Source organism: Amblyomma maculatum, chromosome 11 (genome assembly GCF_055883805.1).
Source record: "Amblyomma maculatum isolate TAMU_Amacu chromosome 11, ASM5588380v1, whole genome shotgun sequence".
Taxonomy (NCBI): Eukaryota; Metazoa; Arthropoda; class Arachnida; order Ixodida; family Ixodidae; genus Amblyomma; species Amblyomma maculatum.
Window position 1 is genome coordinate 149,281,500 of NC_139354.1, and position 71,896 is coordinate 149,353,395.

Here is a 71,896-nt window from a genome sequence, read left to right on the forward strand (position 1 = left end):
TCTACCTACCCGGGTATCCCTATTCTAGTCGGTGGAGACTTCAACGGCGCACACACCTCGTGGGGTTACCTATCGGATTCTCCCAAGGGTGCACACATCCAGGGCAGCTTTTCAGATAATTCTTTTCATCTTTTAAACCACCCGCACACATATACCCGTCCACGAGGTGGGCCTTATTCACCTGATTTGACTTATTGGTTAGGCCCTAGGAGCCCTCGTTGGGCTGTTGAACCAGATACCTGGGGTAGTGATACAGTCCTATCTTTAGCTCTCACACTCCTTCGCGCATACGTAAAATACGCCGTAGCGTACGAATAACATCATGGGACTCTGTACGCGCAGACAATCGCTTATCTGATTTCACCCCATCATCAGCATTGTCTACTCTCTCTGCTGTTTTTGCGTCCCACACGATTACCACCACTGTAAATGAAGACGAGCCAAACCCGGACATCCACCTCCTGAATCTTTGGGCTCTGCGTCGCCAGGCGGATCATTATGCTGCTCGTAACCCCGATGACAAATCGGCTATCAACGCTCTTCACCGGACTACCGCACGTGCGAGGCGGTATAAAAAGCGTCTAGGACGGCAACGTTGGGCTTCATGGTGTGAGCGCCTGTCCTCCAAGCCGGGTAATCGACAACCAATCGACATACCGAGTGTTTCACGCCATGGAGCGCTCTTCTCAAGTTTCTGATTACACAGAGAGCATTCGCCTTGCGATGAATGTGGATGAGGACACATTTGTAAAACAGGCGGCCAGACAGTTTTTTCCACACTATGATTCCACCTCGACTTCTCCACCTTGCTTACCGGTTACCGAACTCCCCGATTAGATTACTTCAGACCTAACCATGGCAGAGCTGCTGGCCTCCATTGAATGCCGCAAATCTAACTCTGCTCCCGGGCCCGACGGCATACCTAACTCCTTATTCCGCAACTTGGAAGGGACAGCTTTGCAGGCCCTGCTTGATGCATTCAATGACGTGTGGCGTTCTGGTGTCATGCCGGACGAGTGGAAGCATTCTATTGTTGTTCCAATACCGAAGCCAGGTCATCCTCCAGTGTCTCTCAGCCCTTCGTCCAATTTCCCTGACTCCAACTATCTGCAAGCATTACCAAAATATTCTCGCCACTCGCTTATCGTCGGGGTTGGAATCCCATGATTGTTATCCAGAATCCCAAATTGGCTTCCGCCCGCAAATAGGAACGGAGGACGGTCTTGCTACTTTGGCTTCTGACGTGCTTCACCACTCTCCGAACAGTCATCTTGTTAGAACTGTGATCGCTACAGATATAACAAAGACATTGGTCTCCCTCACAGGTTTCTCATTTCCATTCACGCCTTTCTAACAAATAGAACGTTCAGTGTGTGTGTACATGGAAAGCCCTTTGGTGACTTCCCCTCAAACAGAGGAGTGCCCCAAGGCTCCGTTCTCGCCCCTACATTATTTAATGTGGCCTTCATTCCACTTGTTCGAGCCCTAGAGGCCATCCCTTCTATACGCATGCTTGCGTATGCCAATGATATAACCTTATGGTGCTGTCACCCAGATACGTCTGTCCATCAGGCGGCCCTCCAGCATGCGCTGGATGTATTGACATTTCGCCTTCCTCCTTTGGGTCTAACTCTTTCGCATACAAAATCCTGTTACATTCGCATTGGAAATAAAGCTGGCTTACGGAAAGCTCCCACTATAAATTTCATGACAGATAATACCCCTATTTCTCAAGCACAAACCGTTCGCATTCTTGGTCTTCTTCTTCATTCCTCTGGGACTGGCACCCTGTGGCTGACAGCCATCCGTAAGTCCGCTCACGCTACTCTAGGTCTGATGTCTAGGTCTAGGTCTAGTGGTTAGAGCGCCCGTCTCGGCTGCGGGAGGTGGTTAGTTCGAAACCCACCGCCGGACACACACCGGTAAAAATGGGTACAAGCGTCCCCCGGCCTGGCGCTCGGCTTTTCTAGGGGTGTGCGTTTGGGGAAGCTCCGTAAACCCCGCTACGCGCCCCTCCTCCGTAGTGGGCCCAAACCCAGTTTCGAACATCGCAGCCTGCAAAGGTGGTTCAGTTTGTCTTGCAAAGGTACTTCCTTTGAGCCTCAGCTGCAGCGCTCTGGCGGCGCGCGTGCTCACACGGCCCGCCAGCTTGTTCGCTCTGACCTCCAGCCACGTATATATCTACCAGGCAGTTTCAACGTCTCCCCCGCAGACAATGGGACTCCCTTGGGCCATTAATCGTGAGGCTATGCGTGCAATAACATGTCTTTCCCGCCTAACACCCATACCACTACTTCAGGAGTAGGCCCAGCTAAATACGCTCAGTGAACTCATTGATCAGCGGATGGGAAACAGAGCTGCAAACAGTTTTTAGAACTCCATCGTTCAAAGACGCTACGTCCATGGTCGTACTGCCAGCTCACGGACAATCGCCCCACTGCTTCCCCGTCGGTATCATCAGCACATCTGCCAGAAGGGTGCATATTATATACCGATGCATCACATACTGCAGAGCGAGGAGTTACTTCTGTGTATAGTCCCTCTCATCCGCATCTAAGCACTCACGTGACATATACCGCGGATACGTGCACCCCTCTGTCACTGGAACTTCAAGCCATTTACAATGCCATATATTCCCTTCCGCCAGTTCCTACATTCAATGCAATTCATCTTTACACAGACTCTCTCACTGCCCTTAAACAGCTTAAGGCCGTTCGATGCACAATCCAAATAACACAGTCCATTCATTTGCTCTGTTCAAAGTACCCATGTCCTGTGCGCATACACTGGATTCGCAACCATGCTCGCGGTCAGCGTAATATTCAAGCGGATGCTATGACGCACATAAACACATCAGGCGATCCACCACCTTCCCCTCTTCCCCCAGATACGTTCCTGTCCCACGTATCCGATTCTCAAGTTCTGCGCCAGCGAACAGTGCGCCGGATTCGGGCAGGGGCGGCTCTGATCCCATCTGTACGACATTGATGGCGGGATAAAGATCTGCCAGTGACTGACAGGTGCCCTCACTGTGACACTGCACCTGACGTCTGCGATGTGCGTCACTTGTTGTGGACGTGTTCATCAACGACTCACATTAGACAACGGATACTCATGAAAGTGGGCCTGCGGTGGAATCGCGATTGTGATCATGAGAAGTGGACAATGGACAATCGCTACACTGCCAACCTCTGCGAATACATAAGCGCAACTGGACTTCACTCCTTCTTTTAACTTTCTGTCTCCTGCATCCCATTCCCCCTTTATCAACTTATGCCTTGTGTCGAAAACGAAAAACTATGAGCGGGCCTGGCGCGAGCGCTCCGCCCAGCGCCGCTGCCCGCTTCCATCTTTGTAAAAATATTTAACTGTTAAATTGGAGGATGCATACACCTATTGAATTTTTCAAACCAAATAGAACATCCAGTCGAGAAATATACCCATTTAAGCTAGAGATATATATCTCTATTTGGAATTCCGGGGATAAATTCAGACTTTGAAAGCCAATAGTATAGGATATATATGAATATTAATATAGTATTGGAGTCACAATATGGAAAATCCAGTTGAACTATGAACTTAGGAATCTTTGGGAGTTCCCACTGTTTGCAAAACCATTTGGGCAATTCCGTTAGCTTCCCAATTGGTTCTAATTCCCTGTATTGACCTCATATATGGCTATATGTCTAATTGGGTCAGTATGGGGCCGAATGGAACCAGTTATGACAACTGGTTTAATTTTTTTACGGGGAGGCTTAGTGAGCCAACTGAGCATGGATTCTAAATGAGCACTGTGAAGTCGATTGCTGGTGCTGTACGTGCATCGTGATTTTACGAGAGAGCCGTACGATGTCTTCTACAGCTTTGTGTATAAGATCTACGAGACTGTACAGGCTGTACGAGACCACGTACGACGTCTGCAGGGTTTTACGTGAACTGTACGATATCTTCTACAAGCTGCTGGAGCCCTCGTACATCTGTACGAGGCATCGTAGACGCCGTAAGAGACAACGTACAACCCTCGTACAACTCTACAAGACGTTGTAGACGCCCTTCAAGACATCGTAGAATCCTCGTACAACTCTACGAGACATCGTAGACGCTCTAAGAGACCTCCTAGAATTCTTGTAGAAATCACATAGCTCCTAGAAATCTTTTACATTTCTCGTACATATCGTAGCATTCTCGTATGTTTCGCACACACTTTTTCAGTAGGGAAAGTACTGCTTTATACACCACTGTGCATCCCTGGCCTTAGTGACAGGTTCCACCACCGCTATCTTGGTCCCTACGAGGTCATCAGCCAAACTTCCGTTAACTGCAAAGTCACACCTGTTGATCCCCCAGCCGATCGACGCCACCGTGGAACTGAAATTATTCATTTGTTCATGTTTCTCGCTTTAAACCGTTTGTGCGCCGCGGTGCATCGGTTAGTTAGGAGCGGCCAGGCTGGCCGCTTCTGACCCCCCGGGCAGGGCAGATTGTGTGAGCCTTCCGTGGATCCTCCTTCATTTTTACATGCCATGATCTTCTTCATTTGTACATACCATCATCATCGTCTCGAGGCGCCGACTCCGGCACGCACCTGGGTTCGTGATCGGATTAAAACGCTAGACAAGACATCGAGGTCCTTTCCGTCACAACCTTGCCGTCTTGACCTAGCCTTCTTTCAATATATATATATATATATATATATATATATATATATATATATATATATATATATATATATATATATATATATATATATATATATATATATATATATATATATATATATACCGGGTGTCCCAACTAACTTGAACCAAGGGATACAAAATAATACATTTGAGGTAGGTCAGTGAAACCAATGGCATTCAACTGCCAGCCTCCTTGCGCACTACAGGCGATTTTTTGTTTTGCAATTACTTAATTAGCTAATTATGTTAATTTTTCTAATTGATTAAATATCGTCTTTAGACCAAACATGTGAATTGGAAACTTGTAGAGCACCTTCAGAAACCTCCATTCCATTAATTGCGATAAAGAAAGTCTGACGTGTATCTTTTTTTCTGGGCTCGAAAGAAAGCCCGCGAAATACAAATAATACCACGTGACTAGTGCATTTGTGCGCCGCGATTGTGGTGCTCTCAGTCGTGGTTTGAGCGAACGAAATTAGCTGCGGCCGTGTCGCCTTTGCCCCGTTAAAGCGGCAGGCCGATATGCCTGCGATGGCTTCTTCGCCCGCGTCCGACAGCCGGCCCACGTGCTGGTGCAAGTAGCACCGAAAGCGGCGAGCCGACACCACCGGGATTCTAACAAACCCTCCTTCTCTCCCATCAGCGAACTTTACGGCAAACGGATGAGCGATAACACTGAATCTGCGCATACAGGCTTGGGTAAAGGGGCATCATGTGACTCGACTAAAATTAGCGCTGCACCTTCATTTGCCGGTTCTTTATCGTCATCCGCCTGTCGTGATGTAGGCTGCTGCGGTGCACAGAGGCCTGACCAAGATCGCGGTGACGACGGGCGAGCTCGAGCTCGCTCCAACCATCGCCAACATTTCTGCCTGCCGCTGCAACGGGACCATCGGGTCACGGCCGCAGCTGATTTCGTTCGCTCAAACCACGACTGAGAGCACCACGATCACTGCGCTCAAATGCGCTAGTCACGTGGTATTATTTGTATTTTGCGGGCTTTCTTTTGAGCCCGGAAAAAAAGATACACGTGAGACTTTCTTTATCGCAATTAATGGAATGGGGGTTTCTGAAGGTGCTCGACAACTTTCCAATTCACAAGTTTGGTCTAAGGTGAATATTTATTAAATTAGAAAAATTAACATAATTAGCCAATTAACTAATTACAAAACAAAAAATTGCCTGTAGTGCGCAAGCAGGCTGGTAGTTGTATGCAACTGGTTTCACTGACCTACCTCAAATATATTATTTTGTAACCCTTGGTTCAAGTTAGCTGGGACACCCGGTATAATTATATATATATATATATATATATATATATATATATATATATATATATATATATATATATATATACGACCTTTTTTCAAGAATGGTTTACAGTGCGCTCAACGCCTTTTTAAAGGAATTACAATAACAGCCACAGAAAGCAGAGAAAGAGAAAACGAAGGGGATAATTGGCAAGAGGGGTGGAAAAAAAAAACGAAAATCTAGGCGCATTTCGCCGCCACGCGAACACAAAAAGGTTGGCGAACACAAAAAAGCGAATGCCCGCGCATTAAATTTGGAAACAAGCAATCGATAACCAAGGTTGATGGCAAACAATTCAAGAGGGAGACGGGGCGTCTCAATTGGTGCTCACATTTGATTTCAGTGCAGGTATTGGCGGCGCCTTTGGCTGTTGGGGTGCAGCACCAAGACACAGGTGTACCAGAAGGCAGGTAAAGCATATAAATGGCACGCAGTAAGTAATACAGGAAAAAAAGAAAAAGAAAGCAAGCAAAGTCTATAGGGATAGACGAACATATCTCTGTAAACGCTGTCTATACAAATTTCTTGAATAAAACCCGGCATGAGGGATTGATTTAAGGTATAAGAAAACAGTACAATGAAACACCACATTTACTTAAATAGGAATTTCACTCAGTAGCGCAGCGCCCGAGAACAAAACATGTTGCCACTGTGCAAACATACATATGCAATCCACAATAATGGTAGAGTTCAGCGTCAATGAACAAATAAAAAAAGCAGCAACAATAACTGTTTATACAAATGAAGACCTTAAGCACATAAACAGCTACCAGAAGCAATGATCACATCGGTTGGAATTTACGTGGAAAGGTAGGAAAGCTTGCCAGCACTCTCATTAATGCTAGCACATTGTGAATGATGAAACTTACTACCAGGAAGCGCAGTTATATTCAAATTTCACGGAAGTACTCCAACGTAACTTACCCTTGTGAGGAGATATCGCAAGTAAATTCCTATCGTTACCTTGACGTTACTATCAATGGCAAACTGGCTTGGACATACCATATCACTAAAATCACTTTCAAAGATTCACGTACATTTTCTTTTAACAGAAGGCCACTTTAAACTTCCTCTCCTAGCATACAAAAACTGGTATATTGTTACGGGGCGACAAGCCGATGAAGAAAGTAGAAAATAGGACCGATGGCGTGTAGTGGTTTTCTCCCCTAATTTGATGGCGATGGTAGATGACGTTTAATGAATGAACGCGGACATAGCGCGAGCCCGCCTGCCCACGCCAGTGCCCCCTTCTTCCTCACCCGTAAAACTACCCGGGGCCACAGAGCGATTTCCCCGAAAAGAGAACGAAGTTAAAGTTTATCAGATTAGGAACATGATGATGATCATGTGTGGATCGGTGAAGACATACGAGAAAGAAGCTAACGGCTTGCCGCCATGGTGACCGACGAAACCTGGACCAGGAAGCCTTCGCTGTATAGGTTGCCAGGATTTCACGGCTGGATCCCAGGCACGCATCAAACGGCACAGGCGGGGGAGGTGTCTTCAAGCGTAGTGTTGTATTGGGTTGGTGGGTTCCTACGATCGGCGTCTCGGGTGGTCGGATCCTTTGGTCAGATCTTTCATGCACGGTGTGCTGTGATGTGTCCTCACGTGTTCGTGGCGTCTGGGTACGGTAGTGTCTTAACGTCGAGCTACTTGTCTTTTTCGTGTCTTGTGGTCAGAGAGGGGGTCGAGTCCGATAGGCTGGGGAACCGCCAGGCGATGCGACGTCCCAGGAAACGGCTGCCGTCGGCTCAAGAAGACACAGGGCGCCGAAGCTTCGGGCCAAGACGAGGGATGATGACGTATCCCGCACTTTATCAAAATAATACGGGCGGCAAGCAGATGAACAAAAGAGACCGAACATGACCATGGCGATCGTAGATGACGTTTAATGAATGATGGGGAGCGCGCCTGCCCACGCCAGTGCCCGCTTCTTCTTCCCCGCTCATAACAATATGAAACGTTTGTTCACAGTATAGCTTGAATACACATCCGCGATATGAAGTACCCATCAGTAATCACTAATTAACATGCTTGAATCTGTTCAAAACAGCGCAGCACGCTTAATATCGTCAACATACGACCTTCATTCCAGCATAAGCGCAATCAAGTTTTCGCTTGGCCTCACTTACGTAGCTCTCAGACGCAAAACTGCGCCGCTATTTGTTTCATAAGTTATATTTTAACTTCCAATATCTCTGTATATAACTTCTCCCTTTTGTACGCCATGCAGCCTCTTTAATTCTAATAGCGTCCGAGGATATCGTGGTTCCACTAACGCTTTTAATTAATAAGTCCTCCTTCCTGACCGCAATTGAAGAATGGAATTTGCTGCCCGATCCAATCGATAATGACCCTGACACTGCTAGGTTTAAGAAGATATTGTTAGGATATGTTCTGTCGACTCGGTTATTTAGCTTGAGTTCATGTTCGTGTAATTTTTCTTATGCTGAACATTTATCCTGTAATTACTGCGTACTAGCCCTGCAGGCTGAACCTCTCACAGCAAGTGGGATGTTCTCCGCATATTGATAAGCCTTTTTCATGGCTAGCGCATTGTTTGCTTCTTTTTGCGCTTGGTGCTATTTTGTTATAGTTATCATTGTTTTTTGTTCAGTACCTTGTTTTCGTTTCGCTCCCCCTCATGTAATACCCCGACAGGGGCCCTTTAGGGATATTAAATGATGATAGTGATGATCCACGGGGTCGTTGCGAGGATGCCACATCATCGTTGATGTCTTCACAGTTGAGTTCAGTCAGTCAACCAGGGCCTTGTGCGAGCCGAAATACTGGCTCAGAACGAAACACTGACGCATCACAGGCTCCAGGTAAGCGACTACATTAACGCAGGTGATCTTCGCCAAGAGCGTTGGCATCACTTTCAGTTGAAGGTTATTTAGCAATTACTCCTAAAGCTGCCATGAACAGGTCACAGACACTAAAGAAACGACTAGCAGATGCAGTAGTGCATTATGGTATTCTTACCGGATGAAACTAGTGCATACCAACAAAAAGTAAAAAAAAAGTCTCTCACTCGGTCGTTAACCAGGAAACATTACACAGATAACAGGGGAAGGACTCGAACAAAACCGCTGTAAATAGCTGTCTCTAGTGCTTCCTTTCAACGCGCTTGCTTTAGTAGTGGTGACTTGGCCACCGCTTCGGCCAGAGGTAAAAGAATATTATCCAAAAATAAATACGGGCATGTGCGTCCGGCAGCGTAAACAGTCGCGGATTATGTTTAACGTGCGAAGCAGTGCAGGTCAATCACATGTGTCACAGGAACTCATGTCTCCTTTTCTTCCTCAGCGCGTGGAAAATTTATGAGCTCGTTTGCCGAGTGTAGCGTCAGCCTAAGGCGCGCACAGCTCCTTAAATATTCGGGTTCACAGTGTTTTACTGCACTCTAGGCGACCACGTTAAAGGCAACGTATTCACTTTCGTCACCCAGAATCTGGTCTGTGACCACCGTTCGAGACATGAAGGCCTTAGCAGTATTATTTTGTGTTGCCTTTGTCAATATTGAAAGCGTATTATCAGCTGGTTCGAGTGGTAAGCTTCACTCATCTTCCGACAAATTCACATCGCTTTGTTTCTTTCAATTCTACCAATCGTGTGTGAATTTTATTTCTTCTGAAATGTTCATCAGCTGGCTGTGGGTATCCTCTAAGTTGTTCCTTTTTGACGTGGAGAATTTAGCTTACGACGCAATGTTAATGAAGGTAGCTCACGTGCCGTCGCCCTGAAGAAATCAATATAGTAAACGAACTCTTGCAGCTGTCAGTCGCATCAATTAATTCAACCCGAATATTTTGTGCCTCAATTCGTGTACCGAGAAGATACATTTTTAGCTTAACAAAACTGACAATCCCGAATCCCGATGGCATTATTTCACCTCTGCAAGCCATGCATAGCTGAAAGCGGGGAAGGGGGAAGGCGGGAGAGAGAGGGCCCAGGACAATTTCGCGAGCGTTTTGTCTAATAGAAGCCCAGCATTGGATCATTATGAAGCTTATGCCCTTTGTACCGAACAAGGTTTCCATCGACATTAGAAATTGAGGCTCACACATTTTTTTAGTTAGGGGGGATGTTCAGACCAAAGGGCCCCAAGCTGGTCGCTGGGTTACAGCATGCAACTCTGACAAGCAGAAATAATGCAGACTATCTCAGCTGTGCAATCACATCAGGCGAATGTTCTTACTCGGAGTCATTACTGACCTCCAGTATTCGGGATAAGACTTTCAACAGCAATGACCAATTTAAGAAATGCGGGATTTACCAACACTGCCTCATTGCAAATTTTGTTAGAGGGAACATTTTTTATTTACTGATATTTTATCACGCCTTCTAATTCAGGTTCTCTTCTAATCGAATGTATTTACATGCTCAAGTGTATCTTTTTGTGCTCACTGTTGTGACATTGTCCCACACGTTTCTTTCAGGCACCTGCAAGAATGCTACCATACCGGATGTAAACAACCTCAAGAAGGTATGCATTCTTCTCTGAATTTTTCATATGCAGTGATTGCAAGAGCGCAAAGCTATTAAATGAAACAGCCACGGCTTATTTCCCTGGGTGAAAATTTTCATATTTAAAACTCTTCAGTGCCAAAAACATCACCGACCAGCCGATACGCCACATTTCCAGAAATTAATTCATCCAGAAAATGGTGCGTCAAGCAAGCTGAAAGCCAAGCTCTTCAATATTTAATGAATATTGTCATTCGGACGAGTCACGTATGGCTTTACATAAGCGATCAGCTTCGCATAAAATCGTTCTTATGAGGGCATAATATTTACTGTACATTTAAGGCGTAATGTCAAAACTATAGTATTGAATCACTGGCTTTCGTGTTACGTTTTGGAGTACACAGCTCTCAAGTCTCCTGCTTTTGAATGCCTCATTCTAAATTTAACATGGTGAAGAAGTTGTCTCTTCATTACAAATACTTCACTGTAATAACAACAAAGGCTGACCGCCGAAGAACTGACGCGTTTGAATTGTGGTGCTGGCGAAGACTTGAGAGTTCCTTGGACTGCCAGAAGATCAAATCAGTCAATATTGTCGACTATAAACCCTGACTGCTCATTGAAGGGTCAAATTCTAAAGTTAAAGCTCAGCTACTTTGGTCATCTGATGAGAAGAGAGGAGTCGCTGGAGAAAGATTTGATGTTGGGAAAGGTTGAGGGTCGCCGGAGAAGGGGTAGGCAGCGAACGCGATGGTTAGATGGCATCCTCGAGGCACTGCAGATGAAGTTATGTGATGTTAGGAAGATAGTGAGAGACCGGAAAGCGTGGCGTGACATGGTCCACAGGGTCACGAAGAGTCGGACACGACTGAACGACTGAACTGAACTGAACTGAATAACAACAAAGCTGGCCTTTCAAGCGCTGCCAACGTTTTACAGAGACGTAAATGCTCGACGGTACTGGATAGCCAGTGAACATATTTTACAACATTAATATATAACAATCTACAGAAACCTTTCATACAATTCTCAGAAAATTAATACTGAGGACTTATTCTTCCCTGCTCCTAACATTCACCGTTTATACCTGATGGTACGAAATTAACAAAAGACCACACTAATCACATTATCTCTTCTCGCATAATGCTCAGGAATAGCAAAACGGCCTAATGTTGGGGAAATAAATACGCACTCTCTGCATTACGCATTTTCGAGCATATTTATGATTCTTTTCGGGTCAGGTTCTACAAGCAGCAAATCTCTGACAAACATACGTTCAACCAAGGCACAGGTGGGCGCTTACTGCGAACACAGACGAAAAGCAATAAGTACAAAAAGCTGTTCCTTCTATGTTTAAATATACCAATAATTCCTACCAAATATGAACTATATTTGGTTGATTACCAAGAATTCCACGCTGTCACTAAGCATTTTCACTGTACGTCTGTACGCACTTCAGGATAGCCTATTTTCCATCAGTACATATGGAATTATTTTGCGCACTGATGTAAGACGCAGTCAGTTCGGCTTCATTATCAGCTTGGCCAGTGCCAGGCAAACCCCCAAACGAGCAACTTTAAGGGGGGGTTAATGTACGTACACATCTTTCGTCACACCTACCGTCACACCTACACGTACCCTATCATAGCACGAAAGTTGTTCGCTGATCGGTTGTGTTTTGGAAGTGCTAAGCGTTTCAGCGTTGCTTTTATGTAATATGTGAAATGTTTTTCCTTTCTATCACAGTGTTTAAGCCAAGTCAGTACAAGCTGCAAGCCTTCACAGGTGAGTTCCTTTAAGCTAGTTCGAACGATCGTAGTTATCTGTTATGAATTTAAAAAAAGTCTCAAAAAAGAGTATTCTGTCTCAATTGCTCACTTCTTGGGATTAGTTGTGCTTAAAATAAGGATCATGGTTCGCACAACTTTCCCACCGTTTTAGTACACCGTATAAGGAAAACTAAAATCATTTTCTATTTGGCACTGATTTAAAACACAATTAATTGTACTTTTTCTTTTCCATGTCTTCCGAAGGCCGCCATCGATGCTGTTAAGCCTATCGTAACGGTAAGATTTCGAAGCAGTAATATATATATCTCGCACCACTTCAGAAACCAGTCTACCGTGTGAAAGCGGTATTCTGCTTGTAGATAAATCTTTCTACCAGCCTGAATAGAAAAGCGGTCACAAACCAAATTTCTTATGGCTTGAGACAGCCATTCTGGGCACTTTTCGGGCACTGTATCTACTGGAAAGATTCGCATTCAGAGAAGTCGTATTATCACGATCAGCAGTCACTCAGGTATGCAAAACAAGGAAAATGGCCGCAATTCCACATATCAGCGTCTTATCGAGAAAAAACTAAAACTATCATTACGTTTTCTTCCTCTCACCACCTATGCACATTTTAATAAATCCCGTGGCCGCCAATATGTCTCGTACTTAACGTTCAGTACACCCAGTTTCTGCAATCTCATTGTCAGAACGATACTGCAGAATGCTTGGTTATCAAGCTTTGTTCCGGAACTGGTTTTCTATGCACTGCGTACACAGATAAAGGCTTGTTCTATTTTAATGCGAAATGTCGCATACATCAGTGTGAAACCATGCAAACCTCTCTCATGTCTTTCAGTGTGTGTATGATGCCCTGAAGGAAATGAACAAGGCCACTGATGTAGTTGTGGCATATGGTGACATCTTCTATGCACTCGTCAACGCTACGAAAAATGCCAAGAGTGAAGCACGTACGTTTCTTTAACTACTTGTTATAATAAAAAAGAAAATTTCCTATTAACTTTAGAAACGCAATGTGGATATTAAGGCCTTCGCTTAAGCTAATATCAAACTATTGTGTATACTGTTCTGGATTCAACAACGGCACTTCTAGGCTGCGTTCAAAATTTCCAATTCAGTCACACACTTTGAATTACACATTCAAATGCAAAGTCTCGTTCTTTATGTGTCATAAAAGTAGCACTTAGCGCCATTATTATTGCCGTTGTCTCCATACAGTGTTCCAGTTCATAACATCGAGCCCTCTTCATGTCAATACCGTTGTTGTTTTAGATATATTAAGTGAAGTAGCTTTGTGTTCTGTATCCACATAGGGGACTAACGTACTCTGAGCACCAATAAGGAAAGACCAAAAAAACTGATGTCGCAGAGCATTCTCCTGAGCGCTTTATATTACTTGCTGCAGTGGGGATAACTACCAATACTAGTTTAAGTTCCTTTTCCGTAGCCTGAAGCCATTAATCATCCAAAACAGACAAAACCTTCTTCACACGGTGCGCGATCAGCTCACTACAATTCCATTAAATTCTCAACGCGAATTAATAATATTCACCGACTAAGCAGAGAATATTTTTCCATGCAAGCTCCTGGTGTGATCGGACTAACAACTAATTGTTAGTAACCATCAACACGTCACAGCCCTGTAGGTAACCAGCGTTGCTTAGGCGATGCGCCTAAATTTAGGGTGCCTCGGTGCGCGCGCCCCCGGGCATCGAAACATCCTACTAAAATCAGACACGCAGCGCCCCCTGTTTTTAAAGGGACCAAGCGTAAAGTAGGACTGCGAATACAAGGCGCCGAGGCGCAGCTGCGCCTGTTGGGATATCGTAAGTTTTCTCTTTCAGATTGTATTTTTATGTCAGCGTTACTGTTCTGAATAGCAGCGTTTTAATTGAGATTGGCTTAGAAGAGCAACTTGGTTGATCACTGCAGCTGCTTGCCAGCTTGGCTACGATCCGCTCTGTAGCTGCACAGCAGAAACCATAACTTCGTTACGCGTAGGTATAAAACGGAAACATTTGCCTTGTGTCTGATTTTTTTCAATCATATGGGGTCCTGGCGAATCGCGGTGCTATGCACAGCAGATTACGTGTACACGTTCGAGCAGATATCACATAGCTGTAATGAAGCATCGCTACTGGAGGCGAAGTATCACGCCTCACGAGATGTCAACATTCAAATGGATTTCTTCATGCTCCATATGCTGAACGCTGTGATCACGTGCAGTACTTATTTACTGCACGTTTGAAGAGCTATAACGATTCGAATAACATCACCGGCCAAATATTTGTCAAATCGTACTTAATGTGTCGCAATATATAAATCCCTGTTTTTGAGGGCGAAACAATGACACCTATCTGTAGGAAAACAAAGACCTGCTGTTGATGTTACACTTGCCGATTTTGGACTGCGCACAACTAGCATTGCATGAGTTTGCAGTTTTATTTATTCTCCGAAGTGAGTAATATAGCCACCGAGTCATGCATCTGAAAAGCTCGCTTTGTGTTCGCTGTAAGCAATTAAGTAGCTGCAATCGTCCAGTTGATAAATGACGGCAATAAGGTAATAAGGTGTCGGCGACCTAGTACGCCAGAGCGTGGGACAGGCCTTGTAATCTCCTTAGCCTCAGCACGCGCTCTTCATTAGTAAAAGCCAAAAATGAACTGCATCGATGGATGTGTTTCAGTCAGTGCCGGTGAATGCAAAACATATCAGTGCAGATATGAGGAAACAAAGCTGTTATGCATTGTTCCTTCATCGAAATGATATATTCGGAAGGCGTTATTTTAACATAGTCATGCGCAACAGTCGGCCTAAAGAATTTCGCGGCCAAGAAAAACATTCGGCGATGCTTCAGTTAGTTGTACACTTGATTTGAAACATTTACTCATTGCCATGCAGCTGGAGCCTAGCATATTTAAAATACACATTTTTTTTCTGATTTGAACTGAAGAAAGTCTACCTACTTGCCAGATATTCATTAGTACGTAGGCAGAAAAAACATATTGCACGAACGTTTTTAGCGCTTTGTAAGGAACCAGACTAAAACATGCAGATAATACAAAACCTAAAAACGTTCTTAGTGCTCCTGAACGACATATATTTTATTCGTAGGAAGCAGCAAGCGAATCCTATTGTTTTCAAACACTGCTCACTTACAGTGCCTCGCCAAAGAAGCTGAGCACAGATAACGTTTTGCAGGAACAATGCTCAACACATGCCGGATGAGGCATTAGCTAACTCTTAGCACTTCCGGCAAAACATTGAGCATTGGGATAAGTCTGTGATAACCTCGATTTTTCATCCAGATGATCGTAAAATCCAAACTAGAATGCCCTGGACGTAACCGTTCACTCTTTTGTTGTTGACTACTGCTTCTTTCCGTCCATCTCGCAACCACATGAGCCCCGCTTAGCAGTCGAATGATTGAGCGAGAAGCTGGAGCTTCCGTGCGGTTAGATCAGGCGTCCTTGATAACAGGTTCCTAATAAGATTGCGCAAATTATAAAATCGAATGAACCAAAGTGTATTATAGGTGCGGTAAGGCAGGAAAACTCGCATTAGGAAGCTTGATGAAGCAGCGCATAAACACGATGCAGACCGATCTACCGTACTCATCGTCCTTTTTTTTATTTTTTTTTTGAACCATGCCTTCAGTTTATATAAGTTCCCCCTCCGCCCCTATACAGCTGCAGTAATCTAAGTCGTGTTACCACTACAGTGGTATGGCGGACACTTGGTACCGCTAGAAGTACGCGGGAAACTGCAGCAGCGGTTCGCTATAGGCCTACACTACAAGCGGTCTTCTTTAACACCGAGGAATGTTTTACGCGCAATGCTTGATGTGGACATATTGACAAGCTATTATTTCCCCTTGCATATCCCCCTCACACATTTTTCAGGCTGTGAACTTTGTAAGTCCGTTTATAGCACTATGCATGTAGTCACTTCATGGTGTTACATTAATGGATGATGCAGTTTAGCGCGCATTTAATGGCTGATTCTATCTGCCGCTACTTTTATTTTATTTATTTTCCACTCCTCTCTCATCCCTGCTTCCCAAATTCCTTCGTATGCACACAGCAGCATGTGAGCTAATTATACACACGTGCTAAATTCTCTGCTTTTCATTAAGGTCCTTTCTGTCCGTCTCGCGTTTTGAAAGCGGGTGCAGGAATTAATGTAGCCACGACAACTCTAACGTTACAATAAATGAGACACTTATGGAATAACAAAATTAAACCGAGAAACGACCGAGGTAGTCAGAATACGAATAAGTTATTGCATTGAACCCTGCTTTGTTTTCGACAGTGGCCAAAGATTTGAAGAACTCCCTCGACCAAACGAAGCCGGGAACAGTGCAGCTAACTCGTTGCACCAAAGGAACCTTCTCAGTCCCCCTACCGAGCAATGTTGTGGGAAAGGTAAGTGGGCTACCGGATAAGATAAAGAAATGAAACCTTAACGTTACTTGCTATAAATAAAAATATTTTACAGCTCCATTGTGATATCTTGCCAGGCCCATTTGAAGAATATTCGGTGATGCTAAAGGTCATATGACCGAGAAAATGCATTCAAACTCACTTAGACCAAGCCTGGTAGGTATACTATGTTTGCAAATGTGACCCGAGCAGCTGTAAAAATATAGAGTACGAATGCGGCTGCGTACTGCAAAAAAAAAAAAAAAAAGTCTTTTGATTTCATTAGTGCGCAGTAAAACTAGCGCTAACCTTTCACTTTAGGAATGTTACAGCTATACTGTAATAGACAGGTTTCGTTTCACTGCTTTAAAAAACTGCATACCGCAGGCCTCATATTTGTATCATCATCCTCACTGCCATTAAGAAATTTGCAGCAAACTGAAAGAGCCTTAAAATACTCGAGAGATCTCGAGTGAGAAATGGTCGTTCTTCTTGTGCATTTCGGTTTTATTGGTCTAAAGGGTTTAACCCTCGAAGTGACTCAAGCTATGCAGGCGTCGTATTAAAGGGCAGACGAAATTTCGACCACCTGGGCGCCGTAATTTTCGCATCCAGCGAAAACCGCTCGCCGCGGCCGGTATTCGATCCCGCTTTCTTAGGTTCAGCGATGAAACGCCGTAACTACGAATTGCACCCTGGAAGGCCGGGGATATTTTGCAGATGTTTAAAATGCTGGCTATTATCGTAATCCTAAGCAACACGTAAAATTCGCGTCTCTTTCCTTTCAACGTAAAAATACCTCCTCTAAGATTTTCAGTACTAAGTGTACTTTTTCGTTTCTGTTTTTTTTTTTTTCTCCCTCTATTGCCGCAGTGCTCCGCCAATTTCGGAACGGAATGCCAGAAATCAAGCGTAAGTCTCTCAACTTCAACGAAAGAACTTATGTGTGCTATCAATGCTGAATTTAGGACAAAACATTCCACAATCCTTAAAGTTATGTTCCGGAGATGTCTCCGTGCGATCTTAATTAATTTAACCAAAGCACTGACACTGAAGCGTATTAAGCCTATTTGAATGCTTTCAAAACCGTCCCGGTGTTAACAGAGTCTACTTCAGTGCAACGGACGAAGCTAGGGATAAAATATTCCGAAACATCAAAAAAGCATTATTCAAGACATCTTTGCTATTGTCATTCTGAGAGGAAGCATGTTCATGTTTCACTCACTCTGCGAGCTATTTATTTGAAAATATTTTTTTATTTTTTCTAGTTTTTTGGTAATTAAAACTTTGTAACGTTATAAGCAAGTCGACTCTCACGATTTTCATACAAAAACTCATTCAACTGATTTTTTTTTTTTTTTACCAAAAGTGAAGCCCAATACTAGTCTATTTCTCGTAAAGAAACTGAACATTTTAGTCGGCATTTCAGTTTGTAATCCCGTTCTTGTTTCTTACCAAAAGAAACAAAGAGTCGGAAATTCATTACCGGCATATAATGAAAGGAACGTCTGTTTCTCAATTCCATCTCTCCGCTATTTTTTATTACAGACCAGCCTTGTGTCTCCGCTCGTTAAGTACGTCTTGGTAAGTTGACAACCATCGTTAAATATTCCAGTGTTCTCTTACTCCTTTAAAAGCTGCTTGATTTAAAGTATTCTATCTCATTGCATAGTACATTTAGACTACATTACGGCACTATGAAATATTTGCCCGATAATGATAAAGTAAACTGCGTTCTTTTGCATGCGAGATTAAACGCGACCTTTAAATATAAGAATAGAACCTACAGTTGCTCTCGAAATGGCTTATCAGTTCACCAGCTACCAATTCCTGGAAAGTGCAATAAAAGAGACTTGTGAAGGGGCGCTAATTTTTAAACAAAGTAATAAAATAAAATAATATTTCGTTGCCCTCTCTATTGCATCACCTACGTTCAGCTCGCAAATACAAGTTCAAAGCAGAGAAAAAGAAGGGCGTAAAATAATTTAAGGCGAGATTCATTTATTCACAAAAAAGGCTATATTGGTATCCCTACATATGAGCATCTGACACTGTACAGAGCTTTAGAGCGCCTAGATGCTTTTCTCAACAAGTTTAATTATTTCACCGAAAATGCAGTGTACACATTATTGTGCTATATCCGCTTATCAATCCGTTTCTCCCTCAGTGCCTGTTGAAGAACGCCCTGCCCAATGCACCACAGGATAAGATCGTTTCCCTGCTGTGCGACCTCGTCAAACGCACAGACGTGGCCTCCATGGGGGGATCCTACCTGGCGGCAGCACTGCGTGATATCGACAACGTGCTCTGTGAGTGCCTGATCCATGAGAGAGAAAAGTCGTAGGCGAGAAGTGAAAAACATATATGGTAGCCGTTTCCAGCTCCGATTACTGACGAGTGAAGCTTCTCGATTAACGGAAGAGGCCCATGTACACACCAAAATTAGTTTTATAAAAAAACTTGATGTTGTATTTAAATGATATCTTTGCAAATGAATTATTCCCGACATACTGATTGGTAAACCGTTTCTTCTAGAAAATCAGTAACTCTGTGGCACCAACAGCTGGCTGTTATGCTTCACTAACACGGAGCACGAGGAGTTTTACATATAGAAATTTGTATCTAATATGTGCTTTAAAAAAAATGCCTAATGGTGTCATTTTCCTATGAGGTCTAAGGAGCGCGAGACACCTTTTGGGAATTTTGAATAATCGTCCTACGTGGAAAATAAACCTACACGAGAGTTTTATTCGCACTATACGCGCGTCTTGTTGCTACACATAGGATATTTATTATTGATAAATTTGTGGCGTTTCGCTCATGTAGTTCATGTGATATGCCTTTTTCGTGAGAAAACAAACTCACTGGCCTTTATGTTTTGCTTATTTTCAGGCATGTCAGGCACAGGCAAATAAAGCTTTTACAGTTCTTCAAGCAAGCCCTAACTGAACTTGTAGATTGTAGAAATTTGAATAAACGCATCATGAAAACGTATTCCAAGACCTGCCACATTTCTTTCAATAGCAATTCGCCCTTAAGATGTTGGGTATACAGTGATTATAAACCTTGTGAGATGGCTTCCTGAAACATACTTACTACTTCAATGCCTTTCGTAGCTTCTGGAGTCACACAGCCTTCGTACTGAAACTAAGGGGCAAGCGGGCATCCCCACATTTTTTTTGTAGCATTATAGCTACATTCATTTATAAAATTGTTATGCTTAGAATGAAACCTCATAATTAGCAGATTTCAGGCGACCAATATAGTACACTATACGTAGAAAATAATTCTGAAACGTTTGAGCATGAACAGCTTTATCGTCTGTGGACGGGGCAGCGTGAGAACATAAAGGCAAACCTTAACATTTGTGGGTCACTCGCAGTGCACACATGCTGCGTTGCCGATGGAGAAGCACATGCGTCAGCAACTGTTTAAACCTTTTCCCGTTATGAGCGATGCCAGTAGGAAACCCAAGTTCAAGTTTCGGCGCGCGACTACAGCGCCGAGAGGGCGAAGCGGCGTTACTGGGAATAGCTCGCGCAGGCGCCGCCGGCGCGGCCTCTTTGACACTGGAGGTGGCGCGCGTGCACACGTGCTGTTCTGTCCATCTGGGGAGCAGCAGTCTCCGCATGGGATGTTTTCCGTGCTGCTTCGAGAAACAAATTTTTCGCGATGGCAGAAACGCCCCCCCCCCCCCAAAAAAAAAATAACAACAGCGGCGCCTGGCACGCACGCTCTCTCAGTTGAAGCCTTTGTACTAAAAGATAAAAAGATTCGATTCAGAAGGTATCTGTTCAAGAATCGTGGTCTCCTTGCCAGCTATGAAAGGGAAGATGAGAGGCGAACAGGCTGACGGTTCGCTCACAGAGTAGAAGACGGCCAATAAATTAAAAATTGACAGTTGCTCGCCGTAAAGCATCATTGCATTTATAGCATGAATGTTTTTTTCAATTCGCGGGCGAAGAGGTCGCTATCTTGGCTCATTGTGCATGAGTTTACTTCCTAATAATGTAAATGAAGCCCAACGCAGCTTCGTTTTGAAATAAGAGCTTTGCAAAGGCATCTTTCGCCTTGCCAAAAAGCTAACTTTTCATGGTACGACCATGCCTGTTATGAAAAAGCAAATTTGAGATAACATTGACTTTTATCACTCTCTGAAAGGTACTATTAGCTTCCCAAATTTTCCTCAGCAAATGATAACTTTGTAAGCGTCCTTGTTCAATCCTCAGGTAGCGAATAAAATGAACATAAAGCATTCAAGCTTGTTGTAAGGTCGTCAACAGTGCATGTTTTCTCGAGTTTTCTTTTTGTGTGTGTTTGTGTTTCCTGCCGTTTCGGGCAGCCGGCCCGCGAGGCGCGCGGGCGGAGCGGCGCCGTACCCAGGGAGGGGGGACCTTTTCTTGTTTTTGGGTTATAGTGTGAAGTGTCCCTGCTTGTGCGCGTTATCTGTTTTGTGTCTTTCTTGAGGGGCGAGGGGTCTCGCGCATTGGAGGGCACTCTGCCGTTCGGTGTTTGGCCTGGTGGCTAGCGCGCGAGGCTCCGAACTCCGTCGGCGGACCCCGTCGAGCGTCCGTTGGGTGTTGTTTTTCTTATTTTGTATGTGTAAAGCGCGGTCGTAAATCTCGTGCGCGTCCTCGAGAGTGGAATGCCAGTGGTGGAAAGGCCGGGGTTGGGACGCTTCGGCGAACTGGGCCTCGGCTACGGTATTCCACGAATCTGTGTGAACGGGGGGGACACCAAGGACGTTTTCACGGAAACGGAAAGCGCGCGAAAACGACGAGGTGCGATGGGTGGCCCGAGGAGTTGCAGCCCGAGCGAAGGAGAAGACGGACGTTCTCCCGTACGCTCGCTTGGGACGACGGACTGTCCTAAGCCGGAGGGCGACCCAACTCTGTGTTTTATTTGTTCTTCCTCTCAACTGTGCTGTGTTTGTTCATCCATTCAACCTATTAGTTTAATTAAATCAGTTTGTTAATTTAATTCGGCCCATTGAAATTCTTTCGACGAAGCAAGGAGACGGGACCATTACCAACAAGAAGAAGAAGAAGAAAAAAAAGGAACTTCAAGAAACATCCTTAGAAGTTTACTCTTGTTATACATTTTCTTAACATCGTTGCGCATGTGCTTGTGCTCTAGCTCTTTACGCCTGTGCATCGCGAACACTGGTTTTACCCATCGGCACCGAACACTGCGTTTTCCCAACCAGTTGTGCGCAAGTATAGCCCATATTCTCACAAAATTCAAGTCGAAACATAACATGAGAACCGAAATAGATGAGACAAGCTTCTTCAAAGCTAAATTCCCAGCTTAGCTTCTAATCTAGCCTACATTTCCAGAACTTAAGCATTCCGCTGCCCTCATGAACAATTTAGTGGGGAATATTTCAAAGAATGGAGAACGCGTGTCTATTACCTACCTATAGGCTTTTCGGTTGATAGATAGCAGATCCACAGAATAATGTGTCCAACACGCAGTTAACCTTCTTCCCAAAGAGGCAACATTTCTTATACAATGATGGCATATGAAAACAAATAAAGCGTGATCTTCATATTCAACACCGCAAAACATCGATCGAGTGCGGTACTGAGTGCTTCGATTTGTAGTGCTTATCATTCAGTATTTTGAGGATATACTAGAAAATTAGATTTTCGATGCAGGACAAAAGTAAAGCAAGATGCCCGTGTTTTGTGCGACGTCAATGCACGTTACGAAACCTCAGGTTGTCGGAATTTCTGGAGCCCTCCATTACGTCGTTTTTAGCAGACTGACTCTCTTTGTCGCATCAAAGCCCATAAACCAAACCAACCGACCGAGCAAAAATTATGTGACAATTAGGCTCCGCCGTTACACGGAGGGTGTTTCACACTTCTTATTTTTTTTTTATTTTTTTTTATTTGTTTATTTTGTATTCATTGTTAATTTTATATACCGACACTTATCGTCGACAAACGCTGGCTTTCCATTCCGAGCAGTTTGAAACCTTTGAATGCACTTTTCATTTTTTTAGTACTTGAAATAATTTTCGGTCAGACATTTTCATATTTGCATTCCATATTTTAATTAGCCTCACGAAGCATTCGCGTTTCATTCTGAGCATTTTGGCACATTTGAACCACGGCCGTTTTTAATTTTTTCCTCCCTTTACATTGATTTCATAAACTCCTCCTCGCCTGTCGATCAATCATTAATAACTACAACCACAAATTATTTTTTGTGTTATTGTAACAATAATATAATGTTTCTACGGAGCCTTCGATAAAATATTTCCGACACGTGGTGCGGCTGCTGCTACTGCTACGTCGGCGGCTTTTCGAGCGAACGAACTGTATAAATAATGCGGCATTTGTTATGTCATCGTTGACTCCCCAAAACGCACATGGAGTCCGGTAGCTATGGCAGTTGTTTACTGTCTACTTCAGAGAGTGCACACTGTCAACGAACCTTTCCACTTTATTCAAGTTCGATTTACGGAAAATAAAAGTCAAGCAGGCCGACTTTTCTCAAGCCGCGCCACTGACGGTACTCTGCGACGCGCCGCAGATGCAGCGCGAGAGCTCTGAACGTGGTCGCAAGGGAGCGGGAGTGCGGCAGTGCAAGGAGAACGCGGGGCTGGCGCGAACCCTATATTCCCAGTTTTTATTTTTCTGCCATAGATGGCGCTTCCCGTCAGGGCAAAACTACGAATGGGGCGGTACAGGGAGATATGGGCTGGGCATCTTTCGAAGTATGTGATGGTCAGAGTAAAATATTATATGAGGAACGCCTGAGGAAATTGGACACCAACAAGTGGGCAGCTAAAGTATTTAAACACCTATATCTAAAAAGCGTTGACTCACAATGGAGGAAAAGAACTAGGAAACTAACTTGTAAGAACGAAGAAATAAAGAGCGTTATGCGACAGGTGAAAAAAAAAAATGCCCACGATTACGTTACTTCCTAATGCGAAATTTGAGCGCAGCTTAACAGCTGTTTCACCTTTTCGATAGATTGAGGCAAAGATTTCTAGCAAGACACGTATGTATAATTACAGACAACATTTTTAATTTTTCACGCGTATTCTATCACGAAGCACTCCACTAACAGTTCTTGGCTGTCATGAAAGAAGCTTTGTGGTCGGAGAAAAGAACAGAGCCATTGAGCTTTCGGAAGGTTGCGAGAAGCAGCGCGTGGGCCCATAGGGACGTTGCGCGACGAACAGATAGCAGCGACTAACTGATGCCGCTGACGCCGCTAGCGAGTGAAGCGAGTGAGAATGGGATGTAGGCAGTGTGATCCGCTGACAGCGAGCCGACGTTTCGGCAACCGGAGAGCACCCTCGCCGCCACGCAGGAGCATGTGCAGTATGTGGCAAACTCACAGAAACAGTTGACCATCTTATACTCGAATGTGATGGTATCTATACGGAAGTCGCTGCACGCGCAGTCACTCTTCCTGAGGCCCTGGGGTTTTAGAGGTACCAGTGGCCGGGTGAATAAACCTGCGGTTGAAGGTAGCAAAAAACGATTGGTAGATTGGTGGCTTAAAAGCAGAAAAGTAACCTAATGTTAGTAATGTAGAAACAAAAAATTGAATATATAGATTGATGGTACATTTCACCGATCTAAAACGATAATTAGGACATAGGGAAAAAGCAAGCATAGCAGCAACTGCTACCACCCCGTTTTGAAAGGGTGTCACAAAATCGGCGCACATTTTTATCAAGCCGGCGCAGCGCGAGGCCCGTGCGGCGCCGCATGGAGAGAAAAGCCTCCTTCCCCGCGCAAGAGAGCGCGTAGCTCTGTACGCATTGCCGTCACCCTCTTTCCCATTGTCCGGGGATGACGGCGCTTCACCTTGTATGGAATGTGCCAGATCTTTCGAGAACCTTCTGCATGGCAACTAAGGAGCCAGGGAACTCGCCAACAGGTCAGAAAGGCAATTCTAACTACACAGAAAAGGCCTTATTGCCACCATGTGCAAGAACGATGATCATGATCGCAGCACGGTGCTATATACATTGCCAACTCGCAACAAACGTTACATACCTAGACTTCACGTGCTGTATACAAAAGCAACATTGTAAATGCTTTTACGGCTGTCACGTCCTGCTGTGGTGGCCCAGTGGTTGGGTGCTAGACTCCAGAACCCAAGGACGAGGGATTGAATCCCGGCTGCAGTGGCTACTTTTCGGAGGTTGTCAGAATTTTTGTCCTCCGCTATGGCGTCTCTCATAGCCTGCGTTATTTGGGACATTAAACCATGTAATCAAACCACAACTGTCGCAGACATCAAAATGGCATTTACCTAACCTATTTTTATAATCCAGACCCTTTAATTACATACGAATGAATGTTGTACCTTATTTCTCACGAGTTTACATACTAGTGCACTGGGATGGTTACATCGAGCAGATCTCTCTGTATCTTACAACAACATCCAATTCCCCATCAACCTCAAGGTCTGACATAAGGGGTAAGAGTTCAAAGAAGTAAAACGTCGTTAACCTTAGAAAATGTTTCGTAATGAACTCTTCATCAAATGCGACCTCACCAATTAAGTCCTTCTGTGCACTCCCTACATAAAAGAAGCATGTGTGTTTTGATGCATAGCATTTGAAACTGCACTTCACTGTAGTAGCCATTTGCACCACTTTCTGCCAGAAATAGGTAGCCCGAGCTATCTCTCCGCACATCATACTCTCCTGCATTACTCAAAGGCGTGCAGTCGAGTACATTGGGGCACTTAATTTCTAGAATTGCATTTTAACTCTCTATGACCCCATCAGGTGAAGCAGAAAGCCATGAAAAATCAGGGTTCACGCACCTCTGCCTGTTTTCTTGACATTAAAATTAGTTTTGCTGACAAATTGACTGAAAGCAACCGGCTCCATCTTTTTATCATCCTTTCTTGCAGCATTTCCCATGAATGCGAACTTGAGCATTCTTTCGGCTGCCTTCTCACTACTTGTTGCATCCTTTTTTGGCACTTTTACACACATTTGATGCAGTCAGACGCAGTTTCCGGGCGGGAGAAGTGTCAAAGTGGGGTGCCCAGGCATGTTGTCTCGAACTCCAGTACACTGGCTCCTTGAGGCGACAGAAGCAAATACTTCTCATAAAATAGGCTGCATAGTGTGCAGGTGTGACTCATGTGGTCACCATGTGGTGGCCGCCCCAAGGGATTGTGTGATGACTGCAAGTGCCTGTCCGGTGCATGAAGTCTCACATACAAAAGGGTGCCTGCAGAAAAACTACACTTGCAACATTGGAAACATAGTGGATATTGGCCCTGCATTAACATTGTTTCAAGAACAAGTCACTTCTAACATTAATTACAAGTCGCACATAATCTTAGTCGGAAAAGTGCTAGACTACAGTGAAAAGATACAATAATACACCAGCCTTAATGCTGTTCTAACCACCAAGTACTACAGCGCTCCAATGCGATTACATTAACACATGCTGCTGTCGCCGTTTGTGAGAAATGTAATGATATGACACATTTTCTGAAGCACCTGGGAGGTATAAGGGCACGGTATATGGTGGTTCGTCATACATCTTCATGATATCTTCTTTCGTCATAAGTCAGAACCTTTGCTGACGACGTTTTTTAAGGTAGCCATTAACAGTCCCTTTCTGTACTTTGAAATTCATGTCCTCAAGCACAGCAGGCTCCAGATGTCGTTTCGTGCTACGATTTCACTGTGCTGCTGTGTCTGTGCGCGATATGCCAGTGAGACCTTTGGATGCAGCAATCTCAACTTAAAAAGCACAGCTCCTACGTGGCTGCAGACTGCCTTGACCAGCCATGCGGCAGCAGCACACATATCATTCGAAACGACCAACTTTCCCGTAACCGCGGCTGCCTGAGAGGGTGTGCTTACGCCAAATGGAACCTCGCAATGAGCACGTTCGTTCGGTTGGTCTGCTGCTTCTACCTCCGTTACGACCGCGCGGAGACTACGCGCCCCGCGAACCCCGCCTGAGTTATGCTCTCCCCTCGAACTTCGCTTCGGAGAAGAACCACGGGTACTGGACGCCTTTGGGAGAAACATTCGGAGCCGAGAGTAGACGAAGCGCAGACGCGTACGAAGGCGTACCACTCAAGCCAAGCGACCCTCTGCAGATCAACCGAACCTCCTAAGTATTATTAAACAGTTTGATTTTAAAACCTCATCTGGCATCACTGCTAACATGGCGCCGCCGACAGGATCTGCAGAGGCGTCTCGCGCGCCCGAAGAACTACCGGAATCCACAGTCCGCAGCAGAACAACCTCGACGAGTTCCGAGACCACATTCATCTGGTCACCAGCGAAATCTACAGAGGGCAGTGTTCTTACCGGGTTGAAGAAATGGCGGCTGGCCGACGAGCTTCGAACCCGTGCACCGCCGTGCAGTGGCCGTAAGGACATTCTCCTCACAAGCCTCCTGGACGGCAACATTCACCTTCAGGCCTCGCTGGCTGCGTCCGGCTCAGCTACCAGCTAAGCTGAGGCAGTAAGCGATGACAACGTATGAGCGGACACGGAGGGACCGACGACAGTCAAAATTCTGCAGGCAAGGGTTGACGAACTGGAACGACTTGTAGCTCAACGACGCACGTCACACGCAGCTAGTGACACGACTGGGCTACTGTAGCCAGTGTCGACACGAGCGGGGCACGATACAGACTCCCAAAGCAACGACGGAAGTCTCGTCCCTGCTACGACAACGGACCAACAGTCAGCAGACACCAATCGTGGTACACCTCCGCAGTCCTCGCGGGAACGCTCCAGTTCCTGACGGTTCGCCAAGCCTGAATGAAATCATGGCCATGTTCTGGTGCACAACTGCAGATGACGAAGTTGTCGAGAGTGTCAGAGCCAGCTCAGCCCGTTCTGATCTAGTCAACGAACGACACCGCATCCGCTATCCCTGAGTATGACGGCAATGCGCAACAAAATGTTGAGACGTCGATATCGCAGGTGGAGCGCGTAGCTGCGTTGGCACACTGGTCCCCATCACGGACGCTCGCGACTGCAGTAACACGGCTGCCGGAAGCCGCGAAGGATTGGCACAGCTCTTACGGCTTGAGTCACGAATCGTGGGAGTCACAGAAGCCAGCCTTCGTCTCGCCCTTCGACAGGAGGCTCACGATGCAGGAATTCCTGTAACTGCAGGCTGATGGAAGGCTACGCAATTCGGAGACCTCGATTGAGTACATGTATTCGAAAAATGCTTTGCTTGGCAAGACTCCGTACCCAATGGCAAACGAAGAGAGAATTTCACTGATTCTCAGCGGTATCGACGACGACACATGGGTTAATCCACTCGCTGCACAGCCCTGCAGCAACGTCACTGAACTGATCGATCACGCAGCGCTACTCGATACCAGACGACTCAAGAGAGTCACGACGCAGTTCCGACAATCTGTTCCTGGGCGGTCTAACCAGATGAGCAGCGATGGATCCAGTTCGGCGACAGATTAGCGCACTGGTCCCCGCAAACAGTCAGGGCCACGAGAACAGGGAGAACCGATGCGGGCCACGCTAATGCATACCTGCTTCAACTGCGGGAGTGCATGAGGCCGAAGACGGGAGCCACGATCGCGGCACAACAACGCCGAGCAGCCAGATCCAACGGCGCAGGCCATACCGGGACGACAAATAGGCAAGCGAATTATTTTCTACATTCATCATCATCATCATCATCATCAGCCTGATTATACCCACTGCAGGGCGAAGACCTCTCCCATATTTCTCCACTTAACCCGGTTCTGTGCTAGCTGCATCCACTTGACCCCTGCGAACTTCTTAATCTCATCCGCCCACCTAACTTTCTGCCTCCCCCTGCTACGCTTTCCTTCCCTTGGAATCCAGTTTGTTACCCTAAGCGACCATCGGTTATCCTCTCTTCGCACTACATGTCCTGCCCATGTCCATTTCTTCTTCTTAATTTCCACTAGAATGTCGGTAACTTGAGTTATTTCTCTGACCCACTCTGCACGCTTTCTATCTCTTAATGTTACCCCTACCATTTTTCGTTCCATAGCCCTCTGGGTTGTCCTCAACCCAGAGGGCTATGGACAGGAGGCAATTTACCCATTGTTAAGGGCCTCGTCAATAACCAACCGGTGAGAGTTTGCATAGACAGCGGCTGAAATGTGTCCATCCTTAACGAGAGCTCTGTGGGCCCTAACGTTCGCCACCGACCATGGGCGTCTCCAGATCACATATAAGTGCTTGACCGATGCATCAGATCGACACTAGTGGCAGCGTTGGACGTGAGTGTCGGAACGTCGACCATGCGACTTGAAGAGGTCGTGATCGCGCCCTTGCCCTGTGCCATGGACCTGATTCTTGGTTCAGACTGGCACCGTGCCGCGAACGTCGACGTCACGTTTCACCCTACGAAGATGTCACCCTCGTCCTCATACCGCCATCGGGGAGTGAACCGACCATACACACTCCAGGCGCATGCAGTATGAATCGTACTGGCGAAACGCTGATAGCAGCCTTCAGCAACCGCAAGGTCAAAGAAGAAACACCAGAGAGCGACATCGGCTTCGTGAGATTGAACTCGAAGGGCACGGGTCCCGACGAAGATTCCCTTGACCTGGCTGAAGAGACTGTATCTAAAATGACCTGTGACGCGAACTCTAACGAAAAAGATGAGCTCCGCTCAATTCTGCATTGTCATCACGACGCGTTCATAATGAGCACAGATGCGCTGGGGCTTTGCGCTCACGTAGATCACAGCGATGAACTTAAGGACAACATTCCCGTCGCCACAGGGCCGTACCAATTTGCCCCGGGGACAGACAGTTCATGAAGGAAGAGGTTAATGACTGCTTGCCTAAGGGGATTATCCGACCAAGCGAAAGCCAGTACTGTGCTCCTACCATTGTGGTGGAACAACCACACCACCCAACCACACCCCGAGGAATATTCCACGACTATATAAAACTGAATGAGAAGACCGCCAACCCACCGTACCCAATGCCAGTGATGGAAGATCTAATCGCCGACATCATGCGAGAAGGCTCGACGTACTGCACTGTCTTGGACGTGAAGTCCGCCTTTCTCACGGTGCGAGTATGACCTGACGACACCCATAAGACTGCCTTCGTTACGCCAGACGGAAAATGCAAGGCACCGCAGAACATGCAAACAGTCATGTTCGACACGTTTGACAGCATGAAAGGAACATCCACATACAATTGACGATGTCGGCAAGGGAGCAGCTACTATCCCCAAAGTGCTGTCACTGCTCGATGAGGCGCTAAGAAGAGTCATGGTCAACGGCTTAGAGATGGACATTAAGAAATGTCAATTTGTGCGAGTCGACATCTCATTTCTTGGCTATAGGATCGCCGCAGAAGGGCGAACCCTGGACGAGGCGAGAGTCGCAGTCGTCAACAAGTTCCAGCCTGAAAGCAACTTCAAGAAATTGCATTTGTTCCTGCAATTGGCAAACCATTACCGCAAAGTTCGTCGATACACGCGCCTGAGGACAGGCGCCTAGAGTGAACTGCCCGTAACAAAATGCAAACATTGTCAACTTGCTACACATACACAAATATTCTGAAAGTGGAGAACTGATATGACTAAAAAATTTGCACAGACAAGCTGTAGTTTGTGGAGTTTCAAGAGCCCTGAAAAATTTGGAGGCATGTTAGCAGCAGTAACAAAAGACACAGTGCAAGACAGTCGACTAATACACTGTTCCATGAACCAATCCAGCAGCTCATTATTTTTGAACGTCGGGTCTCCCATGTTAATCCAGTTAATATATGTGCTCCGAGTTTCTTTTTTTGGTGTGCCAGTGCACACCAAAGCCTTGCATCATTCACTAAACAAAATTAACTATTTGAACTCCAAAATAATCTCATCTATACAGAAAGAGCTACATTTTAATTGCTTCCAGAAGGTGCCTCAAGCAATGATCGAGCTTGTGCATGGAAGCAGACATAACATTTGCACTAATTTGCATAGCTTACTTACTCGGGCAATAGAGCCATCATATGCAATATAATACAAAGCTGTTCAGTAATGTTGAAAATTAAGCATGTACATATGTCAAAAGACTTGCATTATCCACTGGACAAAATGAACTATCCAAAATATTCTCACCTCTACAGGAAGAGCTGTGGTATTTGGATCACCTCTGGTAGGTGCCTGAAGCAATGGTTGAACACCTAACTAACTGCATGAAAGCATAATGACATAGCAAGAGTTGTGCTAGTTTATATAGCTTCTAGCAATGGAGCCATAATATATGTGTGCAACATATTCCAAAGTTATATATGTGGCCTAAATATACATAAATATAAATATAAAAGTATATATACATTGTTATTAATACCATGATAACAGTACTAACCTGTCCAAAGGAAACCTGTGAGTGCTGAGGTCTTTCGGGCTTCCTGGCGATGATGGTTTGCCATGCTAGGAAAAGAAAGGAAATTTGTGCGTAATCAACATTGGGTTAATGGCAGTTTTATTATTCTGCACATGAATGAGAATGAAAGGAGACAACAGTCTGCAAGTGCAAGGTCATAGGGGATACCTTCCTTATTTTTTATCTATATACCTCATGTTATTTTTCCTTCCACTTGGTATTTAATTATCTTTCTGCCTAAAATCGTTACAGGACTAACTCTGATCAATATCAAACACAAAAGTATTAAAAAAATACCTACATTTACCTTGGACTCGACTGTTGGCTCCTTTCATTAATTGTATCATAATGAGCCAATTTCCCCTTCAATTTTCCGCTTCATGAATGAGAAAGACATGCATATACAGGTGTTAAAAGGCAAAGATCAAGAGTAGACTAAACGCACTGTAAAATAAGCATATCTTTAGGTGGATGGGGGGTGGGGGAGGGGGGGGGGGGATGCAGTTTGTCTGTATTGTTATTACTGTGCTGGTATTTTTTATTACAAGTCAGGCTTGGTTTATGGGGTTCAACGCCCCAAATTCGACTCAGACGAGGCGCCGCACAGCACTGAGTGACATCGCACAGCACATGTACAGGTGCGGACGTAACTAAACGGAGCAGTTAGGCTTTTTCAGTGAAATATAAAATAACGCCTTCCTCACTGGAGATCAGGAAATATTTGTCCGTGAAAGGGCACTTGCGTCTACTACCGGTCCACGCATACCACGACTACCAGTTTCAAATATGCACCGAGTGAAAAATGAAGAAAAAACGTGCTCCGTTTACTTTTAATTGTCCGCACCGATACGCTGGCACCTTGCTTGCGCTTCCGTCGAAAAGCGGCCGCTGTGCCTTGGGCACAGCAGTCGACCGCCCTAACCCACTGCACCACCTAGGCAAATTATACTGCGATTGTTGTGATCGCGTACACGTTAGTGTATGTTAATTCATGGTTATGTACGCAGGTCGCCTTTTTTTTTTTCCTTATCCGCGCGCCGCAGGGCGAGAGCTCCCTTTCATACATTTTCAGCGCCTTAACTTGTTGTGGTCCTCTCGCAAGAGCGGTTTGCGCGGAAGGAATCTGCGCCTGCAAAACTAGCGCTAGGCTTCATGCACTTCCATGCGAGACTCCGAGCCATGCTACGCGTGTTTCCACAATAACTCGCAACCCAGAAAACTTACCATTCCAGGGAGAAACTGCGTCGGCAAAGCGTCGGACTTGAGGCGTTGACGTCTCACGTTGAGGCCAGTTTGCTGCGCCGAACTGGGATTATACTGGTATGCGTCACGGGAAAAGTGGCGGCCACAAACTCTGAGCTCCTGGCGCTTGTCCGACGATGACAGCCCGACGCGTTGGAGCCAGCTTTCCCGCGTGACACCTTGCTTTATAGGGACACGATGTCGCATTATAACATCTTTCCTGTCCTCGGCTTTACAGCCAACTACACAGCAATTGTGGTCTATTGCAGACCAGAAAAAAAGCAGCAGCAGTTGGGATCGCGAGATTTCCAGACTGACAACCGGGCAACACGTGATTTTGCGAGCAGACGGATCTCTCTCGGCCGGAAGTGTTCCGCTTCTATCAAGATGCGCGCAGAATTCTTACCTTTCTTTAATGTACAATAATAACTAACGAATAAAATACTACTTTCAGGAAAAATAGTGCTAATTTTAAAATCTATAATTGCAAAAATTACACATGATGTCATATGGCCATGGCCAATGATAACGTTAACCCCAATGACGTCGCATGGGCTGGGCGGCTGAAAACGCACGGTGGTGAGTCGCCCAAATCGGCTGCGAGCGGCAATTTTCCAAAATTATTTGTAAATTACAGCTAACACGCAGAGCTTTTTGAATGTGATCTCGATGCTCACTAAGACCACCTCTAAACACATGTAGCATCAAAATACGGCCGTAAATGGCGTTTCAGGGGCCCTTTAAGTGGCAGACATGCCTTGTTTATCTCGACGACGTAATAATTTTTTCACCGACGTTCACGGAATACCTGCGCCGCCTGAGAACTGTTCTCGAAGCTGTCCGGTCTGCCAACCTTTCTCTCAAGCCTCAAAAGTGCCACTTCGGGTTCACCGAATTGAAGTTTCTTGGGCATATCGTGAGTGCTGATGGCATCCGAGCTGACCCTGAGAAACTTGCTGCCGTTGCTGCCTTTCTCGTCCCCGCCCACAAAAAAGCAGTCCGACAGTTTTTGGGGCTGTGCTCCTATTATCGTCGCTTTATCAAAAACTTTGCACAGATGGCCAGCCCTCTGACTCTCCTGACTCGAGATGACGCATCATTTTCTTGGGGCGCCGAGCAGCAGATGGCTTTCGACGAGTTACGACGCCGGCTCCAGTCACCCCCGATCCTGGCACATTTCGACGATGATGCCGACACAGAATTACACACGGATGCGAGCAACGTCGGCCTTGGTGCCGTTCTAGTTCAGCACCAAGACGGGGTCGAGAAAGTAATTGCCTACGCCAGCCGTGCACTTTCCCGTGCTGAGTGTAACTATTCCACCACTGAAAAAGAATGTTTGGCGGTAGTATGGGCCGCTGCCAAGTTCCGCCCGTACCTTTATGGCCGATCGTTTCGCGTCATCACTGACCATCACTCGTTGTGTTGGCTGAAAAACTTAAAGGATCCTTGTGGCCGCTTAGCACGTTGGGCATTGCGCCTACAGGAGTTCGATTTCGATGTTATTTATAAGTCTGGCCGGAAGCACACCGATGCTGATAGCCTGTCCCGCGCGCCCGTCGGCCCTCCTTCGTCAGATGCCACCGACGACGATAGCTTCCTCGGAGCAGTCACTACGTCCGATCTCGCCTCCAAACAGCGTGCCGACGACGAGCTGCGACTGATTATTGACCATCTTGAAGGTGGGCATCCTACAATACCCCGGTACCTTGCTCGGGGGTTGTCGTCGTATTGCCTCCGCAATGGGGTGCTTTATAAGAAGAATTCTACGTCGAGTGCGAAAACATACCTGCTAGTCATACCGGCTGATCTAAGGCACGAAATCCTCCTGGCCTGCCACGACGAACCAACTTCAGGGCATCTTGGCTTTACACGCACCCTAAACCGAGTCCGGCAGAACTATTACTGGCCACATCTTTCTCCGAGCGTTAGACATTACGCGCAGACTTGTCGTCAATACTAGCGGCGAAAAAAACCCACGCTCAAGCCATCCGGTATGTTACAATCTATTGAACCACCCCTCACACCCTTCGAGCAAGTGGGCATGGACCTTTTAGGCCCATTTCCTTTATCCTCGAACGGACACAAGTGGATCGTAGTCACCACAGACTACTTAACACGCTACGCTGAAACGAAGGCCCTTGCCCGAGGTACTGCCGGCGAAGTTGCTCGATTCTTTATGAACGACATTGTGCTCAGACACGGTGCACCGTCTACCATCATTACTGACCGAGGAAAGGCGTTTACAGCTCGGCTACTGCGGGACACCTTAACTCTCAGCCATACCGAGCATCGCACAACAACAGCGTATCAACCTCAGACAAATGGTCTAACCGAACGACTCAACAAAACTTTGGCGGACATGATCTCAATGTACATCGACGTTGAGCATAAAATGTGGGACGAGATCCTGCCGTATGTCACCTTCGCCTACAATACGGCGCCGCAGGAAACCACGAAGTTTACGCTGTTCCGTCTCGTATATGGCAGAGAGGCCCGCACGATGTTGGATGCGATGCTCCCGTGCGGGGAAGAAGCGGTCGAACCCGACGCCGCCCATTTCGCAGAACAGGCCGAGCAAGCCCGTCAGCTGGCCCGCTTGCACATCAAGGAGCAGCATGCCACCGACGCTCGACACTATAACCTTCGGCACAGGGAGGCCCACTACGAACCAGGGGACCAAGTGTGGTTGTGGACCCCCGTGCGTCACAAAGGCTTGGGCGAGAAACTACTCCACCGCTATTTCGGACCCTATAAAGTCCTGCGCCGCTTAAACAACGTTAATTACGAAGTCATTCCAGATGGAACTGTGACCGTCAGTGTTCGACGCCAGCGGCCTGAAATTGTGCATGTGGTGTGCTTAAAGCCGTACTTTTCGCGTGACTGAGCGTTCCCTGCAAGTGAAACCTTGCGTCATTGTACAGTTCACCTCACGCCTAATTTTTTTTTTCTCCTCTCACCTTGTCATCGGGACGACGTTTTCTTTCACGGGGGGGAATAATGCCACGTGCCTAGCGCCGCGCGACAGCCGTGTTTGGTGCCGACGACAACGAAGCGGTGGTTGGCACGAGCGGCGCGCTGGTGCTGGACTCTGTGACTCTGGGTTCGGAACGACAAGCCGACCTTATTCTCGGGTCCTCGGCTACGTGTACTTTAACGGCTCCCTCTGACTTCAGTCGTGACAATATGAACGAAAACGCTGCACAGCGAAAACGACAACCATGCATTCCTGTTCGGTGGCTGTGTAGTTTTGCTACGGTTTGCTCAGGGTACGACTTGCGTACGCGATAACATGCTCTCGTCTATCGTGCCGTTGGACAAGGACTGCACCGAGACCGATTCCACTAGCGTCCGTCTGTACTTCTGTCATTGCAGTAGGATCGAAGTGACGTAGGATGGGTTTCGATATTAAAAGAAACTTCAGTTGACGGAATGACGCGTCGCAGTCTGCTGTCCAGTGAAAAGTACAGTTTTTGTGGAGAAGGCACGTCAATGGGTAAGTAACGTCAGCAAAGCGATGTATAAAGCGTCTAAAATACGAACACAACCCTAGAAAACTGCGCACCTCCTTCACTGTCTGCGGAGGTTTAAAGGACTCAACAGCGGCAGTTTTCTGAGGATCCGGCATTACACCATCATCATTGACAAGGTGTCCTAGCACTAGCGCTTGGCGCACTCCAAAGCGGCACTTTTTCGAGTTTAGAATTAGGGCGGTGTTGTGCCGACAATGCAAGACACGTACTAGACGTTCATTGTGTTCTTTGAAGGACTTGCCAAAATATGACGACATCGTCCAGATAGCAAAGACAAATGTCCGATTTTAAGCCACGCAAAACTGTGTCCATAAATTATTCAAATGTGGCAGGCGCATTGCACAGCCCGAATGGCATAACATTAAACTGATAAAGGCCGTCTGGCGTTACGAAGGCTGTTTTTTTCTTACCCGCAGGATCCATTGGAATTTGCCAGTAGCCAAATCTGAGATCAAGAAAAGAAAAATACGACGCACCAGAGAGGCAGTCGAGGGCGTCGTCTATGCGAGGAAGAGGATAGACATCCTTTTTCGTAACAGAATTTAGACGCCGGTAATCGACGCAGAATCGCCACGAACCATCTTTCTTGAGTACCAGAATATCAGGGGCACCCAAGGGCTAGATGACTATTGTATCACCTTCTTCCGTAGCATGTCCTCCACTTGCTCATGAATAACTTTGCACTCAGAAGGGGACGCGCGATGTGAATTTTGACGGATGGAACGAGCCGAACCAGTGTCGATGGTATGATGTGTCCGAGATGCAGGGAAAGAGGTTGGTCCATCTGATTGAGAAAAGTCAAACATAGGCGAAAAGGGCAGAAGAATATCTACAAGACTACAGCGTTGAGGTGAGCTGAGATCGGTGCTGATCATGTGGCAGATCGAAATTTCACCAGCAGCTGGAGCTACGGTGGCACTCGTAGCATCTGTGACCAAAGCAACAACAACGTGGGGCGCATCGGATCCACGGGAGGCAAGCTTCAACCCGGTGGGTAAAATTGCGGGCTCGGACGATTGATTGATTGCCCATAACGAGGCACTACCGTGATGCACGGAGATCATACAATGAGGAATAATACCATTTTTCTTCAGGCATGCTGAGTGAACTGGGTGCACCACGGTATTGAATGTAACCTGCTCAAGAAGTGGAACGGACACGGGGACGAACATGGCAGACAAGGGTGGAACTATTGTGTCTTCGGTAATACTAAAAACTGCTTCTTCATTACGGCCGCTTTCAAAAAGTGTCGGCAGATGCGATCCGTCAAAATGAACCTCTTGACTTCGGCAGTCCACGGTAGCGCCACAAGACTTCAAAAAGTCCATTCCTAAAATGATCTCATGCGTAGAGTGGGCTAAGACGACGAGTTTGGCTTGAAAAATTGCACCACCCAAAGACACTTCCGCACTACACACACCCAGAGGCCGCTACACCTCTCCACTGACACCACAAAATGTTGAAGCATGGTCATATTCAAACATCACTTTGCGTCCCAACAAGCGCCTCATCACAGACACAGTCGCACCCATATCCACCAAAGCTAATGTACACACACATTCAATGAACACACGAATTTTGTTTTTGAGCATTGCAGTTGGAGGGATGTTGGCACACAGCACATTTCCAGCGGCCTCACCCCCATTGGTGGCGCTGGTTAGTTTTCTTGATGGGGCGACATGGAGCGCCGCCGCGGTGATGGAGAACAACGCGCACGGAAGGCGGGTGGAGGAGTAACACTTCGATCAGATGCAGTGGAGTGGTCGCGGAGATTCTCGATCTGGGTGTTGCGGTAGTACCCACGGGCAGTATTCGATTGCTGGAAAACGGGGCTGTATCGTCGATTGTTGGGTACTGCTGGAGGTGCCGGGTGGTTATAGCGTGGTGGGAACAGACTGCGGCAGTAGCTGGCGATGTGATCTTCGACGCCGCAGCGGTAGCATATCGGTGGGGAAGGTAGAAAATGCTCTTGTGGATAAGAGCCAGGCACAGCAGGGCGCATCGTAAGTCTGGCTGAATGCTCATACTGCACAGGAATCCTGGTAGATCGAACAGAAGATCTAGGTGCACTTGAGGTGACGTAATACCTTGGGGCTTCAAGCATCGACGCATTCAGGTGGGCAAAATGCATAGGCGGGTATTCAATAGAAGCTGCAATTTGAGGAGCTTGTGAGAAATGCTGCACTTGAATCGCTTGTGGTGGTGAAGCCGGCCGTCTAGAGACCATCTGGACAGAAACCTCAGCAGATTCATGCAGGGGAAGCGTGTTGATCCGTAGAAGTTCTTCGCTCAGGATTTGCCGGATAGTTTACGGAAGATCTAGTTGGACATGGTCATCAATACTGGCCAAAATGGCGACTGTAGCAGTTGCATTGATAAACTGAGCGTGACAGTGCCACAGTGCCTCAGCTGGTGCAGAAAGTGCCGCCAAATCGAGCAGACCTATAGCCGAGAGGCAGCATATCTGACTCTAAACCCAAGGGTTGGTGCAACTCCCATCTCAGATCTGCTGCTCAAATTGGTAGTTCCTGCGAACTGATCTATTTCATGTGGCTCTGTGACGTCATACAACCCATCGATCAACCAGTATATATCCATGTCACCTAGCAACTGCCAGAGCCATGCTCACGATTTTAATTCGAAACCATTACTTCGCTATGTTTGCAGATTTCTGTCCGCAGAGTGCGTCTGCAAGCCGCGTCCGCAAGCCGCGTTTGCAGAGCGCGTCCGCAGGTCGCATCCGCAGACCACGTCAGCAAAATCGTATCCGCAGCAGTTGTGAGTAATTGAGAAATGGTAAGGTTAACGAGTGGTGTCAATCGATAGACGGTGACGTAATGTTGTGTCTGAAAAATAATTAGACCAATAAGTTGATTAGGTAATTGATTAGAGGCAAAAAATATAAAAGTAAAGGCAAAAATGGTCTCATTAGGGTATGGCTTACACCACATTCGAATGTACCAAATACTAAAATAGGTAATTAAATTAGCAGAGCTGAAAAACGGTATAGAAAGGAATTGGCATGCAATTTGAAAGTACCTAAGACTAAAACGGGTAAACAAGAAGTGAATTAAGCAACTAGAACCAACCAGAAGCAACAAACAGCAGCATCCGTGCTTCCGCATTACTCTAATGCAGAGTCTGCGGTGCTGTTTAATTTTTTTTCGCTCAAGATACCAACAAGGCCAGCACCACACTTTTTTTTCGGGGGGGGGGGGGGGGGGGTTAATAGGCATCACATTTATGCACACGTTTTGTTGCTGTATCTTTTTTTTTTTAATTTGAGCCTTATCTTTAATGGCTCATTCAAATGTTTTGCTTACTGTCTGCCAATCTCCTCCACAAAATACTTTTTCTTTCTCTGTCTACCCACTTTCACTTCATCCGTCACTTCCTTCATCGCTAGGCTGATGAATAATCCAACGTCCCTCTCCTTTTCTCCAAGCGGCAAGCTCTTCCCTATCACTGGCCATTCCACAGTAGGATCAAAACCACGACCGGCTTTATTACTTGGCGACCTGCTCATCGGCGCCACCTCCATAGCCGTCGATTTCTTGTGGCTGGTTTAGTTCGCCTGAGCGCCGCTGCCCTCCGTGGCGCCACAACTTAACCCCATCCCACGCCGCGCCGGGCGCGTGTTGTGTTTCTCGTGTATTCGTGTGCGCCTTTACACCGTGCTTTAAGCAATTTTTCTTCGTTCCAGCCTACGAGTCGGAAATTTTATTAGTGGGAGCCGCATTTAGCTTTCGTAGGGCACCAATGCACCATCGCCCACGATGGTATATTGCTGCGTTCCTTTGTGTAAATCGAGTGGGCGCACCGCGAAGGGAATATCCTTCCACGAGTTTCCCGTGACGGAACTGCGGAACCAGTGGCTCAAAAGAATCTCTCGACAAACAGAAGGTACGTTATGGCAACCACTGATACATTCGCACGGCTGTGAAAGCTAAAAATACCGTTGAAATATTGGCTCTTGGCAGGGCACACGCTCCATTAAATGGATCCTTTTTGTGTCATATATGTTTACCCTCAGCTGATTTTTTCCGTTTATATTCTGAATTGCGAAATTTCATACTTGAGAGGTGTGCTCCCTTAGGGCTTCTGTCCAAGCTCTGTTTTCGCGCTCTCATCAGAATGACGAAAATTTGCAGGGCCTGGGAGAAGTCCATGGACCCCAAGTGACCGCAGTAAAGTGTGCAGCTTACACTTCACTGCAGGTGATTTTAAAGAAGGTATTAAGATTAAGAAGTTGAAGCCTGACGTTGTGCCGTCGGTTTTCCCCCTGTACCCCACCTACCTTCAGCAGGAGGCGAAAAAGGAGAGGCATACTTTAAGAGCGTAAAGCTGCAAAACCAACTTCGCCCACAGGGAGAGGTGCAAAGGCAGGGAGGTAAGTGCTATACTGACCAATTTTCCTTAAAAAAAAACGATCTTCCATTCAGTAAGATTTAATAATACAACAGAAAACAAATAATTTTGTTTTCATTCACTAATTGCATTCTAAAACTAAAGATGCACATAATGTTCATGTTTCAGACTGGATGCAAGTATAACTGATGGCTCTCCAGCTGGACACCGTCTCACTACCGCAGACATTCCAGAGCCTCTTTGATACCACCGCTCACTATGATGCCAGCAGCTAACAGCCCTGAACCTCAAGTCGAAGATCTTCAAAGTGTATCTCTGGAATGCCCCACACAAGGCACATCACTTCAGCGCATGACTTTGGACTCCTCCCACGACATTGCCCCTAAGCCCACGTCCACTGCAAAAAAATGCAGTAGTGCAAACTAGGTTAACATTTACACGCATGACGAAACTGATGAAGCAAGTGAGCACACTAAAAACGAAATGCCACAGACTCTTAAAAAAGAGAGATGAGCTGCAAGCAGAGGTTTCTGTGCTTAGGCAGCAGGCCAAAAAGACAGAAGCCATTATGAAGAAATCAAACTTAACAATTCTTCAGGTATGTACGGTACTAAGAAATAACTTGAAAAATCAGTTCAATCTGAAAATGTTTTTCACATATGTCACATTCTCCCAGGAAAAGGTCGAAGAGCACGACGCGAAGGCTCTCTTCCTCCAGGAACAGCTATCTTTTTTGAGCAAGCCAAAGGGCCGCTGGCGCGAGGAAACTATCCGGAATTGTGTTGTTTGGCATGCAAAATCCCCATCTGCATACAACCTGCTTCGAGAAACTGGGGTTCTATCGCTGCCAAGCCGCTCAACGTTGAAGAGATTTATTGGGGCATGCACCGGAGAAGTGGTGTCGTCGCTTATCAAACAACGGCTTCACATGGAGGCAAAGCTGCATTCTGAGCAGGTGAAATATTTCATCTTTTTTTATCAAAAGAGTTCACTCATATTTGAAAATTAATATCTTTAGGCACGCTTTGGCTCCCTGGTGATGGACGAAATGTCTCTCAAGCAAACCACCAGCTACCAAAAGCAATCAGATGCTGTTCATGGCTTTGTTGACGTGGGAGGTGCCGAAGCAGACTTTGGACTGCAAGATCAGCTGGCAATTCATCTGTTATGCTTTGTATTTGTAGGGGTGTCTACACACTACAGGTATATTTTTATATTATACCCATTTTAGCAGTTCCTTACCTAAACCAAGACAAAAATGTGTCTCAAGCCCTATTTGTAAATGTTTCTTTAGGCTCCCAGTTGGGTACTACTTCACAAAGGCACTGACAGGGGAGCAGCTTCAGCTCCTTGCCTTAAAGGTAATGCAGTGCGTGGAAGCGGCAGGTTTCAGAGTTGGACGCCTTGTAGGGGATAACCACAAGTCCAACTCGAAGTTTTTCTCTAACCTGTCGGGTGGCCCCATACAACCTGTTGTTGAGTAAGTAATGGTTGTTAAAACCTGTACACACTTTTATTGTAAAAATCCTTTCATCCTAAAGTTTCACCAAAGTGACGTATGGTACTTGTCATGCGAGTGCTTTATAATTTATTGATTTTTCTTTAAGCTGGACTAATGTCCGGGAATTTTTTTCCAGGCACCCTCTGGATCCGGACCGTGAACTGTTTTTATCTTTTGACTATTGTCATATACTGAAAAACATTAGGTCCCAGTTCCTCGAGGTGAAGAGACTGTTCAGGAGAAATGGAAAGTTTATCCTTCCAGACTTCCTAAGGTAAAATGACAACTTTTCTGCTTTAACCATTCATATTTTGCTTCACTAACATTTTGCCTTCTCACAGACTGCTGTACAGAATCCAAGAAAAGCAGGGTGCTTTCAAATTGGTGAGGTGACTAACCAAGAAGCACCTGTGGCCACCAAATTTTCAAAAAATGAATGTCTGCAGGGCTGTCCAAGTTTTTTCACCGCAGGTAAATTATGCAGGCATATACTATTAAAGATTTTAATTAGTTATTTAGAAGAATTAACAAATAATTTTTGTTCTCGTTTAGGTCACCACAGTTCTGAGATTTTTGCAACAACATGGGCGAGGCCTTGGAGCTCCGGGCTTCCAGAATTGCCTTCCAACCGTGGAATTCATGGAATTAGTGCACAAATGGTTTGTGCTTCATAATATTAAGAGCACTACCCTTCACTGGATCAGCAGAGATGCCTTGAGGATGCCATTTTATAGTGCAGATGACGAGAGGTATGTGATTGGCTGCCTTGATGCTGACCTTATTTTAATATGAGAAGCATAGCGTTTTATAGTTGAACGAACCCAAACTTCCAGCCTAAGGCCTATGGAAAGCACATTTCTTTATTATGGCTGCTGAAAAGCCCATTGCCGTTTCTCTTGTGACATGCACTAATTTGCTACTCTACGATTTTTTTTCAGGCTTTCGTGGTTAGAGAATGACTTTCTCAACTACTTCAGAGAATGGAAAGAAGCCACAACATATAAGATGGAGTTCCTCTCTGAAGAGACCTATGAGGCACTGAGAGTGACAACCATGTCAACAGTGCTATGCACAAGGTTCCTCTTGAAATCGGGATTTCATTTTGTGCTGACAGCAAAGTTTTCAAGTGACGATGTAGAGTCGCTATTTTCGACAATCAGGCAACTGAACGGGTCCAATGACCAAACAGATGCCTATGCAGCCTTATCGTCCCTGCAAAAAATCTTGGTCACTGGTGTCGTCCATGCTTCCTCCAGTGCCAATGTTGGGAGTGTGGTGGGCTCACTGGGGAAGGCATCAACACTCTTTCCTGTTCCGGTGAAGGCCACTTCCGACACTGCAGTCAGGAAGCTTGCTGTCCATCATCTTGCTGCACTGGAACGCTATCCAAGTATGCATAAAGATGCTGAGTCAATCGATAATACTTATTGCTCTGCTAAATGTGTGCTGCCGTTTCTAAGTTGGGCATGAAAATCTAGAATGCCTGGTGCCAAACAGTGATTCGAAAACAGAAATTTCCAGATACCAAGAGTTAAGGATACTGCTTTTCTTTCATTATACTTTAGCTGCTTCAACAGTCTTTCACACTTGCTATGAGCCTCAGGAAACTAGACATAATAACCTAAAGCTAAATTCAAGCACTGATCCCGAATGACCATCAGGGTCAGTGAGCGAGAATATTAAAAGCAGAGGCCTCATCGAAAAGGAAAGTATATTAATTCCACACTTAGCAATGCCTGAATAGGGCCTTTTGAAGGATGCTTTCACCAAAGCAATTGCTGTTTTGAATCCATTACAAACTGGTCCATTCCATGAAGTAAGAGCATATCACTGATTTGTTGATCATTGTGCTTGCAAGTGAGTTATTTAGAATTGAACTGCTACAATGCAGAATTTTGAAAATAAGCGCCATTACATTCTAATCTACCTTCATTCTTGCAGGCGCCCCTGAACGAAGCCTTCGAGCCAGCACGCTGGCCATGATTGCTGGCTTCCTGGTCAGAGCCGTGCAGGACTGCAGTCAATGTGAGGCCTGCCTCAACAATTTGCGGGCTCCAGCCTCGCATTCGACCACTACTGCCATCACAGCAGGCAGGGACAGGGGAGGGCTGTCATATCCTACTTTGGCATTTGTAGGGTTTGTCAGCCACCTCGAAAAAGCTGCATCGAGCGTGGCTCCTGTCCTGGTTAGGGGGCCAAGGCCACTTAAGAAGTTCGCGGACCTGGTGCTGCCGTCGCTGAGAAAAAATCCACTCTTCGTGTGCTCCAAGGACACAACCGAGCCTCACAGAAAAGCGCTGCTAAAGCTAGTTATCCAGAAATTCACGAAGCCATTTTTGGCGAATTTCACCTCCGACCTTGCAGAAAAACAAGCCAAACAGAAGGTCATCAGTTGTAAGCCAAAATCACGCAAGGTGTTGAAAGTGTAAGAACATTCCAGCCGACATAAAATAAATGTCTAGCGCACAAACTCGAGTCTGGCCATGGCTTATTATTCGTTTTTTTTTTTATCATTCATTTCTAAAGATTAACAGTCGGGCGAAACCTTCTGATTACAAAACAGGATATGTTGAAGGTGCGCTTTCTGTTTTATATTGGCGGAAGGCAGCGCGGTTTCGACCTGCGATGTTGCAAGCACGAGCAGTCTTCAGTTTTGCGGCTGTGCGAGAAACGAGAATCTCTAAGCAAATAGCGCCACCACCGGACTTACCAGTATAGCCGCTTTCTCAGCTTGTTAACGAATGCAAGAACTGCAGCTTTGAAAAATGCCGCTAAACAGTCTATGGGGGCAGTTAGCTACTAACGCGAGATGCCGCTTTACGCAAGTGCGCGGCACACGCTCGTAGCGTTTACTCTATAAACACACAAGGCTAATAAGTGCCTATACCTTGCAGTGGTTTCGCCTACCCTGCAGGGTAAACTAAAACAGCGACTATCAAGCAGCGTACGGTGCGCGATGCCGACACACGGCACGACCGCACTGCAGCGCTGAAGCCGCAGCGGTAACATGAACGGCAGCGCATCTCGGCGCGCGCGCCGCCGAGATGGATGGATGGATGGATGGAATATAGGAGCGTCCCCTTTGAAACGAGGTGGTAGCAGTAGCTATCATGCTCATTATTCTCCCTATATCTTAATTATTGATTTAGAATGGTTAACTAAACCATCATTCTATTTATTAAATTTTGTTCCTACATTACTAACATTATGTCACTTCTCTGCTTTTAAGCCACCAATCTTCCAGTCGTTTTTTGCTAGTTTCCACCGCCGGTTTATTCACCCGGCCACTGGTATCACTAAACCCCAGAGCTTCAGGAAGAGTGATTGCGCCTGCATCAACTTCCGGATGGATACCGTTATATTCGAGTGTAATATGGTCAATTTTTTCACTGGAGTTTCCACATACAGCACATGTGTCATCTCCATTGTTAAATTTCTTTTTGTAGCTACGTGTTCTAAGGCACCCTGATCTAGCTTCGAAAAGTAGAGCACTGCCTTTTGAGTTATCAAAGAAATCTTCCTTCCTGATCTGTATTTTCCACTTACGGTATAATTCCACACTCTGTTTCTTTTCCATCGAATTTATACAATTTTTACCTTCTGTGTTTTTCACTTGTTGCATAACGCTCTTTATTTCTTCGTCTTTGTGCCAGCATACTTACTGGTTACTTTCCTAGTTCGTTTCCTCCACTGTGAGTCCACGCTTTTTAAGTACCGGTATTTAAATACTTTAGCTGCCCATCTGTTACTGTCCAATTTCCTCAGGCGTTCCTCATATAATATTTTACTCTGAGCTTCCCGTACTTCGAAAGATGCCCAGCCCATATCTCCCTGTACCGTCTCATTTGTAGTTTTGCCATGGGCACCTAGTGCTAATCGTGCAACAGATCTCTGATTTATTTCTAATGTCGACTGTACCTCTGATTTTAGGCACAAAACCGCGTTTCCGAAAGTAAGTCCGGGCACCATAATTCCTTTCCAAATACCCCTCAAAACCTCATACCTACTGTATCCCCACAATGTCTTATGCTCTGAGGGTAAGTTGTGGCGGTAAGATGAGGGTAAGTTGTGGCGCCACCTGGCGCGGCGCGCCGTCCCTCCCGAGGAATCAGGTAATATTTTTGCGGACACGCGCTGCCGTAGGAGGTGGCGGGGTGAACAGGTCGCCAAGTAATAAAGCCGGTCGTGATAAAAACAAAGTGGCCAATATTTTGCTCCATCTAAGTGCTGTCTTCATCAATCCACAGTCACTGCTTGCAACCTTTCTAAAGTGTGCAAGCCATGACTGGTAGCAGCAGAGCTGGGGAAAAGTTGACAAACTGGAAGCTACAGAGCTGCGATTTAAAGCAGGGGCTGTCAGCCTGATTTCATAGCCCGTGCTTTCACAGAACGTGTGTTCCTAGCAATACCTTTCAGGTTCCCCAAAACACCTCAATCAATGTGTAGTATCAACCTTCCTGTAGCAAATTTGTTAAGACACCAACCACAGCACAGCTATAAGTAAAGGGATAGAACACTGGAATTGAGGTCTCAAATTGTTTTTGGCACAGTGGAAGGATTGATGCCTAAAACCTTCGATTCCATACCGTTTTTGGCAGAAATCATATAGAGAAGTTTTACCGAGAATTTTTTTATCAGTGCATGCGCCCGTCTTTATTTAGTCCGATGCTGGAAACCATGAGCAGCGACCGCGATGACGACGGGGGGATATTTTTGCAGGCCGTAAACTCGCAATCACGTGACACAAAAGTGACGTGGAGCTACTACGTCACTTCTGTGTGTCCTGTCGACGTTTCTTTTTCTTTCTTTTTTTATTCTACTGGAGTAGTGAGAAAAGCGGTTGGCCGTCGGAGCGCGGCTTTGAGCTGGCGGAGGTAGAGCATCTAGTCGTCCGCACTCAACAGCACGCACGCTTTCTTCGGTATTTTTTCCCCTATTAGTGGGGAGAGGTTGAAAGGAGAGGCGAGTAAAGCCCCTCAATAAATGGGCTTTAGGGGCGGGCAGGCTAGCCAAAGTAGACGGTGTGGTCTCAAACGAGTGACGGCTTGGAGCTGCCCTCGGTAAAGCAGTATACACGCTTGCTTCCTTTCTTTTTCCCTAGCTGTGAGGTATGGGCTGGTTTGGCTTTAGAGGCAGTGGAGGGAGTGCTGACGATTTGCTGTGTCGTTTACTTGGCTAAATCAGCCGCGTTTGCACCTTAAAAATTACGCCTCAATTATGTACACACAACAAATATATATATATATATAAACTTGAAGTAGATGACACACGGTGAAAAAACAACGCTTTAATCCGACGTTTCGGCCGGGGTCCGGCCTTTGTCAAGGAATGTTGCTACATTCCTTGACAAAGGCTGGACCCCGGCCGAAACGTCGGATTAAAGTGGTTTTTTCACCGTGTGTCACCTACTTCAAGTTTATGACCTACCGGAACCGTTCGAGCTTCAACCTCTCCCTATGTATATATATATATATATATATATATATATATATATATATATATATATATATATATATATATATATATATATATATATATATATATATATATATATATATATATATATATATATATATATATATTAAAATTATACTTGTATGTACATAATTGAGGCAGCGTAACCTTTAAAAGCAGCTGATTGAGCTAAGTAAATGGCACAGCACATCTTCAGCACTATATATATATATATATATATATATATATATATATATATATATATATAGTGCTGAAGATTTGCTGTGCCATTTACTTGGCTCAATCAGCTGCTCTTAAAGGTTACGCCGCCTCAATTATGTACATACAACTATAACTTTAATATATATATATATATATATATATATATATATATATATATATATATATATATATATATATATATATATATATATATATATATATATATATATATATATATATATATATATATATATATATATATTAAAGTTATAGTTGTATGTACATAATTGAGGCGGCGTAACCTTTAAGAGCAGCTGATTGAGCCAAGTAAATGGCACAGCAAATCTTCAGCACTATATATATATATATATATATATATATATATATATATATATATATATATATATATATATATAGTGCTGAAGATTTGCTGTGCCATTTACTTGGCTCAATCAGCTGCTCTTAAAGGTTACGCCGCCTCAATTATGTACATACAACTATAACTTTAATATATATATATATATATATATATATATATATATATATATATATATATATATATATATATATATATATATATATATATATATATATATATATATATATATATATATATATATATATATATATATATATATATATATATATATATATTAAAATTATACTTGTATGTACATAATTGAGGCAGCGTAACCTTTAAAAGCAGCTGATTGAGCTAAGTAAATGGCACAGCACATCTTCAGCACTATATATATATATATATATATATATATATATATATATATATATATATAGTGCTGAAGATTTGCTGTGCCATTTACTTGGCTCAATCAGCTGCTCTTAAAGGTTACGCCGCCTCAATTATGTACATACAACTATAACTTTAATATATATATATATATATATATATATATATATATATATATATATATATATATATATATATAGTTGTGCGTTCGCAGTCTTTTGCTTTCGTTCTCTTTCTTCCGGTGGTCTGGCGGGGTTAGAGCTGGTATTCGAAGCGACGCAGGGACTTCGAGTCGCGTGTCTGCTTCTTCGCAGCGCGCTGCAGGGATTGTGAGTTTGCTTCCTCACTACAATGAAAACGTGCAAGAGTACTGACCTTATGCTGGGCCTCAAATATATTGACTACCTGCGCATGAGTTATTTGCACACACTCGCGCCCACACACATGCAGTTTTAGTGGCAAAAAGCAAATAACTTTACAGCATCTTGGGCGTAAACGTTGATGTTTGGAATTAAGCTGTGAAAGTATACGAGATGTTACTTAGCTTACGGATGCGTCACTACACACACACACACACACACACACATATATATATATATATATATATATATATACATAGGGAGGGGGTTGAAGCTCGAATGGGTCCGGTAGGTCATAAACTTGAAGTAGATGACACACGGTGAAAAAACCACTTTAATCCGACGTTTCGGCCGGGGTCCAGCCTTTGTCAAGGAGTGTAGCAACATTCATTGACAAAGGCCGGACCCCGGCCGGAACGTCGGATTAAAGCGTTGTTTTTTCACCGTGTGTCACCTACTTCAAGTTTATATATATATATATATATATTTGTTGTGTGTACACAATTGAGGCGTAATATTTAAGGTGCAAACGCGGCTGATTTAGCCAAGTAAACGACACAGCAAATCGTCAGCACTCCCTCCGCTGCCTCTAAAGCCAAACCAGCCCATACCTCACAGCTAGGGAAAAAGAAGAAAGGAAGTAACCTTGCATACTGCTTTACCGTGGGCAGTTCCAAGCCGTCACTCGTTTGAAACCACGCTGTCTACGTTGGCTAGCCTGCCCGCCCCTAAAGGGGATTTACCCGCCCCTCCTTTCAACCTCTCCGCACTAATAGGAAAAAAATACAGAAGAAAGCATGTGTGCTGTTAAGTGCGGACGGCTAGATGCTCTCCCTCCGCCAGCTGGCAGCCGTACTCCGACGGCCAACCGCTTTTCTCACTGCCCCAATAGAATAAAAAAAAACGAAAAAAGAAAACAAAACGTTGACAGAACACGCAGAAGTGACGTACTAGCTCCACGTCACTTTTGTGTCACGTGATTGCGCGTTCACGGCCTGCAAAAATACCCTCCTGTGAATGAAGCGGTGATAGGGCCACAAAAATGCATCGACGAGGCGTGCGTTATTGTGCCATAACAGCCTTGAGTGGGAAACTGAAAAGGACATTACTCTGGGACAGCAGCTGGCACATTACTCTAAGCAAAAAAATGTCTAAATACTATCTGGTGAGTAAAATTTATATTTGTTTTAGGGTATATCTTTTTTGTCGACCACCAGTTTTCATCGGGAGTATGAAAGCATCCCTCTCGCAGTGCGAAAGGAGGGCTGGTTTTTATTTAAGGACGCAGTCTAGAGAGTGCAAAATATAACAAATAATGACAAGCACTGCTAGAACAAAAAAGAACAGTGTGCACTTATGAAAATCAGCGATATTTTGCTGACATGTAGTCACGTGGGGTACACAGCGAAAGTAATAGGGTGTCTCCACTAGATAGCGCATCAGTTGTTTTTATGCAATTCTCAATGGCAAATTAAAATTGTAAAGCCTCTTTTCTTTGAAACTGTAGTGCTCGATCTGCACTAAATGAGGCAAGGTCTGTTTATCTGCACCATAATCTCATGACATATTTTGGCCAGTGTTCTGTTCCTTTAGAGCATAACCATAATCTGAATTACGGCATTTTTTAAGTGCCATGTGCATGCAGACTTCCTTGCACCCCATCAGGCAGAAAGGGATAGAAAGCGAGGCACAAATGGGGTTCTTATGAATATTCTGAATGCCCCCCCCCCCTGTGAGTTTTCTGAGGCTAAAAACTTTTGAGAGGGAGGGGTGTGTAAATACGGCAAAGCCTCACTTGATACACTTTCAGCTCATACAAATTATGGGCAGTAAAAATCTCCCACTCATATACATTTCTTTATTCTTCTATTGCCTTGGAGAGCATAATATGCCAAGCTGCTGTGCCCAAATTTTTCACAAATTCTAGCCATGGTATACTAAACAATAAGTCACATAGGCAAGAACATGCAATTGAGCCGAACCTAAAAGCATGCTTTATCTAGGACTGCAGTGCGATGAAGCTCATGTACCGTCATGGCTTCCTTGCAGTGAATGGATGTAAAAGGGCGAAGCTTGCAAAAAGAAATAAACTACAACAGGAAATGCTCATTCCCGCAGAAAAATGACATGAAAGGGAAAGGAGAAATACAACTATGCACATACATATAAGTGGGCTAGACCACACAGCATGATGATCTAGAACGCTGCTACAGTCAGCCTCTCCAAACTGCGGTTATGTAATGAGGCGAAGTATGTAAAAACTACAGCAGAGATACAATGCTCCGCTTGCCACTGCCGCTGACAAGCAAGGCTTGTTGCTAAGTTTCATCCGTGCCATGAGGTGCAAATGAGGACTGAATTCTAGGGTCATGAAAAAAGCTTTACATCTCATACCCAGAGAAGGTAATCAGCAATTATATATGCGAAGTGAAATTTTCAATAAATGTAGCATGCTACCTTCAACAATGCAATTTAAAAAAAATGCAGTTTGGATGATATGTTTACCTAGAAAATGTTTTTCCCCACATTTTACCTGCTAAAATGGTTCAGCGGTTAGGGCACTCAACCCAAGGACACGGGTCAAATCACAGCTGCTGCGACCACTTTTCGATGGAGGCAAAGAGCATGGTGCCCCTGTACCGTACTATGTCAATGCCCACTAGAAAATCGCAAGGGGTTGTAATTTCCGACAACTTCCACTATAGTGTCTAGTGAGCATAGCCCAAGTCGCTTGGGGATATTAAACCCATAAAAATAACCTAAATCAGCATGTTTTTGACATATATTAACCAGGTTTCCCTCTTTGAAATTGCCAACCTGAAGTGATTATGTGCATTGCTAAGCTCATATTTGATTAAAGAGGTGTACATTTCTCAAATATACATTTGTAGTGGACATTTGCCACTTGGAGAATTTTCAGTTTGAGCTTCCACATGGCTGAGCAAGATGTCACCAGCTAGGCAAGAAATTATGCAAAATTCCCAGTTATTCTTTGGTGTACTACTGTTGAACCTGATATAACAAAGTTGGCAAAATTCAGTTTACTTCGTAAAATTCAAACTTCACAACATCTAAATTTGCCTCCCGGCATGCAGAGAGTCCTCTAAAACATTCCACTTGCGGAGGCTTGCGCAGTGAAAACCTTTAACTTGGTGATAGTCGACTTTATGTGAGTGATAGGGACAACACACCATATAGTTTTAGTTGAACCATCATCATCGCCATTCTGAATGCCAAGATACCGTCGCTGATTTGACGGAGCGTTTGGCCGTATAGGAGTGAGCAATGAAAAGGAAGGCTAGTAGCCACACAGCTTCCTGCCTCACTTTGTACACGTTGGCAAGTGAAAACAATGCCCTCTATCCCACCAGATAAACTAAAATGCGGTCCATGCTGCACGCTATCACTTTCCATCGCAAGTGCGAGTGAGCACATTTTTGTCCGCAAGTGCTCATCATCTGAGGTTGGCATGAGGTTTTCGGACAGATGGACGTGCCAACCCCTCCAGTTCTTTAACTTAGCTTTATGAGAATAAATAAACCCGATAATAGCTGTACAGTTTAGTTTGAACATAGCCGGCATGCCGCATTCGGCATCTGGGCCCGTATTCTCATCTTGCAAACTTTTCAAAGGTGTCATTTTACAGTTTCCACCCTCATCTGATTGGTGGAAATGCCGGCAACTGAATTGAAATCTGTTTCCGGTGTTTCTAACAACCAGGCCACTCTCAGTGAGGGCAATGCTAATTCACACCGAATCAGTCTAGGGCGGGGCCTCCGTCTTTTAGGTGACCAATGACGCCGTGTCAGCAATAAAATTCAATAAAAGAAGCTCCACAGTCTTTTTTCACAGCCTGTTGGAAAAGCGCCCACGGCAGAGTTTGGTCTGGCACAGCGGCTGTGTGGAAAGTCGCCAAAGTAGGGTCGCCTGCTTCAAGTGTTCAGCTATAACAGCCGCTTGTGCACCCTGCACTTCTGGTAAGCCAAGAGCGGGTACCTAAAATTATTTATGCTAGTCAGCATAACGTCAGTGCCCAGCTACATATTTACCTTTTTTGCAAGTCTTCGCCGGAAGAGTGCGGGAAATATTTTAGTTTCACTAGCTGCGACAATAGAAATGCAAATGATTATACACACTTGTACTTCCAATGTGAGCTTGGAGATAGTTGTTGTTGAACGATATCTCAAATGCAATCACCCAAGCCGCGCATTTGTGGGGCTACGTCTATCCTCAAAATCAAAGGCTTATCTCTAGCTGTCGCGCAACTTTATTCTGTAAAGCTAATAATAAAATGGCACATTTCAGCAAGCATTTATTCCAAGTGGCCTTTCTTCAGCCCTTACGTCATGCACAGAACCGTCGTGATTGGTCGCCACTGAGTTCAGCAGCTGGCACATATTCATTTTACTACCGGGATTTCAATTTATTTCATTTTGTATATATACAATATATATATATATATATATATATATATATAATGTATATATCCTTGTCCGTTCTTATACTGATAATCCCTCCCATCATATTATTCTCTAGCTCCAGCTCAGTGCTCCATGCATCTTTAATATCATCCTAACAATTAAACCGCTAGGAAAAATAAATAAAACATTACCCTGAGCTGCTAAGCTATAATTATAATAAAAATGTTCACCATGTCTCTGGCAACAGCATTCATCAAAGCTGCATTTTTATTATGCCTATTCTTATTCATATTAGTCTAAAACCTTCAGTTTTCTGTAATGCAACGAAGGCGATGCAGGTATTCAATAAATAAGTAAAAATCTTGACCAGCTAGCTAAGCTGGTTTATAGAGCAATTTTCTCAATATGGTGTTATTCTGGTACCAAGAGGCCCTAGCTGGAACCAACTGAGAATTGTTCCATAAACTCATACCTGGTCAAGATTTCTGAATGATATTGTTAAAAAATACCTTTGTACAGAATTGAAAACATAGCCGCAAACTCTCCATAAAATTAACAGAACATGCAGTACCTGTAGCTTCGCACACCGTACATCAACATATTTATAGGAGTAAGAACAATTGATACACTGCCATTTTCTTGAGAAAAGAAGCATGACTACATATCCAGAGAAGACTTGCAAGTAATGCCGAAAGTTGGGCGAGTTGGTTAAAGTTCATGATGGAAAATAGCGCGAAAAAGTACACGAAGGACACGAATTACACGTGTCTTCCTTCCGTCCTTCATGTACTTTTTCGCGCTATTTTCCATCATGGTGACTTGCAAGTCAGTGAAAATTCAAGTTTATTATGTGCATTGTTTACATTGGAATGAATGCAATTTCATTATAAATAGTGACAAAAAAAGAAGCTATGCATCAAAACAGAGATGCATTATGCATGAATAAAAATATACGACAAACATACTGTCATTTATGGATAGTATGTAGCCTGCACTGTGTGTAAAAGCCAGCTAGGTCAATACCTAAGGAAAGGATGATCCACACATGGTATACAGTGCGCAAGTCCCAGATGTATGCGTAACAAAAATGGCACGGCATGTCAAGCACTCTTCTTCTTGGAAGTATTATGAATGCTTTTTAAGCACAACATTGCCATCAACCTGACAACACACACTTATGTTCGGTCCTTTGTGCCTTATATCCGTTATATCCGGTCTTGTGCCAGCTGCCCCCACCTAGCCCACAAAACGTCCTGATCTCATCCACCCACCTCTTTGCAACATTTCTTTTCTCGAAATCCAGTCAGGTACCCTTAGCGATCATCGGTTAGTACCGGGATTTCAATTTATTTCATTTTGTATATATACATTATATATATATATATATATATATATAAATATATATATATATATATATATATATATATATATATATATATATATATATATATAATGTATATATCCTTGTCCGTTCTTATACTGATAATCCATGTCAACAAGAATGTCAATAACTCGCGTTTATTCCTGACCCACTCTCCTCATTTGCTATCTACCTATCATTTTCATAGCAAACCTTGTCTAAAAGTTTAAAAGTTATTTTGAACCCTTTTGATTAGCCTCCTCATTGCTGCCCCATAGGTGAGTACCAGTAAGATACAGCTGCTACATACTACCTATTCTTTGAGAGATGCTACTGGGAATCTGCCATTCGTGACCTGAGAGCACCTGCTAAGTGTGCTCCAAGTTAATTTTATTTTTCTAGTTATTGGGACCCCACCGCAGGAACTAGACCTAGACTAGAGATGTAGGCCTATTTCCACTTCCAGGACCACGCTACCTATCGTAAACGCCGGTTGCTATCCTAGCCTATTAGGTGTTACTTCAATTTTATTGTTCTACCCTGCCTGTCTAAATCCGTCTGATGAGTTACTTTGCGAGGCACCATTATCAGTAAATCATAGGTTACTGAGGTATTATCCATTAACAGCACACATATCCTGCAGTAAAAAAATACATCACAAGATTTCAACGCTCCTGAACCAAATATTGACCGAAAGCATTAGCCGCGAGTGACCAAGCGCTCTTCTTCTTCTCTTTTTCTTCTTCCTCAGCCCACATATAAAGCCCCGCTTTAACCAAGCCGTATGAACGTGCCTTAGTGGCATATAGGGGTAACATGAATGCCAGGGCCCTAGCAGGCTGATTCTGACATAGCCGTACCATGTCAAACGAGAGACCCAAGTTGGCAGCTCCTGCTAACTGAGCTGCGGCTCCAACTGCGCCTTGTCGAACGCTTGAGTTGGGAGCCCATCTCTCGCTTTTGTGTCATGGTGGGTGGGACGTCCCAGCGTCACATGGATAAGACGTGGCGACCGCCGCGCTACGCTAAAGGCTCGAAACCTAGAGTAGCATTCCTTTCGCAATAAAACTGATGACTTTAGTGAAATGAAAGATAGGGCACAACTATGCCTTTCTGAACCAACTACTGTAATGGTGCATTTGCCATGCCTTTGTTTAAGGAGAGACTTCGGAGATGAACTTCCTTCTACTGGAGCACTTGATACGTGCAAACCAGAACTCTCTGGCGCAGAAATGCCTAGTCTTTTGAAAGCACAGTAAAAAAAAATCCTTCATTTCAGAAAGCACTTCCTCGTGATGGCAATGACAAAGAACTGAACCACATATTTTTGCAGCATTCCACAATTTTTCTATGCATTTCTCAAGGCGCTATAAGAACTGCTGGCTCTGACACTGCAGCCCCAGAGGTTCCTGTTGAGTTCATTTCATTTGCCTCGGCATCAGACGCAACAGCTTGAGTAGAATGGTCGAAAGTAATATGTGGCCTGTTCAAATAGGCACGAAGCAGTGATCAAAAGTACCCGTCAAAAAGTTTAAAAATGGCACAGAAATTTTTAAAATATTGTAAGGTAGCACTTGCACGAACGTCTGTTCGTTTCTAGAACCAGCTGGCACGCAGCGCGCGACGCTGCGAGCTGCAGTCAGCGATGATGATGATGATGATGATGATGATGATGATGATGATGATGATGATGATGATGATGATGATGATGATGATGATGATGATGATGATGGATCTATACAGATGAAAGAGGTGAAAATTCGCGCACTGCGCTCGCACAAATCCCGCCGGAAAGAGAGCAGCCACCTTGGTCGCTGATTACAGGGATGAGGGACGACGGGCATAGGGCGTCATGCGCGAGACGTGGACGATCACTTCGGAGCGACGACGTCGATCTGCGACGGTGTGCGAGGGAATAACGCGATAGTTCACCGGAGACGTTTGTTGTAGCACTGTATAAGGGCCAATGTAATGATGGAGGAACTTCTCACATAGGCCAGGAATGAGGACTGGTGCCCACAGGCGAACTTCATCACCGGGGTAAAAGGAGGGAGTTTGATGGCGTTGATCATACAGGGCTTCGCGTCCTTGTTGGGGCATCTACAGTGTTCAAATGGGCAAGTTGGCGACACTGGATCATACGAGTGGCAAACTCTTCGCCCAGAGATTCAGACGTAAGGAGGGAGCAGAGAAGAAAGTAGTGTCGAATGTTGTCGATGGTTGACGGTCATAAACTAAAAAGAAAGGGCTATAACCAGTAGTGCGCTGAACAGCGGAATTGTAGGCGTAGGTGACTAAAGGTAAAACGATGTTCCAGTTTCGGTAATCAGGAGCGATATACAAGGAAATCATGTCTAACAAAGTGCGGTGAAACCGCTCGATGAGTCTATTGGTCTGAGGGTGGTAGCTAGAAGTCTTATGGACGGTGGTTGGCTGCTCGCAGTACTTCTTCAAGGACTTGAGAAAGAAATGACTTTCCATGGTCACTAATGAGACTACGGGGAGCTCCATGAAGTAAAACTATCGCACACAGAAAAAAATCGTCGACTTCGGAGGCAGCACTGGAGCGAAGAGGGGCGGCTTCAGCGTAGCGCGTTAGATGGTCGATGGCAGTGACAACCGAACGGTTGTCATTTGATGTCAAAGGGAGAGGACCAAAGAAGCCAATGGCGACCGTGTCAAAAGGCACAGATGGGAACGATAGAGGTTGCAGTAGGCAAGCAGGAGGGGATGTTGAACACTTGCAATGCTGGCAAGACGAATATGTAGAAATGTATTTGGCGACCCTGGCAGAAAGCCCAGGCCAGAAATACCAGCTCTTGATATGGTCGTAAGTTTTAAAATGGCCTAAATGTCCAGGAGTGGGGTCGTCGTGGCAAGCCTCCACAATTTTAAAACAAAGGGAGCGAGGTACAACGGGTACCCAGCGTTGACCCATAGGGTGATAAAGGTCGCGGTAAAGTGTTCCATGGTGAAATCGGAACCGACGAAGCTGACGGTGCAAGCGACTGTTTGGGACACCTGACTCTCCACGGAGGCGAGCAATGAGTGTGCGGCAGTAAGAGTCAGTCGTAAAGGTCGCAGGGGTCAAGTGGAACCAGCTAGCACAGAATCAGGTTAATTGGAGAAATATGGAAGAGGCCTTCGCCCTGCAGTGGGTATAGTCAGCTGATGATCAGGCTGATGATTATGATGATGATGATGATGATGATGATGGGTCAGTCAGCTGCAGGAACGAGAAATCAACATTGATCACAAGTGGGGCTACAGCGATGAGTGCAACATTCAGGTGGCCAGCAAAAGGCTGACTCTGATGACAGAAGTGAGAGGAGGCTGTAGGTGGAGCCGCGTAAGTAGCAATCAATAGGCAGCGAGAGAGGGCATCGGCGTCGAGGTGTTTTCACCCAGATTTATAAGTGATGGTGAAGGTGTACTCTTGAAGACATAGTATTCAGCGACCCAGTCGACCCGATAAGTTCTTCAGCGATGACAGCCAACAGAGTGTGTGATGGTCTGTAGAATGGTGAAGTGGCGGCCATCCAAATAAGGTCAACATTTTTTAATCGACCAAACAACGGCAAGACACTCTTGCTCGGTAATTGTATAGTTACGCTCAGTTGCAGTAAGCGTACGACTGGCGTATGCGACGACTTGCTCTTCAAACACTGCGTTGCGTTGCAAGAGAACCGCACCAATACCGTGGCCACTGGTGTCTGTGTGAAGTATTGTGAGCACGTCCGCGTCAAAATGGCAAAGCAAAGGAGTGAAAGTGAGTGCCTGCTTGAGAGCTTTGAAGGCGTCTTCACATTCAGTGGACCAGGTGTAAAGCACTTGTGAAGACACGAGCTTGTGTAACGGGGCCGCAAGGGTTGCAAAGTTCCAAATAAAACGGCGGAAGTAGGAGGCTAAGCCAAGGAAGCTGCGAAGATCTTTCTGACGTTGGGGCCGAGGAAAATTAACGACAGCCGAAATTTTTTCGGGCCCAGGCTGGATTCCTGCCTTACTGACGACATGGCCGAGTACTTTGGTGGTCTTACTGGCAAAGTGATATTTCTTGGTATTCAGCTGAAGCCCCACCTAGGTAAGGGACGTGAAGACTTCAGTGAGACGCTATAAGTGCTGAGTGAAGTTCGAAGAGAAGACAATGATGTCGTCGAGATAACATACCATGTTTTCAATTTCGTGCCGCGAAGCACAGTATCAATCAAGCGCTCAAAGGTGGCCGGCGGGTTGCAGAGTCCAAAAGGCATCCCGTTAAATTCGTAGAGACCGTCGGGGGTAGAAAAGGCAGTCTTGTCCTTGTCTGCATCGTGCATAGGAATTTGCCAGTATCCTGAGCGAAGGTCGAGACTGAAGAAATACTCAGTGCCTGGGAGACAGTCTAATGCATCATCAGTATGAGGCAAAGGGTAAACAACCTTGCGCGTGAGCTTGTTAAGTGCCCGGTAATCCACGCAGAAGTGGACTGAGCCATCTTTTTTTCGAACGAGAACCACAGGCGAGGACCAAGAGCTCGTGAATGGCCAGATGACATTTCGAGCAAGCATGTCAGCAACTTGCTCCTCAATGACTTTGCATTTAGTAATCCCCACCTCTCGCTTTATACCCAGCACCTCCCCCTTGTAAGGTAGCACTTGCACGAACATCTGTTCTTTTCTAGAACCAGCTGACACACAGCGCGCGACGCTCCGAGCAGCAGTCAGCAATGATGATGATGATGGATCTATACAGATGAAAGAGGTGATAGTTGGCGCACTGCGCTCACAATATTTGTTTACGAAAGTCGAGACAATTACAAATGGACTTGCGGAAGTCAACAGTATGAGAAACATCCCCAGTTCCCTCAGAGTGGACACACAATGCTCACTCAGTCAGGAATGCAGCTATATCAGATTGTGTGTATTCCTCTGAATATTACACTCCTCACCACATATCTTTCATAAAGCTGTGAGGTCGTCCACAAAGGTATACAGGGACGTTCTCGCTGTACTACCTGTAAAGTGCTGATTGCCTCATTTCTGACCATTTTTTATTGCGAAAGCAATACTAGGTTTCGAGCCTTCTGCGTAGCGCGGCCGGTAGCCACGTCTTACCGACTTGACGCTGTGACGTCAAACCCCACGTGGGCTGGCACGACCTGCCAATTTGAGTCTCTCGTTACACATGGGACGGTTATGTCAGAATCAGGTTGCAAGGACCCCGGCATTCATATTACCCCTATAGGCCACTAAGGCGCGTTCATACGGCATGGTTAAAGCGGGGCTTTATATGTGGGCTGAGGAAGAAGAAAAAGAAAAGAAGAATGCTCGGTCTCCCACAGCTAATGCTTTCACTCAATATTTGGTTCAGCAGCATTGAACCCTTGTAGTTTTTTTTTTTTCCCAGACAGGAAGGCGTGAATGTATAAGCAAAGTAACGAGGAAAATAAGGGACTGATTCCCATTTGCACTTTCGCATAGTGTGCTTTGAGTAACCTAATTTGGGCCTCAGTGTGATTCTTTGTTGTGAGGACAACACCACACTCAAGGAGGCGGAAAAGGATCCAAAGCTACTTCATAGCAAGCCAGACTCTTTCAAAACAACTCTGAAACTTTTGATTTTTCCAATATTCTGAACACATGAGTGCTTCCAATGCTTTTTCAAATTCATCTGCAATACAAGCATTGCCTACATGTTTCGTAAGGCTCGGGGCATTGCCAGGATGTGAAATTCCATTTTCTGTAATGCGCAGACACCTATGCCATGCTTGGGACCTGTGTAAACCACAGATTGGTATTCTTCTTCATGGCATTCCTCTCGGCTTCACAGTAGTCGACCATCCAATATTGTGGTGACAGACGGTCAACGCATTGTCTGAAAAGATGCAGATTTAAACTGCACAATTAATGCACCAGCAGTTGTGAAGCCTGCTGGTGTTTTTATAACGAGAAGAAAAATTGAGAGGGCATAATCACTTGTTTACGGGCAGAACCTAAAGAGACAAGTACACTCCCAAATTTGAAACCACATTTTTCACAAATTTTGACTGACAACAAAAAAGCAGTATCTGCTCACATTCAGTCACGACTCTCACTTCCATGTCATCAGACATGCAACCACTTTCACCCTTGATTACAGCTTACGGCGGAAAAAGTACCGAACGTTTAGGCTGCTCAGTTTTAATGCTTGTGACCATATCAAGTACATTCTTTGTTAGTGCTTAAGTGGCCTTTCCAAAGAGTCATTTGGATATGGCTACTAATGTCCTTAGCAGTAGGGAAAAATGCTATACTACTGCTGTCTGGTTTTTCATTGCCTGGAAAAAGCACATAATAATGTAGGCACTTTTTCATTCAGGAAATAGACGAGATGCCTTCCCTCACCAACACACCTATTCTCTCAACTAAACTCTTATCTACTGTCTGGTTAAAACCCTCCTTTTCATTTAAACCATGATTACAATGAGAAGAGCAGTCAGCAGTCACGACGTAGAGTCTTCTCAGGGGCCAAAGCTCTTGCGTCTTCAAATATTTTGTGGAGGTGATTTAGCCTGTTTTCCTTAATGCTACCACATGGTTGCAGTATGCCTACCTGGAAAATATTATGAGGAATAAAGTTACAAATTAAGCTAAGTTAATATTGTAAAAGATAACATAGGATAATGTGACCATTGCACATCTGCTAGGTACGTGAGGGAAAAAGTGAAACGAGCAAGGAATGTCTTCAGGATATGACTTGGGCTATGAGAAATTTCCTGAACAGCTTACGTTGTGTTCAGAGTTTAGTGGTGGGACAGTTGCATGTTACTGCCGCCGTGTCGTGCAAGTGATGCTCCAGACTGGCAACGATGTGCGGCAGACCTGTGTGGTGTTGTGACAGCAGTGGTGTGTTTGGAGTGTGTTTTTTAGTATTGTTACGGCTGGGGTCGGACGACGTTTTAATAAAGATGGTCATGAACCCGACTTAACATTGGCCACGAGAATGGGATAGTCGTTGGACATCGTCGCTGCAGCTTCCACGGGAAGCTGACATCGCTAGCGCCCACCTGGGCAGCACAACCACCAACCCCAGTGAGGCATACATTGAAGTTTTCAACTTGTCCCGCCTCGAGGACTGGGAAGATTATGCACAGAGTATCGAGTTCTTCCTGCATGTGCAAGATGTTACAGACGGCGGTAAGAAGCGGTCCATATTAGTCGTTGCAGCGCCGCCACTTTTCAGTTGCCGAAAGCGCTCGTCGCGCTGGCCCAGCTTAAGGATATACTCCGTTCGAAACAATACTTGCCGTACTCAGGGTGCACCTAGCCTCAAAGCCGCCGGAGGTCACAAGGCGATACGAATTCCACCGAAGCGACCAGGCACAGGGAGAGCCGGCAGCCGCCTACCTTGCTGCCCTTCGAACCACAGCGCAGCATTGTAATTTCACGACCCTCGACACTGCGCCATGGGACCATTTTGTTTTCGGGTTGCGGAACGACAAGGTAAAGTGACAACTTTCGGCCAAGAAAGAATTGACCTTCGCTAGTGCTGTGGAGGAGGCAACTGCTGCCGAGGCCATTGACCGGAAAGCTAACCCCGGCGTTCGTCCAAGTGTAACCACGCCGCGCATCAGGCCAGTACATCAGGGAGCGAGCGTGGACGACGATAATGAGCAAGACACCACCGAAGATGTCTTGCATCTACGGAACATTCCTGCCCAGCAAGCAGACCCAGAAGAAACAGGGGGCGTCACCTGTGCTAGTTGCGGTGCCCCCCCCCCCCCCCCAACGGCGTCTATGCCATTTCAGTTCAGGAATGGCCAGTGTAGGGGCTGCGGGAAAACGGGTCACATATTGAGGGTCTGCCATTCTCGAAGGCCAAGGGACCACCTCCAGAACTCCCCCTAATGGCGTCTATGCCATTTCAGTTCAGGGATGCCCAGTGTAGGGGCTGCGGGAAAACGGGTCACATATTGAGGGTCTGCCATTCTCGAAGGCCAAGGGACAACCTCCAGAACTCCGAGACCAACGGCAGGACTTCTCACGTTAGGGCCACGCCTCGGATGAATATTTCCTACTGCGACCACCAAACTGCGACCGCTAACCACAATGTGCTTGCATCCGCCTGGAGGAAGATACATGTGATGGTCGAAATTGAAGGTAAGCCATGCCAAATGGAGGTGGATTCGGAGTCAACTTTTTTACTCATATCTGACGCCACATGCAGGCGGATTTTCCGAAGCGGCCGTTTACCATTGCTGAAACCGCTGGATATCACGATGAAGGATTATTAGGCCAATCGCATAGCTGTGCATGGATATGGCACGTTTAGAGTGAAGTTAAGGACTTTGATGGCCTGTTACATCTATCATTGTCAAGGGTGAGCATCCAAGCCTGCTTGGACTAAACAAGTTCCCAGTGCTGGGTATCAACATCGCAGGAGTGCAGCATATCATCCAGCCGTTCCACTCGGTTGCTGCCATATTACAGTAATTCAGTTCAGTGTTTGATGGAGCACTGAGGTGCTACAAAGGTCCACTGTGCAGTTTGCACTCAATCCCGAGGTTATGCCAATCCGACTGAGGGCACGCAGAGTACCTTTCGCACTTCGTCCCAAAATCAATGCAGAGCTGGATAAGCTCATACAACAAGGTGTCCTGGAGCCAGTTGATCACGCAAGATGGAAAACGCCTATCGTCACTCCCTTGAAGGCTAATAGGGATGTCTGTATCTGTACAGACTACAAGTGCACAATAAACAAAGCATTGCAGCAACATGCATATCTAGTACCAGTGGTGAGCCATGGGCTGTCGTCGCTCTCCAGTGCAATTATTTTTGCTAAGCTTGATTTGGCCAAGGCTTACCATGCAACTGTCAGTGACCAAGGAAGCAGGTAACTCCCTGGGGAGCTTTCCGTGTCCACTGACTTCAATTTGGGGTCAGAAATGCACCCAGCATTTTCCATTCCCGCGGAAAACCTTCTGCGGGGAGTGCCTTGGGTCATTGCTTACTTTGATGATGCCATTGCTGCTGGAGCCTCTCATGAAGAGCGGTTCAGTCGTCTTCGTGAAGTTCTCAGGAGGTTCAAAGCTGTGGGGCTCAAAGTCAAGAAAGAGAAATGCAAGCTCGTGGTGGCTCAAGTAGATTTTTTAGGGTTTCGAGTCAACACTGAGAGAATTCATCCAACGCCTGAAAAGGCTCAATCGATCGTGAAGGCACCACGTCCCGCAGGCAAGATGAAGCTATATGCATTCCTGGGGCTTCTCAACTTTTATCATGTGTTTCTGCCCCATAAGGCAACTGTTGCCGTACCACTGCACCGGTTTTGGAATAAGATTGCACCCTGGATCTGGGGTAACACACAGCAGGATTCTTTGGATGACGTGAAGCACCTCCCGTCATCCAACCAGGACTTGACGCATTTTGATGTCGTTGATTCCGCAGACATCGCGGCGGAGGCAGAAAGGTTGTGGATCCTTTCACAACAGAATGACCATTCTCTGTGCACCGAGAGCCTTTTCACCACTGCGACCACATCCGTTTTGACTCCTGAGGGCAGAAAACGGCTACAGCGCTGAATCATCCTTGGCCAGAAAAATGCCGCGCTTCCTGCAGGTGTGCATTCCGGCCGGGACAATACCCTTTTCAAGGAATGTGTATAGGTGCCTCTCTGCCGCGATCGTAGTTAAAATCCTATAGCTGCACGCTTGTAGATGACGCGAGGAGAAAGCGACGCCCATTACACCATGCCGACGCCGTGGTGACCGCATTGTGCTCGGTAACTCAAGACACCCCGCGCATATGCGGTTCCACCTAGCTTTGCAGCATCAACAAACCCCTGGCTGCTTTGCCCTTTGAGATCCCTCTCTCTCTGCCTCCGCGCTCTCCTGTCTGCCGAAAACCTGCACGCTGAGAACGTCTCATTCTGTCACGTCGAACACGGCCCGCGCTACACGCTCTTACAATAGGAAGATAGTATATGCGTGCGTTATGAGTGGATTGTCAAAACACTAACATTCCCCTATACTGAGTGAACATGATATACTGCAATCACTGTCACTACTTCCCGCCCCGAGGCCAAAAAAGGGGGAGCTTTCGCTTTCTACTTGCATTGGCGTGGCCATTTCGTATGGTGTGCTTTCGCGTCGTCTGCTGCACTGCCGTCCAATGTGTTTCTCGCCCGCTCCCGCATGATGGCGCCACATCCTCGCGCAAAAGGCGGAATATTAGACAGGACTACAGAACACGTCCAGACGTCCAGAGCGATTCACTCTGCAAGTGAACGAGCATGAACCCTCCAGGAGACTCATTTGTGCCGGGCGGTTTCCTTGCCTTGCAAACAGTTGGACGAAGACGACGATTATCAATCTCCCTAACGAAGGGCATCTGATTGCGTGCACCGAAGTAACAAAATCCGAATGCTTTGGCGTGCACGAAGACGAGCCTTTAAGGTAAAAAAATTGCTGTGCGTCGTGCAAGAGTGTCAAGTGCGTCATATGCTCCGAGCGGCAAAAACACAAATACTACAGGTATGTATGCATTTAAAGGAAATATGCATGATGAAAAGTACCTACTGGAGTTTGCGCCCAGCCTGTAACGCACCAGTGATAGCTGCAATGAGGATTTCTTCGGTGCGTGATTGCTTTAGTTGCGCCAGGGCCTAATGGCGATGTATTTTGTCGTTTCTTTTCTTTATGTGCGAAAGGGCTAGGTAGCATAGATATCACAGGCGGCTGTGCGCGCTAGGCCGTAATATTTAGCATGTTTTATCGTTACTGCCACCTGACAAGAAAAAAAGTACGTGGTTTATTGCACTGCCGCTCGCGAGCCTCATGACCAGCTCAATCACTCGGCTCGCGAACGGCGGTGCATCACAACAAACGCCCAAATCTTTTTTATTTTCACTCAGGTGGCAGTCGCGATAAAACATGCTAAATATTACGGTCTAGCGCACACAGCCACCTGTGATACCTGCGCTACCCGGCTTCTCGCACATAAAGAAAACAAACCACAAAATACATCGCCATCAGGCTCCGTCGCACGTAAACACGCGCCGAACAAATGCTCATTGCGGCTATCACTGGTGGGTTACAGACTTGGTGCAAACTCTGGTAGATACTTTTCATCATGCACATTTCCTTTAGATACATACATACCTGTAACGATGTGTTTTTCACACAGTCGAGAGTACGCAGTCGGTTGCTAAGGTCGGCCATTCACATCTTGACGCTTGGTGGCCCTATAATTCAAGCTTCGCGTCATTGTTGGGCGCGGCTCGCCGAAGGAAACCTGAAAAACCGCGTCTTGCATCTCGGCACGCCTAGAGAGTGGCAACCGTACGCGGCAGATGTGGTTGGCATCGCTTTTCCAAGCCTGTGACAGTCACTGTGCCGCCCGGTGCCGCCAGCCCTCGTGCTACCCGTGCACTGGCGGCGCCGAGAAACGCCGTCGACGCCGTCCAATGTGTTTCCATCGGTCGCGGCGCTACGACTTCGCGCATGCGCAGACAACTCGCGCAAAAGGCGGATTCTCCCACGCGCGGGCGAAAGGAGGAAAGGAAAAGCTGGGAGGAGGACTTCTCCCTCGCGCCTAAATTTTCCCCTCGCACTGACGCGCTGTGAATTCTCTGCATGTTGGCTTTTCGGATGGATGGATGGATAAAACCTTATTTGAGCAAAGGAGTTTGGGACTCGCAGATCCCTGGGCCCCCCCACGGCCCCACTGTACTCAAGCGTTCATGCCCCGAAGGTCCATTACGCTGGTAGCCCGGCTTGTGACAGTTTCCTGATCAGCCGGGTCCGTAGAGCGCAGCAGGGCCTCCCAGTCCTCCCAGGTGATAAGGTGCTCCAGGCCCCGCGGGGGAGGGTCCGCCGGGCAGAGTGTTAAGATGTGAAGGGCGTTAGCGTGTGATTCGGGACAGAGGGTGCATGCGGGTGTAGGATAGAGGGGATGATAGTAAGAAAGAGATTGAGGGGATGGGAAGGTGTGCGTTTAGAGACGTCTCCAAATAGTGGCACGTCTATTGTCTAGGGATGAGTGAGGCGGAGGGTATAGCTGCCGAGTGGCTCTGTAGGCCTCGGTCAGCTTGCTGAAAGTGTGCATGCGTTCCCTCGTGAATCCCAGGTCGGAGGCTTCCTGTGCCCGGTGTATGGTACCTCGGGCTAAAAAGTTGGCAGCCTCGTTGCCAGGGTTCCCGGAGTGTGCCAGCACCCAAATCAGCTCCACTTGGCGGGACGGGTTTTGCGCAGCAGATGAGCTTAGAATGTCAAAGACTGGACAATGGACTCTGCCTCGCGCAAAATTTTGAATGGCAGTTTTGGAGTCGCTGAGAATGTAATTTGCTTTCGTATGCGTTATGGCGGCAGCTATTGCAGCTTCCTCGGCTTCTTCAGAGGTGAGGTTTGGTAGAAGTGGCAGCTTAAAAAGTGGGGAGAGAGAGGAGTTTACTGCTGCAGCCGCGGCGCTTATGCCTGTGCATGCTGCATCCACCCATGCGGTTTCGGAGTCGGAGCCGTACTGTCGGTGGAGTGCCTTAGCACGGGCTATACGGCGCTGTTCGTGGAGATGGGGATGCATATTTCGGGGAAGGGGCTTAATAATAAGCTCCTTGTGGATATGCTTGGGTATAGGGAAGAGGTCTGGGTCATTTGCGGGTATCCTGACTCCGAGATGAGAGAGTATGTGGCGACCCGTTGATGTGCGTGTGAGTCGTATGTATTGGGCATGTTTGTGGGCTTCAATGAGCTCCTCAATGCTATTGTGTATGCCTAGGGCTGCAAGGCGTTCGTTAGGCGTGTTGCAGGGTAGTTTGAGTGCGGTCTTATAGGCTTTGCGAATGAGTATATTTAAAGCGTTGATGTCGTGTTTTGCAAGTGAGAGGTAGGGAGTTGTGTAGAGCACCCGACTAAGGACAAAGGCTTGAATGAGGCGACATAAATCGCGTTCTTTCATTCCCCTGTGCCTTACTGTTACTCTCCTAATGAGGTGCGATATGGTACCAGTAATCTGCTGGAGTTTCTTGAGTGTGATGGTGTTTTTCCCATTAGATTGGATGTGGAGTCCTAGTATCCTGAGGTTGGGAACCTCAGGGACGGGCCGGTCTTCAATGGCGACTGAAATCGGGGCACACGGAGAGTTTCGTGGACGGATGATGAGGAGCTCTGACTTCTCCGCAGCGCATGATAGCCCTATGCTGCTTGCGTGAGTTTGGGTGGTGGTAGCTGCTGTTTGTAGGGCTTCCTCTATTTCTCCGTCGTTGCCATGTGTGGTCCATATGGTTATGTCGTCAGCATATAGTGTGTGGCGTAGGTGTGGGATGGTGTTCAATTTGCTAGCAAGGGGTATGAGGGTGATATTGAAGAGGAGAGGCGATAGTACAGACCCCTGTGGGGTGCCTACACTGTTGAGGGTGAATTTCTCTGAGGTTAGGGGGCCAAAATGGATTTCAGCTGTTCTATCTGATAAGAAGGCCTTGATGTATGAGTACGTGCGTTCTCCAACATTGAGGGAGGAGAGTGCACTAACGATCGCTAAGTGGTGGATGCGATCGAAGGCTTTGGAGAGATCTAAAGCGAGAACTGCTTTGGTGTGTCCTGGTGTGAGGGGGTTGTAAATGTCGTTCGTTAACTGCAGCATAGCGTCCTGAGCCGACAGGTGCGGACGAAAGCCGACCGTGCTGTGCGGATACAAGTCGTTGTCAGCCATATGGCGGGCAAGTCTGTTTTGAATAACATGCTCGAAGAGCTTTCCGAGGCATGATGTCAGGGAAATGGGGCGAAGGTTCTGTAGCGTGAGGGGTTTGTTTGGCTTGGGAATGAAGACTATTTTGCCATGCCGCCATGATTGGGGCAGAGTGCCTTCATTCCAGCATTTGTTGAAGTAATCCGTAATCTGCACGATAGAATTATCGTCCAAGTTACGGAGAAGGGAATTTGTGATTTGATCTGCGCCTGGAGCAGAATTTGTTCGTAGCGCAAGAAGTGCCGCTCGGACTTCTGCCACCGTGATTTCTTCGTCTGATGTTGGGTTCGGGCATCCGTTGTAACATGGGAGAGTGGTAGAAGTGCCCGGAGACGTGTATGTGATTTTGAGGGTGCCGATTAGGGTATCTGTGTCATCTATGTTTTTATGAATGAGGCGAGTAACATGGTGTTGCGTGGCAGATTTTGTTCGTGTTGAATCTATGAGGTGGCGAAGGAGTTGCCAGGCTTTTTTGGAGGATAGTTTGCCAGACATGCTGTGACAGATCTGGTTCCAATTGGAGCGGCAGAAGTCTTCAGAGTGCTGTTGGATTTGTGCTTGAAGTGCTGAGAGACGCTTCTTTAGCGTTCTGTTCAGTTTTTGGCTTTTCCATCGCTCTAAGATGCTATGGTGAGCTTCCCAGAGGTGAGCGAGGCGGCTGTCAAGGGTAGGAATCTCCCCTTTTGTCTCAATGTATCGGATGTGGGTCTGGAGATCCTGTGTGAGCGAGTTCATCCAGGCCTCTATGTCAGTGATGGGCTCTGACTCACGAGATTGCCGGGTAGCCCTGAAGTGGTCCCAGTTGATGAGTTTGTGTGTGGTGTAGGCTTTGCGCTTTTTTTTGAAAGGGGATGGAGGCGAGAATGATGTAGTGGTCGCTGCCTAATGTAAGTTGAGTTCTGCCCCATGTCACCTTTGTTAAACAGCGGCTGAATACGAGGTCGGGGCTGGTGTCGACACATACACTATTGCCAATTCTCGTGGGTGTGTTGAAGTTGTTGTGGACGGAAAAATTAAGGTTTTGAAGAAGGGTCCATAATCTGCAGCCTCTGTGTGTGGTTTTGATATAGCCCCAGTCTGTGTGGGGACTGTTAAAGTCCCCCCCCCCCCCCCCCCCCCCAATGAGTAGAGGGTGCTTACCCGCCAATTTATATATACTCTTTAGGAGAGATTCTAGCGAGGCAATGGGTAATGGGTGTGAATGGTATATGTTGGCGACGTAGATGGATGAGAGAGAGTGGGTGGAGTGTATGATTTCTGTAACTACGCATGGGGCATCCGCAGCTACCTGGTGTGTGATATAGGTGAGACTACGGTGTATAAATGTGGCAGCGCGTGGTGCGTCTGTGGAGTCGGAATATATGGGAGTGTAGCCGGGGATGTAGGATTTCGTCCCGGCTTCTTGTAAGAGGAGAATTTGAGGGGTGGGGAGGAAGGCAGGAAGAAGAAGCTGAAATGGTGCTCGCTTGCCGCGAAAGCCACGGCAGTTCCATGTCAGAATGTTCAGGGAATCAAGTCGGACCCGCCCGCCATGTTGAAGCGTTGGGGGTTTTAAAACGGGAACAGCAGAGGCGTCTGCTGGCCGTGCAGCCTCTCCTATCTGAGGTGGGGGTAGGGGAGCTGCATGAAGTGCGGTGGTCTGCATGACTACCAGTTTCTGAAACATAGCCTCCATATAGGCTTCCATGCACCGTTCTAAGGCAGCGGCATATTCGGCAAATTTTGCTGACAAAGTTTGATACTGGCTCTCAAATTGAGAGTTAAGGGTTTGAAGCTTTTTGTCGAATTGTTCGACTAGTTTCTGAATATGTTTGTCGAGTTTTTCGGCAGGGGCGGAATCGGTTTGCGTTTTTGGGTTGGGGGTAATTCGTTGCTTTTTTACTGGGGGGCTGGAGCTGGTTTCTTTAGGTTTATCTCCTACTGGGCTTTGATTCGTCGCCATTGCGGCATGCGGCGGGGGTGGGGGTGGCACTGGGGCAGGGGTTAGGTGTTGTGGAGCGGGAATGGTGGGGCTGTTATGGAGTAGAGCTGTTAGTCGACTTACCTCCGCCCTCAGGGCCCGGAGCTCCTTTTGTCCAGATTCGCGGGCCTCTGGATGAATTGTGGCTGGCTTTTCTTTGGTTCTGTCTGCCCACGTTAGTCCTTTCTGTACTTTAGGGTTTTTTTCACTGGATGGTGAACGGGAATTCGTCTCGGAGTGGCTGTTGTCCCGTGTTGACTGGCGGGAATGGTTTTCAGACCTGGGCTGGTGGCCTTGCATTGACTGGGTCGGGGGTCTTCGTGGTCGTAGGTATCGGTGCTGGCATAAGATATTGCCAGTGTGGTGGTTTCCACCGCACACAATACACTCGGGCGCGCAAGTAGGGGGGCCGGATGGCGTGTGTTGTTCGCCACAATTGTGGCATCGCCCACTATCTGCTAGGGGGCACACGTCGCGTCGGTGGCCGGCTTCTCGGCAGTTGTAACAGGCCTCTACTTTGGGTTTGTGTTGGTAGCACACATGTACACCTCCCCAATAGCAAATGGAATCTGGAATTGGTCCTTTGGCGAAGGTGATTAGGACTGATCCCCTTCGCCCGAAGGGGCGTGCATCAACAATTGGTGCACGAGGGTTGAAGGGGATCAGTCCTTCTAGGAGTTCTGCGCGTGGTTCCCCACCGTAGGCCATGTGTATGACACCTCTTACTGCTTCGTCAGGCGGCGCAAGGTGCGCTGTCACTGTGAATTCTTGGCCCCCTATGCTGATGGCCGACAGCTTGGCGTAGGCTCGTGCTGGCGTGCTGATGGTGAATGAGTTGTTGATCGGGTGCAGCCGCACTTTGTCCTGATGGATGGCTTCTTGGGGGGTATCTTAGCAGCGTTGCAGGACGCTAGAAGTATAGATTTCGGGATAGCTGTGGTGATGTTCCATCCTCCTCGCGGACGCACAACAATCTTTAAGTCGTCTTGCGGCTGTAGTGGCAATGGAGTGCCTCGCCGGCGTGGCAACGGCGACGACAGAGCTTTTTGTGTGGCAGGTGGTGTTCCGTTTCGCCCACCACCTTCAATAGATGCGTCGGTGGCTTTTTTCGGTGGTCGGTGGCGGTTCCGGAGAGCAATGACGGTTTCCCAGTCATCGCTTTGGGCTTCGGCCGGAGTGAGTGTTTCCCCAGGCACCTGGTACTGCATCGCAGCCCCGGTGTTCTCCTCGGTGTCGAGAGCTTCGGTTGCTAGGCCTGCCAGGCCCAGCTCCGGCGTAGCCAGCGGCGGCGGAGAGCCGGCAGCGCGAGGTGGCCCAGACGCTTTTCCGGGAATCGAGCCGGGGGGCTTGGCGCGGCGGGTCGAGCTTCGCAACGACGGGCGCGGGAGGTGCTGAAAAAGCGTCTGCTCTCGCTGCGGGCTCGGAGAGAACTCTCGGCTTTTCGGCCAAAGTCGCGATTTTTCGTCGCGGTTCTTTTACTCTGTTAATCTCATTCCTGCTGGCTTTTCGCCCCTTCGTGAGACGAGAGACTTGTCTGCGCGCAGCCTCAGTTCCATGGACCCATCTCGTCTGCTGATTGTGCTGTCCATTACAGTCGGCGATATCCGCTGTGGTTCATGTTGTTGAACATGTTACCTTCATGTGCCGTGAAAAGACGTTAAGTGCGTTGATTTCGAAGAAAGCGGTTCTTCCAGGAAGGGTAGTGTAAATTTTTAATCATGCATTTTGGTCATGTATATAGCACAGTGACATGTGATTACTTGCATCAAATACCAACCACTAGGTAACTATAGAACGCAGGTATTTTCTCCATGTTTCTATATCTTTGATGGTATGGAATGCATAGAGTGAATATGTGCATTATTTATTTAATTTCATATCAACTGTACACATGCTGACCGAAGCAGTGCCGGCAAACTGGGTTCTTTTGTAGTGATAAAGCAAGCATGCAAGATTACAATGTTAGCGCAGAACACAGAATCAACACTACTGTAAAC

General features: G+C 46.1%; 3 protein-coding genes and 1 pseudogene across 3 annotated transcripts; 3 read left to right on the forward strand and 1 right to left on the reverse strand.

Annotated features, from left to right (window-relative positions):
• The first annotated feature begins 10,361 nt into the window (after positions 1 to 10,361).
• Positions 10,362 to 19,669, forward strand: LOC146175159 (uncharacterized). Its single transcript, XM_084583631.1, has 9 exons — positions 10,362 to 10,482; positions 12,210 to 12,248; positions 12,497 to 12,529; positions 13,095 to 13,206; positions 16,568 to 16,680; positions 17,551 to 17,589; positions 18,226 to 18,261; positions 18,845 to 18,986; positions 19,570 to 19,669. Exons 1-9 carry the CDS (start codon positions 10,366 to 10,368, stop codon positions 19,590 to 19,592), a joined length of 654 nt encoding a protein of 217 aa, XP_084439757.1. The 5' UTR covers positions 10,362 to 10,365; the 3' UTR covers positions 19,593 to 19,669.
• A 19,856-nt stretch (positions 19,670 to 39,525) lies between these two features.
• Positions 39,526 to 40,188, forward strand: LOC146175160 (THAP domain-containing protein 11-like). Its single transcript, XM_084585537.1, has 2 exons — positions 39,526 to 39,712; positions 39,961 to 40,188. The coding sequence occupies exons 1-2, from the start codon at positions 39,586 to 39,588 to the stop codon at positions 40,149 to 40,151; spliced, it is 318 nt and encodes a 105-aa protein (XP_084441663.1). The 5' UTR covers positions 39,526 to 39,585; the 3' UTR covers positions 40,152 to 40,188.
• A 1,907-nt stretch (positions 40,189 to 42,095) lies between these two features.
• Positions 42,096 to 44,107, forward strand: LOC146175161 (uncharacterized). The gene is made up of 4 exons (XM_084583632.1): positions 42,096 to 42,149; positions 42,231 to 42,427; positions 42,617 to 43,068; positions 43,620 to 44,107. Exons 1-4 carry the CDS (start codon positions 42,111 to 42,113, stop codon positions 44,105 to 44,107), a joined length of 1,176 nt encoding a protein of 391 aa, XP_084439758.1. The 5' UTR covers positions 42,096 to 42,110.
• Positions 44,108 to 65,926: 21,819 nt separating this feature from the next.
• On the reverse strand, positions 65,927 to 67,903 carry LOC146175162 (uncharacterized; annotated as a pseudogene).
• Between the last annotated feature and the right edge of the window lie 3,993 nt (positions 67,904 to 71,896).

What these genes read in the sequence shown, in the direction of transcription:
- LOC146175159 (XM_084583631.1), top strand. Translation starts at nt 10,366, where the DNA reads ATGTATTTACATGCTCAAGTGTATCTTTTTGTGCTCACTGTTGTGACA. An exon ending in CTGTTAAGCCTATCGTAACG is followed by an intron (nt 12,530 to 13,094) that starts GTAAGATTTCGA and finishes CATGTCTTTCAG; the next exon opens with TGTGTGTATGATGCCCTGAA. An exon ending in CGCTCGTTAAGTACGTCTTG is followed by an intron (nt 18,262 to 18,844) that starts GTAAGTTGACAA and finishes TTTCTCCCTCAG; the next exon opens with TGCCTGTTGAAGAACGCCCT.
- LOC146175160 (XM_084585537.1), top strand. Translation starts at nt 39,586, where the DNA reads ATGGTATATTGCTGCGTTCCTTTGTGTAAATCGAGTGGGCGCACCGCG. An exon ending in AATCTCTCGACAAACAGAAG is followed by an intron (nt 39,713 to 39,960) that starts GTACGTTATGGC and finishes GAAAATTTGCAG; the next exon opens with GGCCTGGGAGAAGTCCATGG.
- LOC146175161 (XM_084583632.1), top strand. Translation starts at nt 42,111, where the DNA reads ATGAATGTCTGCAGGGCTGTCCAAGTTTTTTCACCGCAG. An exon ending in TCCAAGTTTTTTCACCGCAG is followed by an intron (nt 42,150 to 42,230) that starts GTAAATTATGCA and finishes GTTCTCGTTTAG; the next exon opens with GTCACCACAGTTCTGAGATT. An exon ending in TGCACTGGAACGCTATCCAA is followed by an intron (nt 43,069 to 43,619) that starts GTATGCATAAAG and finishes TCATTCTTGCAG; the next exon opens with GCGCCCCTGAACGAAGCCTT.